A 60,948-nucleotide genomic window follows, 5' to 3' on the forward strand; every position below is an offset into this window, starting at 1 on the left:
GGAGATTACAAAAGAAAATCATAATTTTTATTACCTTATCTCTTCTATAACCCACTGGGAGTTTATTTTATTCTACTGGCTGTGTTTACACAGCTTGGCCTTGAGGCCAAAAAACTTTCAGGATGAATGGGACTACCAAAGTCTAAATCAACTATTTCAAATGCCCAATATTAAGGGTAATGGAAATACTTGTAAACAATTTTAAACACTCCAGCAGGTAAAGTTGTTCATTGGGAAACAAATGAAAGGGGAGAAAATGTTTGAATAAAACTGTCCCTTTAAATACATGTATGTTAATTTATGCAATTAATTTGTGTTTTGAATACCAGAAAATTATATAATATTTAGAAAATATTACACTACCCCCATCTGGCCTACTTCATAATGCCACCTGCTGGCAATTTTTTTGTGTGAAGAAAATAGAGCACCTATACCTGACATGGGGATAATACAGCACTCGTATTCTATCAGCCCCTATACCTGACATGAGGACAGTACAGCACTAGTATTGCAAAGCTTCTATACCTGAATGACAATACAGCAGTAATTCCAACAGCCCCCTATACCTGACGTGAGGATAATACAGCACTAGTATTCCAACAGCCACTATACTTGATATAAGGACAATACAGCACAAAATTCAAACAACCCCATTACCTGACATTGGGACCAATACAACACTAGTATTCCAAAAGCCCCTATACCTGACACAGGGGACAATAGGCCCGAATATTTCAACAGCCCCCTATACCTGATATGGGTACAATACAGCACTAGTATTCCCAACAGGCCTTATACCTGACATGGGGACAATACAGCACTAGTATTTGAACCGCACCTATACCTGACATAGGAACAATACAGCACCCAGTATTCCAACCCACCTGTAAACATACACAGACACGCTACATCAAGCTATACAAATACACCCATAGAATCAAATCCTGATTACTTTATACAAAACATATACAATATAACAGATTGGTCCATTGTCTTTCTTACTAATGTGAACAGCTGATTAGGATATGCAATTTGACTGGGGTACATATTGCAACACTTTATTCAATTTCTATGGCAATCATTGCTGCCACTTCTCATCTGGGTGATTATTACTAATATTGCCTTTTTGCACATGTGTATTTTGCTCTCTTTATCTGCTTAGCTGATGCTGTATGTAATGCTGTGGCAACTTTAGTTTAACTCACAATATACAGACAGGACATAAAGATGAGCAAATTTAAAATAACATAGCGCTGTGGGATTTATTTTATGCTCCTACAAAGTGTGTTCGCAGCTGATCATATGACAATAGTAATGATTATACTCTGGTAGATATAAATGTCAGCAGGCAGGCAAGAGGGGGTATACGGAACACTGTCAAACTACTGGTCAGTGCAACTTAAATTCTGAAAAATACAACCTGCTTCCCAAATTTTGGGTTGAAGGTTAATCAATTTGTACCTTGAGTATAAATGGGCTTCCTCTGCTATACCTAACTATTCTATGATTAAGCGCCACTAGGGGGTGCAAAACATGTAAGACTTGCCCTGTGTGTTTGTACTCTGTCTGGGGATACTCCATTTTATATTTGTTTTAATAAACAGAATAAAAAAAAATAAAAAATCTCTAACGAGTAGTGGCTGCTCCTCCGTGGTGCTCCCCTATAAATGTCAGCAGCTGTATAGGGCCTTCCTGCTTATTATATGATATGGGCTGATATAACTGAAACATTAGAAATGTGACAACAGTCGGTGAGTAGCAGGCTATATTGCACTGTGACACTCAGTGTCTGATTGAGGTGACACCCTGACCAGTGATATAATGTACAGTACTTTCACACTACAAAAGCCAGGCAACACCTCAAACAGAAGACATGTCACACACTTGCCACCTATCTGCACTGCCGCTGTAACACGTTTTCTGCATTGGAGCTTCCAGCTGACAAGTTACACTCAGATCTTCTGTTTTCACAACTATGCCAGTATTAAAGGGACAGTAAACTAGGGGGGCGTGTCTGAACTGTGACCCGAAACCGTCGCATATTCCTAGGCTCCGGCCGAATCTCCACTAATCCGTCAGTTAAAGGAGTTCAATTACAGCACAATAGTCGAATATATCCACTGCAATATCATAGCGTATAGCCGTGCCAAACATATCTTGCAACGGGCTGTATTAGTGAATCTGGAGCTTGGCATCAGACGTTAAGGGCCTGGTGTGGCGGCACACAGCAGGCAACCATACCCCCCTCAGAAGGCAGAGGTATTTTGCCTCAACTGAGCACACTGATCTACCACCGTGAGCAATAACAATAACAACTTGGACGATACACGAAGAGAGACGATTAAAGAAAGAGGACAACGAACACTCTTTGAGCAAAACACAATAGACATAATAATAATAGCAGGACCATGTGGCGTCGCCAGTATGCATTGGCTAAAGCTAGAAGAATTATTACAGCATCTAATGGATCGTGCTCTGATAGATTATTTAATGACCCGCTGCACAATTGAGACTGCAAAGAAAAGAACACTGCATGAAACACCAGAGAGAGTTTCTCCTGTTCCAGATAAATCGGCAAAAGGGGCCTAGGCATACCGAGATCACTTTACCTATGGATGACAGACAGCTATGCAGTTCAAAATCGATTGAGTCATCAAATAACCCGCCAAGAGAGGCCATAGCAGACACAGATTCTCCGACACCAAAGACATCAATACACGACCTTCCTGCTACACAGAGCGTGCTTTAAAGAAGAGAGGATCTCTGGCACATACCGCATCTTTAAAGGGGTTAGTGGGGGACCCAGAGAAGACAGTTTTTGCAAGACAGAGACCCTCCAACTGCATCAGCAACTTTGACAGAGGCAAGACAGGCTATTCAATCTGCGGAACATACCCATAACCTGTATGGTAAAATACAAAATGAGGCCATCTTCAGAGAAACTCTAGAGGTAGATAATACACAATCCCCTTTGCATCTAATATGCGATGGAGCATATTTGCCTCGAGAGTCTAAAGTTAAAATACAAGTCCGTTCATTCTTACAACCAAAGTCCTGGGGATAAAGGACTGATCCCAAAATGACAACAATATAAGCTGTAATCTAGAAAGATTAGTATAGATATTTCATTAACACGAAATTCAGATTGTTAGGTTTGAATAGTATTATCCAATTTGTTTCCTCTTATACAATTGTTAGTTTAATGTTTGCATTTACAATGCTGTATTTGAGCCTTAAACCTTGTATTAAGATGTTTGACAACTCATTGATAAGAATATATTACTCGGTCCAAGAGTGACCTATTAAATTGTTGAAAAGGGAAAAGAAAATGAGGACTATAACCAATTGTAAACACTTTTGATCAAGTATGATGTGAATATTTTATGATTTGCTTATCTTTTCTTGTGTATGATGTATACTCTTTGTCCTCAATAAAAAAAAATAAAAAAAAAAAAATAAATAAAAAGGGGACAGTAAACTTCAAAAATATTGTGATATAATTCTGCACATAGTGCAGAATTATATAACATTATCTTAACGGCAGCTTTCAAAATCAAAAGCTTGCACTTACCTTGTCTTCTCTCCAGGCTCTTCTGATCAGGTCTTGGTTTTCAAAGCACTTCGCGGGCGCGCTGTCTAATCACAGCACTCCCAATCGCGCCATTAAACTGAATGTAGCTTGCTCCCGCTCTGGTCTGGTAGCGGGGGCGAGCTACATTCAGTTCATTTCAGAGCTTCAACGTACATATAATAATCTGTAGATTAGATAATGTTCCACTACAGTCATAGATTCAAAAGAATAATTATATTGCAAAGTACCAGTTGCCAATTTATTCCTATATTAAGTCATATATTTATTAAAGGCAAAAATGAATTAATTCACAACAAATCAGAGTTTTCAGAATACAATTTGATGAACTAGAGGGTGAGCAGAAGGAATAGGGAGGGCACAAGTGTGTGTACCATTTACATGAAGCAAAGGGTGAGAGAGAAGGGAAGGCATGTGTGTGTCCTTTAGATTAAGCTGAGAGTGAGAAAAAAAAGGGAAAAGAGGGCACGCGCATGTGTTATTTCACTAAAAGCAGAGGGTGAGAGAGAAGGCGACCGAGGGTGTGTTTGTGCCATTTATATGAAGCATATGGTGAGAGAGAAAGGAAGAGATGGCATGTGTGTTCTATTTACATAAATCAGAGGGTGAGAGTGAAGAGAAGAGAGGGCATGTGTGTGTACTATTCACATGAAACAGAGGGTTAGAGAGAAGAGAGGGCATGTGTGTGTACTATTCACATGAAACAGAGGGTTAGAGAGAAGAGAGGGCATGTGTGTGTACTATTCACATGAAACAGAGGGTTAGAGAGAAGAGAGGGCATGTGTGTGTACTATTCACATGAAGCAGAGGGTGAGAGAGAAGAGAGGGCCATGTGTGTGTACTATTCACATGAAACAGAGGGTGAGAGAGAAGAGAGGGCAAGTGTGTGTACTATTCACATGAAGCAGAGGGTTGAGAGAGAAGAGAGGGCATGTGTGTGTACTATTCACATGAAGCAGAGGGTGAGAGAGAGAAGAAAGGGCATGTGTGTGTACTATTCACATGAAACAGAGGGTGAGAGAGAAGAGAGGGCATGTGTGTGTACTATTCACATGAAGCAGAGGGTGAGAGAGAAGAGAGGGCATCTGTGTGTACTATTCACATGAAACAGAGGGTGAGAGAGAAGAGAGGGCATGTGTGTGTACTATTCACATGAAGCAGAGGGTGAGAGTGAAGAGAAGAGAGGGCATGTGTGTGTGTACTATTCACATGAAACAGAGGGTGAGAGAGAAGAGAGGACAAGTGTGTGCATGATATTTGCATGAAGCAGAAGATGAGACAGAAAGGAAGACAAGGTATGTTTATGAACCAAACCAATTGTATTATTGCCATCTGTTTGCATTGAAGTTCATTTCAGAATCTGAGTTTTCTAACTGTGAAGCTTATACCATAGATCACTCACCTGCAGAGATATCTGATGGCTGAATATTCTGTACTGCATGTGCTCCTGTGTCTAGATGTTTATCACTGTGACCTGTTAGTTCTAAAAGAGAATAAAATTAGTTTCCTTTGCTAATCATGCCACAATGTACAATGTATTCTAATTATCCCTGTACAAAAAAGTGTTAATATTTATGTTGGGTATAAAACTTGTTTAGAATCAGACAGCTCATTAGATCACACATAACTGATTCACTGTAGATTTACACTCTTTCAGTTACTTCTGTAGTGTATGTGCATTTCCTGAGTGAGATATTTATTACTACACAGCGTTACCTGAGCTCTCATTTCCTGGGATCTCCATAGTCCTTAGTGCTTGGTGAGTCTCTAGCATGACGTCGTAAAGCTCCTTGTGTCCCTCTATATACTCCCACTCCTCCATAGAGAAATACACAGCAACATCCTCACACTTTATAGGCACCTGAAACACACACAACTCATTCAGCACTGACACAGGGACTGGTTCTGTCACACAATTTTACTGACAGAGCAAGGATAATGTTACTGAAAACATGCAGAGACACAGACAGCAGGTAGGAAATACACACAGGGCCAGATGGGTCAATAAGAAGAATTACTGAGCCCTGACACTGGTATAATGTCACATTCCCTAGCAGTGCTCACACCATTCTCCAGAATTGCACATTCTCCAGTAATGGTGCAACTCTATGAAACAAATTTTCTAACCATAAGACCAAAGGCTGGAATGTGACCTTTAAAGTCATATATATGCCCCCACTTACCCAAACTTAATATTACGCTCTAGATTAGTCAAGAGATACCTTAGTCTTTGCTTCATGTAATCAGTATTTCTTGATTGGGTATTAGAAGTAGAAAAAAAGGGGAAAAAAAACAGAACTTGTGCTATATAATAAAATCTCCAAAAACTTTATTTCAGGAACTTATCCATCGTAAAAACGAAAATCAGACCACCAAGCACAAAATCTGCACACAGTAAATCCAGTTAGCGTTTTCAAAACTTTATTTTCTTTCAAAATAGCAAGGTGACTTTAACAGCAGCATACAGTTTGTTCACAGGTAAGGCAAAAGGACAAGCTTCTCTGCACAAGCTTCCAAAACAGCAAATCTCTGTCTGCATTGTCTGCAGCAACACAAATGTCCTTTACAGAATTTAACAGCAAACAGAAATCCAGCAAAACGTTTAGTACATAATATTTTTCACAACACATCAGATCAGGCCTCCTGCCTGGCTGTAATCTACTTAGCTAGAGAAATGCTTCCCTTTTAAACTCTGGGGTCGATCCGATAAAAATCGTCGCCCGCAAAAGTCGGCGACGCCAATATTTGCGCGGGTTTGGTATCACATATACGGCGTAACCTAGAAGATACGCGCGTATATTTCTGCCGTCGCCCGTAGTTTTTTGGGCCATAGGCAGGTATACCAAACCAGCGCAGTTTGGTATCCAATATACAGCGTAAGGACTTACGTGGCGAAAATTGAGAAATCTTACTCCATTTTCACCTCGCCACAAAAAGCAGCCGTAAGAAGCCTTACGCTGACTATTGGAGCCCCGTAACTCCCTAAACTAGCTGCTAAATAAACCTAACACCTAACGCATGCGCAATGTCTATCTAGCTGTCAACCGCGATCTGCTAAATAAAACCTAACACCTTACGCATGCGCAATGTCTATCTACCTGTCAACCGCGATCCCCCGCCGCAATCCCTAATAAAGTATTTAACCCCTAAACCGCCGCCATCTACATAAACTAACCCCCTACTGTGAGCCCCTAAAACCGCCACCATCTAAATGATCTATCCCCTACTGTGAGCCCCTAAAACTGCCACCATCTAACTAATCTATCCCCTAATGTGAGCCCCTAAAACCGCCACCATCTAACTGATCTATCCCCTAATGTGAGCCCCTAAAACCGCCACCATCTACCTGATCTATCCCCTAATCTGACCCCTTACACCGCCGCCAGCTATATTAATATTATTAACCCCTAATCTAAAATCCATAAAGTAATAAGCTCTATTACCAGCCCTTAAAAGGGCCTTTTGCGGGGCTTTGCCCCAAAGTTAACAGCTCTTTTGCCCTATAACCTGCCCTCCCTACACCGCCGCCACCTATATTAATGGTATTAACCCCTAATGTAAGCCCCTTACACCGCCCCCATCTATATTAAAATTATTAACACCTAATTTAATCTACCTACCCCGCCGCCAGCTATATTATCTATATTAACCCTAAGTATATTATAGTTAATATAGTTATTACATTATATATATTAACTATATTAACCCTAATTATATTAGGGTTAATATAGTTAATATAGTTACTATAGTATTTATATTAACTCTATCTAACCCTAACACCCCTAACTAAATTCTTATTAAATAAATCTAATTTATATTATAAACTAAATATTCCTATTTAAATCTAAATACTTACCTATAAAATAAACCCTAAGATAGCTACAATATAATTAATAATTACATTGTAGCTATGTTAGGGTTTATATTTATTTTACAGGTAAATTGTTAATTATTTTAACTAGGTATAATAGCTATTAAATAGTTATGAACTATTTAATAGCTACCTAGTTAAAATAATTACCCAATTACCTGTAAAATAAATCCTAACCTAAGTTACAAATACACCTACACTATCAATAAATTAAATAAACTACAAATATATATCTAAAAATACAATTAAATAAACTAAACTAAATTACAAAAAAAAACAAACACTAAATTACAAAAAATAAAAAAAAGATTACAAGATTTTTAAGCTAATTACACCTATTCTAAGCCCCTTAATAAAATAATAAAGCCCCCCAAAATAAAAAAAAAATCCCTACCCTATTCTAAATTAAAATAAGTTCAAAGCTCTTTTACCTTACCAGCCCTTAAAAGGGCCTTTTGTGGGGGCATGCCCCAAAGAAAACTGCTCTTTTGCCTGAAAAAAAAAAAACACAATACCACCCCCCAACATTACAACCCACCACTAACATACCCCTAATCTAACCCAAACCCCCCTTAAATAAACCTAACACTACCCCCCTGAAGATCTCCATACCTTGTCTTCACCACACCGGGCCGAACATCTCATCCGATCCGGGCGATGTCAGCAAAGTCTTCTTCCATCCGGCAGCATCTTCCATCAAACGGCATCTTCAATCTTCATTCGTCGCTCCTCCGACGCGGAGCATCCATCCCGGCCGACGATCTGAACGACGAATGAGGTACCTTTAAATGACGTCATCCAAGATGGCGTCCGTCGAATTCCGATTGGCTGATAGGATTCTATCAGCCAATCGGAATTAAGGTAGAAAAATCTGATTGGCTGATTGAATCAGCCAAACAGATTCAAGTTCAATTATTTCACATTTTTTTCTTTGTGATATTCGGTATATTTATTGTAAATTTAACGGTACCTTATTCGTCGTTCAGTCGTAGGCCGGGATGGATGCTCCGCGTCGGAGGAGCGACGAATGAAGATTGAAGATGCCGTTCGATGGAAGATGCTGCCGGATGGAAGAAGACTTTGCTGCCGCTTGGATAAAGACATCGCCCGGATCAGATGAGGAGTTCGGCCCGGTGTGGTGAAGACAAGGTATGGAGATCTTCAGGGGGGTAGTGTTAGGTTTATTTAAGGGGGGTTTGGGTTAGATTAGGGGTATGTGGGTGGTGGGTTGTAATGTTGGGGGGTGGCATTGTGTTTTTTTTTTCAGGCAAAAGAGCAGTTTTCTTTGGGGCATGCCCCCACAAAAGGCCCGGTAAGGTAAAAGAGCTTTGAACTTTTTTTAATTTAGAATAGGGTAGGGAATTTTTTTTATTTTGGGGGCTTTATTATTTTATTAGGGGGCTTAGAATAGGTATAATTAGCTTAAAAATCTTGTAATTTTTTTTTATTTTTTGTAATTTAGTTTAGTTTATTTAATTGTATTTTTAGATAGATATTTGTAGTTTATTTAATTTATTGATAATGTAGGTGTATTTGTAACTTAGGTTAGGATTTATTTTACAGGTAATTGGGTAATTATTTTAACTAGGTAGCTATTAAATAGTTCATAACTATTTAATAGTTATTATACCTAGTTAAAATAATTAACAATTTACCTGTAAAATAAATATAAACCCTAACATAGCTACAATGTAATTATTAATTATATTGTAGCTATCTTAGGGTTTATTTTATAGGCAAGTATTTAGATTTAAATAGGAATATTTTAATTAATAATATTAATATTAGATTTATTTTAATAAGAGTTTAGTTAGGATGTTAGAGTTAGATAGGGTTATTATACTTATATATATATATATATAATATATATATATATATATATATATATATATAATATAATAACTTTATTAACTATATTAACCCTAATATAATTAGGTTTAATATAGTTAATATAGCTGGCGGCGGTGTAGGGGGATTAGATTAGGGGTTAATACATTTATTATAGGTGGCCGCGGTGTAGGGGGATGTAGATTAGGGGTTAATGTGGTTAATATAGGTGGCCGCGGTGTAGGGGGATTAGATTAGGGGTTAATACATTTATTATAGGTGGCCGCGGTGTAGGGGGATGTAGATTGTAGGCAAAAGAGCAGTTTACTTTCTGACAAAGCCCCGCAAAAAGCCCTTTTAAGGGCTGGCAAAAGAGCTGAATTCTTTGGGGCATGCCCCGCAAAAAGCCCTTTTAAGGGCTGGCAAAAGAGCTGTTACTTTGGGGCAATGCCACGCAAAAAGCCCTTTTCAGGTGTTAGGGGCTCACTTTAGGGGGTTATAGATTTAATATAGCTGGCGGCGGTTTAGGGGTTAATAACTTTATTAGGTAGCGGCGGGCTCCGGGGAGCGGCGGTTTAGGGGTTAATACATATTTTATTGTTAGGATAGTGAGGGGGGATAGCGGATAGAGGGTTAGACGTGTCGGGCTATGTTAGGGAGGCGTGTTAGACAGTGCGGGTGATTTAGACTTTAGTCAGATTTTGTAGGCGCCGGCAGTTTCTAACGTGGCTCAAGTCACTGGCGACACCAGAAATTTGTACTTGCGCAGATTTCTTGACATCGCTGGTTTATCCGACTTACGGCACGTTAGCATCTGACGGCGCCGTATATTGGATAGCTCGAGATGCGAGCTGAAGCTGCGGGCGACGCGGGTTCCCTCGCTTGCGCCGCAAACTACGCCGTTTATCAGATCGCGCCCCCTAGGAGCAGTAATCATGAGCCACACCTGAGTTTGTCTTTAACAGCTGTAAGGTATTCACAACTAAAAAACACTAATCACTTCTCTGGGGTTTCTTAGCAAAATGGTAAAGTGAAATGTATTAAACTTGGTCTAATATATACTCCCTCTATCACCAAACCAGTCTTTCTGTCACACTTCCCCCCCCCCCACAGCTCACACTTGGTGGAGTGAGCGACCATAGACATTAAAGAGCGTACCCTTGAAAGACCATCCACATTGCCCTGCAAAAGACCTGCTCTGTAATCAACAATGAAATGAAAAGGCTTTACAAAAATCTGGAGTTACCAAAACTGGATAGGAACACAGGACATCTTTCAAATGCTTAAAAGCCTTGTCTGCTTCTGTAGACCATTTAACCATCACTGGTGATTTTGCCTTTGTTAGATCAGTTAAAGGAGCAGCTATTGTAGCAAAAATCTGGAATAAGCCTTCTATAATATCCAGTCAAACCCAAAAAAGCTCTAACTTGTTTCTTAGTTAGGGACTGGGACCAGTTTTGTATGGCTTCTATTTTAGTTGTCTGTGGCTTAACTAATCCTCTCCCAATTGTATATCCCAAGTACAGGTGGCCCTCGGTTTACGCCGGTTCAATTTGCGCCGTTTCAGAATAACAACCTTTTTTTCCAATCATGTGACTGCTATAGAAAAGCTTTTGGAAAGCAATGCATTAATTAAAATAGCCAGTAGGTGGAGCTGTCCGCTTGTTTTGCAGCAAAGTTATGCAACTTAACAGCTTTAAATGGATTTGTGTACACAGATCAGACAAGATCTATCAAGCAAAATTTAGCAGGCACTTCCCTATTATCTTCCTGTCCAGCAGCTTGAGGTGAGGTTAACTGCTTAATCAATGCAGATTGAAATGCATAGAATAGGTGCAGACCCAATATTATCTAACAATGCAGAGAACTGATTGCAGAAAAATGCAAGTAAAAAAACGTTTTTGTTCATTAAACTTAGTTTGATGATGATGCAGTCTGTTGTGTGATTATTTTATTAGGTGATGTTTAGCAAATGTTTTTGTTCATTAAACACACACACCATATATACACAAGACATACACACACTCACACACACCATATACCCACATACCATACACACACACACACACACCATATACACACACACAACATATAAACACACACACTTATTTAATAACAAAAAAAAACATCTGTCTAAGTATTTTGGTTGGCTCCTACACTCCTAGAATACATTTGTTAAGCCCTGACTTACCTTTTCTGCAATGTGCTGTTACCCTGTACTGCACTGGAGATCAGGAAGTGAGAGGAAATTGAAAAGAGAGGAACGTAACAAATATTTCCATTGAGATAGAACAGAACAGTGACACCTGCAGGCATATATTAAAAGTGCAGGCAAATTTTTTTTTTTTAACTGCCACTACCGTTCTGCAGAGACCCTTCAGTTTCTGCGATAAGAACGCAGATCGCACAGTGTTCTGCCTTGGGGGCTCAATAACACTACTATAGGGTGTATTTTCCTGTTCCAATGTCTCTTTAACAATATCAAGTAACCCCCATGGATGTCGACCATACAAAAGTTCAAAAGGTGAAAACCCTGTGGAGGCCTGAGGAACTTCCATGATAGAAAACATTAAATAAGGCAATAAAAGGTCCCAATTTTTTCCATCCACATCAATTGCCTTCTGTAACATACTCTTTAGGGTCTTATTGAACCTCTCTACCAGCCCATCAGTTTGAGGGTGAAATACTGAAGTTTTCAGATGCTAAATATGGAGCAGTTTACACAATTCTTTTGTAACCTTAGACATAAAAGGAGTCCCTTGATCTGTCAAAATTTCCTTGGGTATACCCACTCTACTAAACATAAGCATAAGTTCCTTTGCTATAAATTTTGCAGAACTATTACGTAGGGGTACTGCCTCAGGATAGCGTGTTGCATAATCCAGGACAACCAATATATACTGGTGTCCTCTGGCTGACTTCACCAGTGGACCTATCAAGACCATAGCAATTCTTTCGAATGGCACATAAATGATTGGTAAAGGCACTAATGGACTACGAAAATCCTTAGTGGGAGCAGTTGGCTGGCACTTGGTATATGAAGAGCAATAATTATTAACATCCTTAAACATACCTGGCCAGTAAAACCTTCTAAGGACCCTTTCTTTAGTCTTATCCATTCCCAGGTGCCCCCCTAGTATGTGATTATGTGCAAGATTTAACACTGTATTACAAAAAACTTGAGGTACCAACAACTGTTTAACAATATCTGTGCCCTTTTTGTCTACTCTGTATAGCAGGTTATTATTTACTTCAAAGTGAGGATAAGGTAATGAATTTCCTGGCTGTGAAATAACACAATTTACAACCCGGATATAATTTCTTGCTTCAGCCAAAGTGGGATCCTCCCTTTGGGCACTTTTAAAATTACCACAATTAACCTCCAAATCTATTAAATCATCATTGCTTTCTGTACTAACACCTGGCTCAATATTCTGGATAGGCTGGTCTCCTATCAATACAGGCATAGAACAATAAGTTTTACTATTACTGTTTTCTTCCAAATCAATTTTAGAAAAAGGAAACACAAAATCCTCAATTGTTTCATTCTCTTTGGACTCCTTAGCTAAATTTACTATTAAAGCCCATAATTCTAAAAACTTAGGAAAATCTCTTTCTATCACCACCTCATGAGCAAATTTGGGTACGAAATTTACGCCAGCTGTAGCATATTCATGTTTATCACCATGAACACAAAGAATACCCATTTTATGCATATGATCTACAGTCACATCAGGTACTATAAATTGTGCCACTAATGTAACCATACTACCTGAATCAAGTAAGGCATTACACATTCTACTATTTACAGTCACCAAACACATGTGAGAGACATCACTATTATCAGGATGAATACAGTTAGACAGAAATGAGTGCGGCCCTGTATTATCCCTTGTACTATAGTCCATCAGTTCATCTTTAAGGGCACAGTCTCTGGCAACATGACCAACCTCATTAAACTTAAAACATTTAATACTATAATTAGATTTCCTTCCAGGCTGGTTATATTTAAATGTTCCTCTATCTCCCAGAGGAGTGTCCCTTGTATCTTGTAAATATAACTGATGGTCTCTCACCCCCCTTCCCCATTAAACAGTCTTACCAGTTCTTGTAGGGTTCTGGCAAATAGGAAAGGAGGGTAAATCTGCTGGAGGTAGATGCAAAACTTCTCCTGCCGCAATATACCTCTCCACTAAAGCAATCAGTTGGTCTGCAGTTTGAGGGTCACCCTGACCGAAGCAGGTAATCTTAGTTGAAAGCAATCCATCACCAATAACTCCACAATCTTATTAGTGGAGTTAACCTCTGGTTGCAGCCATTTCCTGGCAAGGTAAATGAGGTCAAACATCTGTGATCTTGCAGCTTTATCAGATGCATATCTCCAAGAGTGGAATCTTTGAGCATGTACTGCAGAAGTCACTCCTAGGCGTGCCAGGTTCTCAGCCTTCAGCTTGTCATAGTCACTGGCTTGCTCCGGCTCTAGATCAAAGTAGGCCTTTTGAGGTTCTCCACTTAAAAAAAAGGTGCAAGTATGCTCACCCACTCATCTGATGGCCATCCTTCTCTTTCCGCTGTTCTCTCAAAGGCAAAACGGTACGCCTCAACATTGTCCGCTACAGACATCTTTTGAATATAGTGACTAGCTCGTATAACTTTAGAGCCTTGACAGCCACCAGCAGGATCAGAGTTCAGTCTCTCAGATATAGCTTGAATCTATTGCCGCAAGGTGCATGTGGCGTTCTGCTGTTCCTCACAAACCTTCCTGAATGTTTCTGCTTGAATTGTAACCATTTGTTGCACCAGCACTTCAGTACTCTCTTTCAGTGTTTTTGCCATAATCATAGCGTTCTCCGTCTGTGCCAACACCAACTGCTGCAGAGCTGAACTGTTTTAAGCAGTTTTTCTATTGGCCTCCTGTTGCACAGCTGTAGACTGAATCAGTGCTTTAATAACTTCCTCCATGTTGCTTGCAAATTATAAAACCCACAGACATAAAGTGTGGCGGCCCTCCTTCTCCACCATATGTAACAAGAACCTTTGGCAACCACTGTCTTCTAGGGTTTAAATGCAAAAGAGGACAATCCAGTTAAAGTTTTCAAAAACAGAATTTATGTTTACCTGATAAATTACTTTCTCCAACGGTGTGTCCGGTCCACGGCGTCATCCTTACTTGTGGGATATTCTCTTCCCCAACAGGAAATGGCAAAGAGCCCAGCAAAGCTGGTCACATGATCCCTCCTAGGCTCCGCCTACCCCAGTCATTCGACCGACGTTAAGGAGGAATATTTGCATAGGAGAAACCATATGGTACCGTGGTGACTGTAGTTAAAGAAAATAAATTATCAGACCTGATTAAAAAAACCAGGGCGGGCCGTGGACCGGACACACCGTTGGAGAAAGTAATTTATCAGGTAAACATAAATTCTGTTTTCTCCAACATAGGTGTGTCCGGTCCACGGCGTCATCCTTACTTGTGGGAACCAATACCAAAGCTTTAGGACACGGATGAAGGGAGGGAGCAAATCAGGTCACCTAAATGGAAGGCACCACGGCTTGCAAAACCTTTCTCCCAAAAATAGCCTCAGAAGAAGCAAAAGTATCAAACTTGTAAAATTTGGTAAAAGTGTGCAGTGAAGACCAAGTCGCTGCCCTACATATCTGATCAACAGAAGCCTCGTTCTTGAAGGCCCATGTGGAAGCCACAGCCCTAGTGGAATGAGCTGTGATTCTTTCGGGAGGCTGCCGTCCGGCAGTCTCGTAAGCCAATCTGATGATGCTTTTAATCCAAAAAGAGAGAGAGGTAGAAGTTGCTTTTTGACCTCTCCTTTTACCGGAATAAACAACAAACAAGGAAGATGTTTGTCTAAAATCCTTTGTAGCATCTAAATAGAATTTTAGAGCGCGAACAACATCCAAATTGTGCAACAAACGTTCCTTCTTTGAAACTGGTTTCGGACACAGAGAAGGTACGAAAATCTCCTGGTTAATGTTTTTGTTAGAAACAACTTTTGGAAGAAAACCAGGTTTAGTACGTAAAACCACCTTATCTGCATGGAACACCAGATAAGGAGGAGAACACTGCAGAGCAGATAATTCTGAAACTCTTCTAGCAGAAGAAATTGCAACTAAAAACAAAACTTTCCAAGATAATAACTTAATATCAACGGAATGCAAGGGTTCAAACGGAACCCCCTGAAGAACTGAAAGAACTAAATTGAGACTCCAAGGAGGAGTCAAAGGTTTGTAAACAGGCTTAATTCTAACCAGAGCCTGAACAAAGGCTTGAACATCTGGCACAGCGGCCAGCTTTTTGTGAAGTAACACAGACAAGGCAGAAATCTGTCCCTTCAGGGAACTTGCAGATAATCCTTTTTCCAATCCTTCTTGAAGGAAGGATAGAATCCTAGGAATCTTAACCTTGTCCCAAGGGAATCCTTTAGATTCACACCAACAGATATATTTTTTCCAAATTTTGTGGTAAATCTTTCTAGTTACAGGCTTTCTGGCCTGAACAAGAGTATCGATAACAGAATCTGAGAACCCTCGCTTCGATAAAATCAAGCGTTCAATCTCCAAGCAGTCAGCTGGAGTGAAACCAGATTCGGATGTTCGAACGGACCCTGAACAAGAAGGTCTCGTCTCAAAGGTAGCTTCCAAGGTGGAGCCGATGACATATTCACCAGATCTGCATACCAAGTCCTGCGTGGCCACGCAGGAGCTATCAAGATCACCGACGCCCTCTCCTGATTGATCCTGGCTACCAGCCTGGGGATGAGAGGAAACGGCGGGAACACATAAGCTAGTTTGAAGGTCCAAGGTGCTACTAGTGCATCCACTAGAGCCGCCTTGGGATCCCTGGATCTGGACCCGTAGCAAGGAACTTTGAAGTTCTGACGAGAGGCCATCAGATCCATGTCTGGAATGCCCCACAGCTGAGTGACTTGGGCAAAGATTTCCGGATGGAGTTCCCACTCCCCCGGATGCAATGTCTGACGACTCAGAAAATCCGCTTCCCAATTTTCCACTCCTGGGATGTGGATAGCAGACAGGTGGCAGGAGTGAGACTCCGCCCATAGAATGATTTTGGTCACTTCTTCCATCGCCAGGGAACTCCTTGTTCCCCCCTGATGGTTGATGTACGCAACAGTTGTCATGTTGTCTGATTGAAACCGTATGAACTTGGCCCTCGCTAGCTGAGGCCAAGCCTTGAGAGCATTGAATATCGCTCTCAGTTCCAGAATATTTATCGGTAGAAGAGATTCTTCCCGAGACCAAAGACCCTGAGCTTTCAGGGATCCCCAGACCGCGCCCCAGCCCATCAGACTGGCGTCGGTCGTGACAATGACCCACTCTGGTCTGCGGAATGTCATCCCTCGTGACAGGTTGTCCAGGGACAGCCACCAACGGAGTGAGTCTCTGGTCCTCTGATTTACTTGTATCTTCGGAGACAAGTCTGTATAGTCCCCATTCCACTGACTGAGCATGCACAGTTGTAATGGTCTTAGATGAATGCGTGCAAAAGGAACTATGTCCATTGCCGCTACCATCAACCCGATCACTTCCATGCACTGAGCTATGGAAGGAAGAGGAACGGAATGAAGTATCCGACAAGAGTCTAGAAGTTTCGTTTTTCTGGCCTCTGTCAGAAAAATCCTCATTTCTAAGGAGTCTATTATTGTTCCCAAGAAGGGAACCCTTGTTGACGGAGATAGAGAACTCTTTTCCACGTTCACTTTCCATCCGTGAGATCTGAGAAAGGCCAGGACAATGTCCGTGTGAGCCTTTGCTTGAGGAAGGGACGACGCTTGAATCAGAATGTCGTCCAAGTAAGGTACTACAGCAATGCCCCTTGGTCTTAGCACAGCTAGAAGGGACCCTAGTACCTTTGTGAAAATCCTTGGAGCAGTGGCTAATCCGAAAGGAAGCGCCACGAACTGGTAATGTTTGTCCAGGAATGCGAACCTCAGGAACCGATGATGTTCCTTGTGGATAGGAATATGTAGATACGCATCCTTTAAATCCACCGTGGTCATGAATTGACCTTCCTGGATGGAAGGAAGAATAGTTCGAATGGTTTCCATCTTGAACGATGGAACCTTGATAAACTTGTTTAAGATCTTGAGATCTAAGATTGGTCTGAACGTTCCCTCTTTTTTGGGAACTATAAACAGATTGGAGTAGAACCCCATCCCTTGTTCTCTTAATGGAACAGGATGAATCACTCCCATTTTTAACAGGTCTTCTACACAATGTAAGAATGCCTGTCTCTTTATGTGGTCTGAAGACAACTGAGACCTGTGGAACCTCCCCCTTGGGGGAAGTCCCTTGAATTCCAGAAGATAACCTTGGGAGACTATTTCTAGCGCCCAAGGATCCAGAACATCTCTTGCCCAAGCCTGAGCGAAGAGAGAGAGTCTGCCCCCCACCAGATCCGGTCCCGGATCGGGGGCCAACATTTCATGCTGTCTTGGTAGCAGTGGCAGGTTTCTTGGCCTGCTTTCCCTTGTGCCAGCCTTGCATTGGTCTCCAAGCTGGCTTGGCTTGAGAAGTATTACCCTCTTGCTTAGAGGACGTAGCACTTTGGGCTGGTCCGTTTCTACGAAAGGGACGAAAATTAGGTTTATTTTTTGCCTTGAAAGGCCGATCCTGAGGAAGGGCGTGGCCCTTACCCCCAGTGATATCAGAGATAATCTCTTTCAAGTCAGGGCCAAACAGCGTTTTCCCCTTGAAAGGAATGTTAAGTAGCTTGTTCTTGGAAGACGCATCAGCCGACCAAGATTTCAACCAAAGCGCTCTGCGCGCCACAATAGCAAACCCAGAATTCTTAGCCGCTAACCTAGCCAATTGCAAAGTGGCGTCTAGGGCGAAAGAATTAGCCAATTTGAGAGCATTGATTCTGTCCATAATCTCCTCATAAGGAGGAGAATCACTATCGACCGCCTTTATCAGCTCATCGAACCAGAAACATGCGGCTGTAGCGACAGGGACAATGCATGAAATTGGTTGTAGAAGGTAACCCTGCTGAACAAACATCTTTTTAAGCAAACCTTCTAATTTTTTATCCATAGGATCTTTGAAAGCACAACTATCCTCTATGGGTATAGTGGTGCGTTTGTTTAAAGTGGAAACCGCTCCCTCGACCTTGGGGACTGTCTGCCATAAGTCCTTTCTGGGGTCGACCATAGGAAACAATTTTTTAAATATGGGGGGAGGGACGAAAGGAATACCGGGCCTTTCCCATTCTTTATTAACAATGTCCGCCACCCGCTTGGGTATAGGAAAAGCTTCTGGGAGCCCCGGCACCTCTAGGAACTTGTCCATTTTACATAGTTTCTCTGGGATGACCAACTTGTCACAATCATCCAGAGTGGATAATACCTCCTTAAGCAGAATGCGGAGATGTTCCAACTTAAATTTAAATGCAATCACATCAGGTTCAGCTAGTTGAGAAATGTTCCCTGAATCAGTAATTTCTCCCTCAGACAAAACCTCCCTGGCCCCATCAGACTGGGTTAGGGGCCCTTCAGAAATATTATTATCAGCGTCGTCATGCTCTTCAGTATCTAAAACAGAGCAGTCGCGCTTACGCTGATAAGTGTTCATTTTGGCTAAAATGTTTTTGACAGAATTATCCATTACAGCCGTTAATTGTTGCATAGTAAGGAGTATTGGCGCGCTAGATGTACTAGGGGCCTCCTGAGTGGGCAAGACTCGTGTAGACGAAGGAGGGAATGATGCAGTACCATGCTTACTCCCCTCACTTGAGGAATCATCTTGGGCATCATTGTCATTGTCACATAAATCACATTTATTTAAATGAATAGGAATTCTGGCTTCCCCACATTCAGAACACAGTCTATCTGGTAGTTCAGTCTAAAACAGTGCCTGCCGATATTATTATATCAAAATACCCAGATAAAATGATTCCTCAAGGCTAAATATGTGTTAATAATCAATCGATTTAGCCCAGAAAAAGTCTACAGTCTTAATAAGCCCTTTTTGAAGCCCTTATTTACGATCGTAATAAACATGGCTTACCGGATCCCATAGGGAAAATGACAGCTTCCAGCATTACATCGTCTTGTTAGAATGTGTCATACCTCAAGCAGCAAGAGACTGCTCACTGTTCCCCCAACTGAAGTTAATTGCTCTCAACAGTCCTGTGTGGAACAGCCATGGATTTTAGTGACGGTTGCTAAAATCATTTTCCTCATACAAACAGAAATCTTCATCTCTTTTCTGTTTCTGAGTAAATAGTACATACCAGCACTATTTCAAAATAACAAACTCTTGATTGAATAATAAAAACTACAGTTAAACACTAAAAAACTCTAAGCCATCTCCGTGGAGATGTTGCCTGTACAACGGCAAAGAGAATGACTGGGGTAGGCGGAGCCTAGGAGGGATCATGTGACCAGCTTTGCTGGGCTCTTTGCCATTTCCTGTTGGGGAAGAGAATATCCCACAAGTAAGGATGACGCCGTGGACCGGACACACCTATGTTGGAGAAACTTTATTTTCTTCCAAAATAGCAAGGTGACTTTAACAGCAGCATACAGTTTGTTCACAGGTAAGGCAAAAGGACAAGCTTCTCTAAACAAGCTTCCAAAACAGAAAATCTCTGTCTGTATTGTCTGCAGCAACACAAATGTCCTTTACAGAATGTAACAGCAAACAGAAATCCAGCAAAACGTTTAGTACATAATATTTTTCACAACACATCAGATCAGGCCTCCTGCCTGGCTGTAATCTACTTAGCTAGATAAATGCTTCCCTTTTAAACCCTAGGAGCGGTAATCCTGGGGTTTCTTAGCAAAATGGTAAAGTGAAAAGTATTAAACCTGGTCTAATATATACTCCCTCTATCACCAAACCAGACTTTCTATCACAGTATGCACAGTATACTGTAAATATGAAATTAAGTGTTGGATTGCAAAATATCTGAACACAAATCCAAGGCTGACACGTTTCAGCTTCAATGCCATAATTATAGCCCTAAAAACACACTGATAAAATCACTCTGATATAATCCTACCTTGTGTCTCATTGGTGATAAGATTTCATGATGTCACTACTTAATTTAAACAGATATCCAAATACATAAATATATCATTATTACTAAGGAGCACATTTACACATGAACCATCAATACAAAATATTATTTAAAATGTAATCATATTCTATATACAAATTAATGGATAATATACAACAGATAAAGCTACTATCTGATACAAAAAGTCAGAGTAAATTTGTTACTCCATATCAATTCAAACTGCTGACGGCTCAGACTCATTGCCAAAAAGGTCATATTCTGAGTTGAGCCCTTCTGGTATTCTAGTTCTAAGTTTTAAAATCCAATACATTTCTTGCTACTCCAACAATTTCAATTTATCACCACCTCTTTTTAGACTTCTAACTTTTTCAGTAACGCACCAACTAAAACTAGATACATATTTACCTTATTTCCTTATAAAATGTTCACAAATTCTCCAACGAACATCCCTGGTGACTAACCCTGTATATTGCAACTTACATTTTGTGCCAGTAATTAAATAAACTACAACTGTGGTAGTGCAGTTAAAGCTTTCCTCAATTTGTTCATTTATCACCATGGAACAAAAATGTGTACCTATGGCAACATGTTCACAGGATTTACAATCTGTATTCTCACACCTGTACACACCTTTACATCTTAACCAGGAATTATTCGGAGAAGCAACTTTAGGGAGACAGGAAGGGACTATTATTTTGGCAAGTGTATGATTTCATCTATAGCAAACCTGCACTCTTTTTGTACCTCATTTTCCAACTTCTTATCTGCTAGCCAACAATTACGTCTGTGGATGATATTACACACTTCATAATATTGTTCTAAATAATATTTAATGAATGTCACTTAATGACATATTTTATTTACCACCCAATAAAGATCGTCTATCCATATTAGCTACCTCATTGTAGGACTTATTAATCACATACATCCTCGCTCTAGCAATCGTACAGAAAGAGCTTCTGCTTGTCGTTCAAAATCTTCTTGATTAATGCAAATCCATTTCAATCTTATAAATTGGCCTTTTGAAACCCCATAAAGAACTTGTTTGGAATGGCAACTCTTACCATGTACTAAGGAGTTGCCTGATATGGGTTTTCTATACAGTTTGAATAAGGCTGTTTTTTGTAACTTTCAAAGTAATATCCAAATATTCAATTTGATGTTTCTGATACTGATAGGTAAAGTATGAATCCCAGTACATTAGTGTTTAATTAATCCACAAAGTCAGGTACCATCCCATAACAAAATCAGATGATCAATAAATTGTTTATAAAAATGAATATATTACCTAAAGGGGTGAATTTGTCCAAAGTAAATCATGTATTGATGATCTGATTTTGATATGGGATGGCCCATCGGATTTGGTACCCCACTTTGTGGATTGAATATTTGGATATTACGTATTTATGTATTTGGATATCGCTTTAAATTAAGTAGTGACATCATGAAATCTTTTTCACCAATGAGACACTGAGTAATTTTATTAGTGTGTTTTTAGGGCTATAAATACGGCATGGTAGCAAAAAAATGCCAGCCTTGGATTTGCATGATGTCTATAGTGATTTGATGTTCGTTTTTACGATGGATAAGTTCGCTAAATAAAGTTAAGAGTTTTCATTATATAGCACAAGTTCTATTCATTGTTTTTTCTACAAATTTTCTGGTTTGAACTTGATTCTGTAGCTACGTTGTCCATGTTGAGCGGCATTGGTTTAAACAGTCATGTGATTTACCCGCTGACTAGTTGGATTTAGAATGGGAAAGCTGCATGTGCTGTTAAATTGATAGCGTGCCCGCATGCATTGGGATTGTTTGTCTACATTGATACTAGAAGCCACACAAGGGTGAGTAAATAGATGTGACATATTCATTTACTAGAACTGACAAACTCTGTTGTGGGGCATAACAGACAGGACGATCCTGGTGGATATTAATACGTATAGCTTTTTGTCTTCTACCTGTGAGCTTTGTATATTAGTTAACATAAAATTACTAGGTGGTTACCAGACTTCCCATAACTGTTGGTATTTGAAGTCACCATTATTATTATCGGTTATTTGTAGAGCGCCAACAGATTCTGCAGCGCTATAAACAAAAGCGGAGTACAACAACACAATTATAGGGATCAAATGGGTAGAGGGCCCTGCCAAGAGTTGCACTGTTGTAAATGGATAGAAAATATTGGCACTGTGATAGAGTGTATATTTAAGGAATAAAAGGATATTATAATCCCTGGTGCTAACCCTTAGTAATATACTATAAAGTACAAGGGGGGAAGATGGGACAAGAAGGGGTTAAATAGCACTCATTCCTATTGAGATAGTAATAATGTTGAGAAACACTCAACTAAGTAATGTGCAAATTGTTTACTTAAAAACTAATTTATTAACAAGTATTAAAAAGAAGGATGTAATAAACATTACATATATTAACATAGAATGAACCAGTAATCTCCATTAAACTCCACGCTAACAAATGAAAAGCACAGAAGGAAACACAGCCCAACCACCCCCCTGTATTCCTGGCCGCTAACTGGATACTTCGGCTTCAGGTGTCAGGGATGGCCAGAACTGCGCTCCTAGCAAGCTAAACACTAAACACTAATGGAGTGAAAAAAATATATAAAATCAACACTGTCACACAAACGCGTTTCGGCTGAGATGTGGCCTTTCTCAATAAATATATAAAAACTGACAAGCCGAGTGCCGCATCTAAATCACTTTAAATACCCAATGTGCCTTAGAAACCACCAATCACATCACAAGTGAGCTTAACGCCCCTTCCAGAGCGAATCCCTTCAGAGTGATGTCACGGAGGATTGTACTGAGTGGGTCCTCTCATTGGCTGTAAGTTTAACTCCCCCAGCCAATCACCGGACCACAATCTCGTGTTTCTCCGTATTGCAGATATAATTTGATGTCTAATTGTATTGGTGTAAATATGATGAAGTATAACATTGTATGTATAATGCAGCTTTCTGTATGATCCTGCTCTGACATGCACATCGAACACACACATCCCTCTCACGTTCTGTGCTCTTACCATAGTGTGAAAAACCGCTTACAATATTGCAGTAGAGACACACTATCCAAATCGCAGACTGTAGATGTGTACAGCTCATGTAATTGTATAGCTATAGTAAGATGCTTTAAACAAGTTGATCTCAATTATACTGTGCCAACGAGATGGATTCATATAACTCCTAACTGTAGTATTAAAGATACGGCTCACACGCACTGATTACTAACGTTGTTTACCACATGTCATAAATGAATGTGACAGCACATATTCTTATAAACCTATATTAAGAGCTTATATATGATATCCTAAAAAGGCATGTCAGTAAAGTATATTATATAACATACAAAGAAAGAGACAACTTATTATTGTGTTTTCTACGGATACTACATTGTGATGATGTGAAGTATCCAAAGTTGAGAGGTACTTCACTAATACCATTTATGTATAGATGTACATTGCTAGATATTATCTATAAAGTACCAAATATAGTGTAGTGATTTACTATTACCAATCAAAGTGATAACCAAATTATTAATGGTATATTGATATTGGCAAGTACTATTAAAGGTGAAATTATTTATGGTATTTAATATTGGCAAGACTATTAAAGGTGAAAGATGCTTGGTTCAAGATCGTATTTATCCTTAAATTCTCAATGGTATAAAGTCTGTAACCCACAAAATATTTATTATCTTCGGTTAGTTCTAAGTGTCACAAATGTGAAATACTATTAAAGATATAAACATTTTAATTAAAGGTTTTACCAGACCGAAATTTCATCACTAGTACGTAGTTATCAATACATAGATTATTCAATGCATCTTACTTAGTTCTGGGTGCATATCTGAGCAGGAAGATATTGAGACTAGTTAAGAAGACAGGTTATACCCATATAACAATTCTGCAATAAGCCTTAAATTTATTTACAGGAACACCCAAATATTATTGTTCTCATTCATGCCATTTGGCATAACAGAGTTCAAATTAAAGATCACTTTGCTTCTTTTTTCAATAAAGCCTGTTCTATGTCTCCTCCACGGATGACAGATCGCAGTGTTTCTAAACCCCAGCATTTAAAAGTGCCAGTTTAACCATTGTGATACTGTAGGAAATGCCTTGCAATGCTAGTGATTTGTTTGCCATTTTCTACATCCTTAGCGGCATTTCTAATGTTGCTTAGGTGTTCTGTCATTCTTTTGCCCATTAATCTCGTCGTCATTCCGAAATAAAATAAATTACAGCTGCAGGATACACAATACACTACATTGGAAGTTTTACATGTAATATGGTTACGTATGATCCACTTTTTCTGGAATCTATCTACCATAGTTTTCTTTTTTACCATATGCGTGCACACCTTGCAGTTGCCACAAGCTATAGATCCTTTGTATAGTGGGGGCTTTTTAGCATTACTATCGAAATGACTGACCGTCAAGCGATCACTAAGATTACTGGCTCTCCTATAAGTAAATAGTGGTTTTGTGGGGATTATAGACTTAAGTTGTTCATCCGATTGTAAAATATGCCAGTGTTTTAATAACACATTGGATATTTGGTTACTCTGGTTACAAAAAGTTGAAATGAACCTGAGGCGATTAGAATCTTCAGCAGTTGTTTTGGGTTTCAAAAGTACCTGTCTATTTCTATTAAGTGCTTTCTGATAGGCTCTTTTTAGGGACTTATTGGAATAACCCCGTAAGAGCAATCTCTCTCTCAGTTCCTTTGCTGCTTTATTAAATGACTCTAGTGATGAACTATTCCTGTGTATCCTTAAATATTCACCTACTGGTAAACTCTTTATTGTATTTGGGTGATGGTAACTGTTCGCACTTAAGATATTATTAGTGGCAGTCGGTTTCCTATAGGTGTCAGTCTCCAAACGGTCATTAACTTTTTTAATAGTTAGATCTAGGAATTCCACCTTTGAGTCATCACATGTCATAGTCAAATAAAGACCAAAAGGATTAGTATTGAGTAGTTAGATGAACTTATTTAACAATTCTTTGGGACCTTCCCACACAAAGAAAATATAATCTATATACCTGGACCAGTGGGTGATGTATTGTGTATATTGTTTAAGGGTTTCATAAAACACTACAGTTTCCTCCCACCAGCCCAGGTATATATTAGTGTACGTTGGGGCGCAAGATGTCCCCATTGCTGTCCCGCATGTTTGTAAATAACATGCGGGACAGCAATAGGTTAATAATAAACTGCTTGGATTCATTGGACATAGTTTCATTCTTCTTAAGAAAATGGGAAACCGCTGCGGAATCTGTTGGCGCTCTACAAATAACCGATAATAATAATAATCCCCATTGTCTTTCTATACTGGTATATAGTGATTCAACATCACAGGTGACAAGGGTTGAATGTGGGATTATGGTAAGTGTATTAATTTTATTCAGGACATGCATCGTATCTTTAGTGTGTGAGGGTAATGAATCCACTATATAACAAAGTCTAGCGTCAACGTATTTGCTCGCCTTTTCAGTAAGAAACCCAATGCCAGATAAAATGGGTCTCCCTGGTGGGAATATTTGGATTTTGTGAATTTTTGGTAACAAATACAGTGTTTCTACCCTAGGTTTTTTTACTTCTAAATATTGGAATTCCTTCTTGTTGATTACGCCTTCAGAAGCTGCAGAATTGATTAACCTATTATACTGTTTAAGAAAACCATGTGAAGGGTTACCAAAGAAATTTTTATAGTTTTTATAGATTACTAAGCTGCTTTTTAGCCTCCTCCACATACATACATGCAGGCCATAATACAATGTTCCCCCCTTTATCGCTCTGTTTTATCTGGACATCAGTCCACTGGTTCACAGAATTTAATGCAAATTTTTCTTCTATAGACAAATTGGCCTGTGTATTATCATTGTCTACAGATAGAGCCAGTATATATTTGCATACCAAATATAAAAAGGTCAGAGTGTTAAAAGAGGTACTTGGTGGAGGCATAAAGTGTGATTTTGTATTTAACACATCACACCATTTAGTATCTACAGTCATAGTCTCATTGGTTTCAATAGTTGACTCCTCTAAAAGAGAGATTAGATCATTGATTGCCGCAGCATCATTTTTATCTAAACCTTCAGTCTCTGTATTTGAGGAAAAATATTTCTTAAGCAGTATTTTACATGTAAAAAGGTGTACATCTTTGATAGTCTCGAACTTGTCAAGTGTAGGTGTTGGAACGAATGACAGACCCTTTTTAAGAACTGAGATCTGTGTATCAGTCAAAACTCTGTCAGAAAGATTAATTATATTTAATTCTTGTTGAATTGTTTCTTTTTGGCAAAAGATTTTTGGTTGAATTTGACTTGTTTTTTGGTTCTGGGTTTGTTTTCCCCTACCCCTTCGGGTTCTACGCCTAAAGGGATATTCCCATTGCCACCATGGGGTGTTATCCTACTGTGCAAGATTGGTTTAGTTCTCAACTCTTCATCTGAATTGTCTCCATCAGTGGTGTCACAATACCTATCCGAAAAGTCTGAATCAGTATTTGTTTTGTTGGTATTCCACATATATACTGACTTGTTAGCATAATCTGTTATATCTCTTTCTATTTTCTTCTCTTTATTATCTGAAATATATTTAGCAAATCTTTCTACTTCTTCCTTAGTTTTCACATAAGACTTTTGGAATTCCTCTTTTAATTCATATTGTTTTAATTCCCCACTGATTTTGGTAATTTCATCAGTTATTTCGTTAAGCTTATCCATCTCATGCTCTATCAAGTAACCTATGAGTTTAAATGAGCACTCAGAGAGGGCCTCTTCCCACTTAATCTTTAATGCAGATTTTAGGTCTTGAAATGAGGGAAATAGTTTGAGTCGTAAGCCTCTAGGTATTACCTTGTTATCTTTGTAGAAATTAAACATACCTATATTCCATTGTCTTTTTATTTGTCGTTTTCAAATTCTTTTTAGGTTTTTAAGAGATTTTAACCATTCCCCCACTTGTGCATTGTCTTTGGTATTTTTATTTTTTAAGTAAACTGTTAATTTTTAATATCTTCTGACCATTGAAGCATTTCAGCTCCTAAGTCAAAGGTCGCCATTATATCATTGTTAATGTAATAAAATCACGTGCTCAAATATAAGAATGTGGTTTACCCACCAAGTAACTATAGTAAATGGATAGAAAATATTGGCACTGTGATAGAGTGTATATTTAAGGAATAAAAGGATATTATAATCCCTGGTGCTAACCCTTAGTAATATACTATAAAGTACAAGGAAGGGAGGAAGATGGGACAAGAAGGGGTTAAATAGCACTCATTCCTATTGAGATAGTTGAGTGTTTCTCAACATTATTACTAAGTAATGTGCAAATTGTTTACTTAAAAACTAATTTATTAACAAGTATTAAAAAGAAGGATGTAATAAACATTACATATATTGACATGGAATGAACCACATAATCTCCATTAAACTCCACGCTAACAAATGAAAAGCACAGAAGGAAACACAGCCCACCCACCCCCCTGTATTCCTGGCCGATAACTGGATACTTCGGCTTCAGGTGTCAGGGATGGCCAGAACTGCGCTCCTAGCAAGCTAAACACTAATGGAGTGAAAAAAATATATAAAATCAACACTGTCACACAAAAGCGTTTCGGCTGAGATGTGGCCTTTCTCAATGTGTATAAGCCGAGTGCCACATCTAAATCACTTTAAATACCCAATGTGCCTTAGAAACCACCAATCACATCACAAGTTAGCTTAACGCCCCTTCCAGAGCGAATCCCTTCAGAGTGATGTCACGGAGGATTGTACTGAGCAGGTTCTCTCATTGGCTGTAAGTTTAACTCCCCCAGCCAATCACCGGACCACAATCTCATGTTTCTCCGTATTGCGGATATAATTTGATGTCTAATTGTATTTGTGTAAATATGATGAGGTATAACATTGTATGTATAATGCAGCTTTCTGTATGATCCTGCTCTGACATGTACATCGAACACACACATCCCTCTCACGTTCTGCGCTCTTACCATAGTGTGAAAAACCGCTTATAATATTGCAGTAGAGACACACAAGCCAAGTCGCAGACTGTAGATGTGTACAGCTCATGTAATTGTATAGCTATAGTAAGATGCTATAAACCAGTTGATCTCAATTATACTGTGCCAACGATATGGATTCATATAACTCCTAACTGTAGTATTAAAAATACGGCTCACACGCATTGATTACTAACGTTGTTTACCACATGTCCTAAATGAATGTGACAGCACATATTCTTATAAACCTATATTAAGAGCTTATATATGATATCCTAAAAAGGCATGTCAGTAAAGTATATTATATAACATACAAAGAAAGAGAAAACTTATTATTGTGTTTTCTACGGATACTACATTGTGATGATGCAAAGTATCCAAAGTTGAGAGGTACTTCACTAATACCATTTATGTATAGATGTACATTGCTAGATATTATCTATAAAGTACCAAATATAGTGTAGTGATTTACTATTACCAATCAAAGTGATAACCAAATTATTAATGGTATATTGATATTGGCAAGTACTATTAAAGGTGAAATTATTTATGGTATTTAATATTGGCAAGTACTATTAAAGGTGAAAGATGCTTGGTTCAAGATCGTATTTAACCTTAAATTCTCAATGGTATAAAGTCTGTAACCCACAAAATATTTATTATCTTCGGTTAGTTCTAAGTGTCACAAATGTGAAATACTATTAAAGATATAAACATTTTAATTAAAGGTTTTACCAGACCGAAATTTCATCACAAGTACGTAGTTATCAATACATAGATTATTCAATGCATCTTACTTAGTTCTGGGTGCATATCTGAGCAGGAAGATATTGAGACTAGTTAAGAAGACGGGTTATACCCATATAACAATTCTGCAATAAGCCTTAAATTTATTTACAGGAACACCCAAAAATTATTGTATGACATGTGGTAAACAAAGTTAGTAATCAGTGCGTGTGAGCCGTATCTTTAATACTACAGTTAGGAGTTATATGAATCCATATCGTTGGCACAGTATAATTGAGATCAACTTGTTTAAAGCATCTTCCTATAGCTATGGAAATAGTGGCAACGGTGTTAGTTTAAGCAAATATCAACCCCTTCATAATATAGTATGCTGAAATAATAGTAGATATATAATCTATTCAGTATTCATTATATACCAGTTAGTATCACTGGTGAAGTGTAGGAGAAGGGGGGTGCTGACTGTCTGATAGATATATAGGTACAAAAAAGAGAGAGAAGTTTGACAGTACCCAGCACTCACAAAACACTATATAGTAACACTATGCATTGAAAACCGGATTGTGTCAAGAACTGGTTATTAAAACGTAACTTTTACTAATGATAGAATAAAAAGGGTGGTAAATAGTACCAAATGTATAACATAAATATGTGAGACATACATTTAAAACTTAGATTAAGAAACAGATCAGGACTGTGTGTGTGAGACTTCAAAAACAGAATTACTTCCCTGGGTAATAGTTCAAATACACCATAACCCTCAGGGCTCAGAGAATACACGGATTGCTCTAAAGCTAATCTAAAAAGGGGATTGACCCCAACAACATTACCTAATCTGAGCAATACTGGTATCTAGAGCAGGAGAGGAAACGGTTTATCATTGTCATTGTCTGTGTGCATGAGACTTGCTAATTTGTGTTTACCTGTGACCTTTCTAAGCTCATATTGATGTGGCAATTGCCTTCCTTAATAAGTCATTTATAAACCGTTTCCTCTCCTGCTCTAGATACCAGTATTGCTCAGATTAGGTAATGTTGTTGGGGTCAATCCCCTTTTTAGATTAGCTTTAGAGCAATCCGTGTATTCTCTGAGCCCTGAGGGTTACGGTGTATTTGAACTATTACCCAGGGAAGTAATTCTGTTTTTGAAGTCTCACACACACAGTCCTGATCTGTTTCTTAATCTAAGTTTTAAATGTATGTCTCACATATTTATGTTATACATTTGGTACTATTTACCACCCTTTTTATTCTATCATTAGTAAAAGTTACGTTTTAATAACCAGTTCTTGACACAATCCGGTTTTCAATGCATAGTGTTACTATATAGTGTTTTGTGAGTGCTGGGTACTGTCAAACTTCTCTCTCTTTTTTGTACCTATATCTTCCTATAGCTATACAATTACATGAGCTGTACACATCTACAGTCTGCGACTTGGCTAGTGTGTCTCTACTGCAATATTGTAAGCGGTTTTTCACACTATGGTAAGAGCACAGAACATGAGAGGAATGTGTGTGTTCGATGTGCCTGTCAGAGCAGGATCATACAGAAAGCTGCATTATACATACAATGTTATACTTCATCATATTTACACCAATACAATTAGACATCAAATTATATCTGCAATACGGAGAAACACGAGATTGTGGTCCGGTGATTGGCTGGGGGAGTTAAACTTACAGCCAATGAGAGGACCCGCTCAGTACAATCCTCCGTGACATCACTCTGAAGGGATTCGCTCTGGAAGGGGCGTTAAGCTCACTTGTGATGCGATTTGTGGTTTCTAAGGCACATTGGGTATTTAAAGTGATTTAGATGCGGCACTTGTCAGTTTTTATACACATTGAGAAAGGCCACATCTCGGCCGAAACGAGTTTGTGTGACAGTGTTGATTTTATATATTTTTTTCACTCCATTAGTGTTTAGCTTGCTAGGAGCGCAGTTCTGGCCATCCCTGACACCTGAATCCGAAGTATCCAGTTAGCGGCCAGGAATACAGGGGGTGGTTGGGCTTTGTTTCCTTCTGTGCTTTTCATTTGTTAGCGTGGAGTTTAATGGAGATTACGTGGTTCATTCCATGTTAATATATGTAATGTTTATTACATCCTTCTTTTTAATACTTGTTAATAAATTAGTTTTTAAGTAAACAATTTGCACATTACCTAGTTGAGTGTTTCTTAACATTATTACTATCTCAATAGGAATAAGTGCGATTTAACCCCTTCTTGTCCCATCTTCCCCTTTCCTTGTACTTTATATTATATTACTAAGGGTTAGCACCAGGGATTATAATATCCTTTTATTCCTTAAATATACACTCTATCCCAGTGCCAATATTTTCTATCCATTTACTATAGTTACTTGGTGGGTAAACCACATTCTTATATTTGAGCATGTGATTTTATTACGTTAGCAATTATATAATGGCGACCTTTGACTTAGGAGCTGAAATGCTTCAATGGTCAGAAGATATTAAAAATTTAACAGTTGACTTGAAAAATAAAAATACCAAAGACAATGCACAAGTGGGGGAATGGTTAAAATCTCTTAAAAACCGAAAAGAATTTGAAAACGACAAATAAAAAGACAATGGAATATAGGTATGTTTAATTTCTACAAAGATAACAAGGTAATACCTAGAGGCTTGCGACTCAAACTATTTCCCTCATTTCAAGACCTAAAATCTGCATTAAAGATTAAGTGGGAAGAGGCCCTCTCTGAGTGCTCATTTAAACTCATAGGTTACTTGATAGAGCACGAGATGGATAAGCTTAACGAAATAACTGATGAAATTACCAAAATCAGTGGGGAATTAAAACAATATGAATTAAAAGAGGAATTCCAAAAGTCTTATGTGAAAACTAAGGAAGAAGTAGAAAGATTTGCTAAATATATTTCAGATAAAAAAAAGAGAAGAAAATAGAAAGAGATATAACAGATTATGCTAACAAGTCAGTATATATGTGGAATACCAACAAATCAATAAATACTGATTCAGACTTTTCAGATAGGGATTGTGACACCACTGATGGAGACAATTCAGATGAAGAGTTGAGACCTAAACCAATCTTGCGCAGTAGGATAACACCCCATGGTGGTAATGGGAATATCCCTTTAGGCGTAGAACCCGAAGGGGTAGGGGAAAACAAACCCAGAACCAGAAAACAAGTCAAATTCAACCAAAAATATTTTGCCAAAAAGAAACAAAGAAACATAGAATTTGACGGTAGATAAGAACCAAAAAGGCCCATCAAGTCTACCCATATTACATGTTACTTTTTCCTTAGGATAGCCTTATGCATGTCCCAGGCATTTTTAAATTCCTTTACAGTCTTTGTGTTTACCACCTCAAATGGAAGTTTTTTCCATGAATCCACCACCCTTTCTGTAAAAAAATGCTTCCTCAAATTTCTCCTGAATCTACTACCCTCTAACTTTAGATTGTGACCCCTTACAAGTCAACAAGAATTAAATATAATTAATCTTTCTGACAGAGTTTTGACTGATACACAGATCTCAGTTCTTAAAAAGGGTCTGTCATTCGTTCCAACACCTACACTTGACAAGTTCGAGACTATCAAAGATGTACACCTTTTTACACGTAAAATACTGCTTAAGAAATATTTTTTCTCAAATACAGAGACTGAAGGGTTAGATAAAAATGATGCTGCGGCAATCAATGATCTAATCTCTCTTTTAGAGGAGTCAACTATTGAAACCAATGAGACTATGACTGTAGATACTAAATGGCGTGATGTGTTAAAAACAAAATCACACTTTATACCTCCACCAAGTACCTCTTAACACTCTGACCTTTTTAGATTTGGTATGCAAAGATATACTTGCTCTATCTGTAGACAATGATAATACACAGGCCAATTTGTCTACAGAAGAAAAATTTGCATTAAATTCTATGAACAAGTGGACTGATGTCCAGATAAAACAGAGCGGTAAAGGGGGAAACATTGTATTGTGGCCTACATGTATGTACGTGGAGTAGGCTAAAAAACAGCTTAGTAATCTAAAAACTATAAAAATCTCTTTGGTAACCCTACAGATGGTTTTCTTAAACAGTATAATAGGTTAATCAATTCTGTTGCTTCTGAAGGCGTAATCGACAAGAAGGAATTCCAATATTTAGAAGTCAAACAACCTAGGGTAGCAACACTGTATTTGTTACCAAAAATTCACAAAAAAACAAATATGCCCACCAGGGAGACCCATTGTATCTGGCATTGGGTCTCTTACTGAAAAGGCGAGCAAATATACGTTGACACTAGACTTCGTTATATTGTGGATTCATTACCCTCACACACTAAAGATACGATGCATGTCCTGAATAAAATTAATACACTTACCGTAACCCCACATTTAACCCTTGTCACCTGTGATGTTGAATCACTATATACCAGTATAGAAAGACAATGGGGATGTACAGCGGTTTCCCATTTTCTTAAGAAGAATGAAACTATGTCCAATGAATCCAAGCAGTTTATTATTAACCTATTGGAATTCGTACTTGGACATAATTATTTTGCATTTGACGGGAAATTTGATTTACAAACATGCGGGACAGCAATGGGGACATCTTGCGCCCCAACGTACGCTAATATATACCTGGGCTGGTGGGAGGAAACTGTAGTGTTTCATGAAACCCTTAAACAGTATACACAATACATCACCCACTGGTCCAGGTATATAGATGATATTTTCTTTGTGTGGGAAGGTCCCAAAGAATTGTTGAATAAGTTCATATCACTACTCAATACTAATCCTTTTGGTCTTTGACTATGACATGTGATGACTCAAAGGTGGAATTCCTAGATCTAACTATTAAAAAAGTTAATGACCGTTTGGAGACTGACACCTATAGGAAACCGACTGCCACAAATAATATCTTAAGTGCGAACAGTTACCATCACCCAAACACAATAAAGAGTTTACCAGTAGGTGAATATTTAAAGGACCAGTCAACACAGTAGATTTGCATAATCAACAAATGCAATAGCACTTAGTCTGAACTTCCAATGAGTAGTAGATTTTTTTTCTGACAATTATAAAAGTTATGTCTATTCCCACTCCCCCTGTACCACGTGACAGCCATCAGCCATTCACAAATGCATACACGCTTATTCTTGCACATGCTCAGTAGGAGCTGGTGACTCAAAAAGTTTAAATATAAAAAGACTGTTCACATTTTGTTAATGGAAGTAAATTGGAGTAGTTGTTTAAAATGGCATGCTCTATCTGAATAATGAAAGTTTAATTTTGATTGAGTGTCCCTCTAAGGATACACAGGATTAGTTCATCACTAGAGTCATTTAATAAAGCAGCAAAGGAACTGAGAGAGAGATTGCTCTTACGGGGTTATTCCAATAAGTCCCTAAACAGAGCCTATCAAAAAGCACTTAATAAAAATACAGATAGTTTTGAAACCCAAAAGAACTGCTGAAGATTCTAATCCCCTCAGGTTCATTTCAACTTTTTGTAACCAGAGTAACCAAATATCCAATGTGTTATTAAAACACTGGCATATTTTACAATCGGATGAACAACTTAAGTCTATAATCCCCACAAAACCACTATTTACTTATAGGAGAGCAAGTAATCTTAGTGATCGCTTGACGGTCAGTCATTTCGATAGCAATGCTCAAAAGCCCCCACTATACAAAGGATCTATAGCTTGTGGCAACTGCAAGGTGTGCACGCATATGGAAAAAAAGAAAACTATGGTAGATAGATTCCAGAAGAAGTGGATCATACGTAACCATATTACATGTAAAACTTCCAATGTAGTGTATTGTGTATCCTGCAGCTGTAATTTGTTTTATGTCGGAATGGCGACGACATTAATGGGCAAAAGAATGACAGAACACCTAAGCAACATTAGAAATGCCGCTAAGGATGTAGAAAATGGCAAACAAATCACTAGTGTTGCCAGGCACATCCTACAGTATCACCATGGCGAAACTGGCACTTTTAACCCCTTAATGACCACAGCACTTTTCCATTTTCTGTCCGTTTGGGACCAAGGCTATTTTTACATTTTTGTGGTGTTTGTGTTTAGCTGTAATTTTCCTCTTACTCATTTACTGTACCCACACATATTATATACCGTTTTTCTCGCCATTAAATGGACTTTCAAAATATACCATTATTTTCATCATATCTTATAATTTACTATAAAAAATATTATAAAATATGAGGAAAAAATGGAAAAAAACACACTTTTTCTAACTTTGACCCCCAAAATCTGTTACACATCTACAACCACCAAAAAACACCCATGCTAAATAGTTTCTAAATTTTGTCCTGAGTTTAGAAATACCCAATGTTTACATGTTCTTTACTTTTTTTGCAAGTTATAGGGCTATAAGTACAAGTAGCACTTTGCCATTTCCAAACCACTTTTTTTCAAAATTAGCGCTAGTTACATTGGGACACTAATATCTTTCAGGAATCTCTGAATATCCATTGACATGTATATATTTTTTTTTAGAAGACATCCCAAAGTATTGATCTAGGCCCATTTTGGTATATTTCATGGCACCATTTCACCGCCGAATGCGATCAAATAAAAAAATTATTTTACTTTTTCACAAATTTTTTCACAAACTTTAGGTTTCTCACTGAAATTATTTACAAACAACTCATGAAATTATGGAATAAATGGTTGTAAATGCTTCTCTGGGATCCCCTTTGTTCATAAATAGCAGACATATATGGCTTTGGCTTTGCTTTTTGGTAATTAGAAGGCTGCTAAATGCCACTGCGCACCAACCGTGTATTATGCCCAGCAGTGAATGGGTTAATTAGGGAGCATGTAGGGAGCTTCTAGGGTTAATTTTAGCTCTAGTGTAGTGTAGTAGACAACCCCAAGTATTGATCTAGGCCCATTTTGGTATATTTCATGCCACCATTTCACCGCCAAAAGCAATCAAATAAAAAAAAATTGTTCACTTTTTCAAACTTTAGGTTTTTCACTAAAATTATTTACAAACAGCTTGTGCAATTATGGCACAAATGGTTTTAAATGCTTCTCTGGGATCCCCTTTGTTCATAAATAGCAGACATATATGGCTTTGGCGTTGCTTTTTGGTAATTATAAGGCCGCTAAATGCTGCTGCGCATCACATGTGTATTATGGCCAGCAGTGAAGGGGTTAATTAGGTAGTTTGTAGGGAGCTTGCAGGGTTAATTTTAGCTTTAGTGTAGAGATCAGACTCCCACCTGACACATCCCACCCCCTGATCCCTCCCAAACAGCACTCTTCCCTCCCCCACCCCACAATTGTCCCCGCCATCTTAAGTACTGGCAGAAAGTCTGCCAGTACTAAAATAAAAGGTATAAAAAAATAATAATTTTTTTTAAGCATATTTACATATGCTGCTATGTAGGGTCCCCCCTTAGCCCCCAACCTCCCTGATCCCCCCAAAATAGCTCCCTAACCCTCCCCCTCTGCCTTATTGGGGCCATCTTGGGTACTGGCAGCTGTCTGCCAGTACCCAGTTTGCAAATAAAAATGTTTTTTTTTAATGTTTTACTATTTGTTTCTGTAGTGTAGCTTCCCCCCCCACAGTCCAATACCCCACCAGCCAAACCGATCACCAAAATAACCATATTAACCCCTTTGATCCCCACTTCTAACAAAAACATTTTCTGTAGCGTAGTGGTTCCCACCCGCTCCCTCCCCGTGCACGCGCCCGCCCGGCCTCCCCGTGCACGCGCGCGCGTCCGTGCGCGTCCCCCCGGTCGTCCCCGCCCCCGATCCCGCCCCCCTCCGCATCACAAAGGCCATCGATGGCCGCCACCCACCTCCCACACCGGCTCCCACCCACCAACGAACGTAGCCGTTAATGTCCGGTGCAGAGAGGGCCACAGAGTGGCTCTCTCTGCACCGGATGGCTACAAATGGTTATTGCAGGATGCCTCGATATCGAGGCATCACTGCAATAACCGGAAAGCAGCTGGAAGCGAGCAGGATCGCTTCCAACTGCTTTCCAAACCGAGGACGTGCAGGGTACGTTCTCAGGCATTAACTGCCTTTTTTTTGAGGACGTACCCTGCACGTCCTCGGTCATTAAGGGGTTAAAGGGACACTGTACCCAAAAATTTTCTTTTGTAATTCATAAAGAGCATGCAATTTTAAGCAACTGTCTAATTTACTCCTATTATCAATTTTTCTTCGTTCTCTTGCTATCATTATTTTAAAAAGAAGGCATCTAAGCTTTTTTTTGGTTTCAGTACTCTGGACAGCACTTTTTTATTGGTGGATGAATTTATCCACCAATCAGCAAGGACAACCCAGGTTGTTCACAAAAATGGGCCGGCATCTAAACTTACATTCTTGCATTTCAAATAAAGATACCAAGAGAATGAAGAAAATTTGATAATAGGAGTAAATTAGAAAGTTGCTTAAAATTTCATGCTCAATCTGAATCACGAAAGAAAATTTTTGGGTACAGTGTCCCTTTAAATGCTGGGGTTTAGAAACACTGCGATCTTTCATCCGTGGAGGAGACATAGAACAGGCTTTATTGAAAAAAGAAGTGAAGTGGATCTTTAATTTGAACTCTGTTATGCCAAATGGCATGGATGAGAACAATAATTTTTGGGTGTTCCTGTAAATAAATTTAAGGCTTATTGCAGAATTGTTATATGGGTATAACCTGTCTTCTTAACTAGTCTCAATATCTTCCTGCTCAGATATGCACCCAGAACTAAGTAAGATGCATTGAATAATCTATGTATTGATAACTACGTACTAGTGATGAAATTTCGGTCTGGTAAAACCTTTAATTAAAATGTTTATATCTTTAATAGTATTTCACATTTGTGACACTTAGAACTAACCGAAGATAATAAATATTTTGTGGGTTACAGACTTTATACCATTGAAAATTTAAGGATAAATACGATCTTGAACCAAGCATCTTTCACCTTTAATAGTACTTGCCAATATTAAATACCATAAATAATTTCACCTTTAATAGTACTTGCCAGTATCAATATACCATTCATAATTTGGTTATCACTTTGATTGGTAATAGTAAATCACTACACTATATTTGGTACTTTATAGATAATATCTAGCAATGTACATCTATACATAAATGGTATTAGTGAAGTACCTCTCAAGTTTGGATACTTCGCATCATCACAATGTAGTATCCGTAGAAAACACAATAATAAGTTGTCTCTTTCTTTGTATGTTATATAATATACTTTACTGACATGCCTTTTTAGGATATCATATATAAGCTCTTAATATAGGTTTATAAGAATATGTGCTGTCACATTCATTTATGACATGTGGTAAACAACGTTAGTAATCAGTGCGTGAGCCGTATCTTTAATACTACAGTTAGGAGTTATATGAATTCATATCATTGGCACAGTATAATTGAGATCAACTAGTTTAAAGCATCTTACTATAGCTATACAATTACATGAGCTGTACACATCTACAGTCTGCGACTTGGCTAGTGTGTCTCTACTGCACTATTGTAAGCGGTTTTTCACACTATGGTAAGAACGCAGAACGTGAGAGGGATGTGTGTGTTCGATGTGCATGTCAGAGCAGGATAATACAGAAAGCTGCATTATACATACAATGTTATACCTCATCATATTTACACCAATACAATTAGACATCAAATTATATCTGCAATATGGAGAAACACGAGATTGTGGTCCGGTGATTGTCAGGGGGACTTAAAATTACAGCTAATAAGAGGACCCGCTCAGTACAATCCTCCGTGACATCACTCTGAAGGGATTCGCTCTGGAAGGGGCATTAAGCTCACTTGTGATGCGATTGGTGGTTTCTAAGGCACATTGGGTATTTAAAGTGATTTAGATGCGGCACTCGGCTTGTCAGTTTTTATACACATTGAGAAAGGCCACATCTCGGCCGAAACGCATTTGTGTGACAGTGTTGATTTTATATATTTTTTTCACTCCATTAGTGTTTAGCTTGCTAGGAGCGCAGTTCTGGCCATCCTTGACACCTGAAGCCGAAGTATCCAGTTAGCGGCCAGGAATACAGGGGGGGTGGTTGGGCTGTGTTTCCTTCTGTGCTTTTCATTTGTTAGCATGGAGTTTAATGGGGAGATTACGTGGTTCATTCCATGTTAATATATGTAATGTTTATTACATCCTTCTTTTTAATACTTGTTAATAAATTAGTTTTTAAGTAAATAATTTGCACATTACTTAGTTGAGTGTTTCTCAACATTATTACTATCTCAATAGGAATGAGTGCTATTTAACCCCTTCTTGTCCCATCTTCCCCCTTCCTTGTACTTTATAAGAGTTGCACTGTTGTAGTCAGCTCTTAAGAAGGTGATCTACAAACAGCTGGACTCTTAGGCTTACATGCTAAGGGGGTTCAGGGGATAGCAATGGAGGAGAGGAACTGGTATAAAGAAAGGTTAGCGTAGGTTGTATGCATCCCTAAACAGTAGAGTCTTTAGGGAGCACTTGAAGCTTTTAAAACTAGAAGAGAGTCTTGTGGAGCGAGGCAGAGAGTTCCATAAGATGGGAGCCAGTCTGCAGAAGTCCTGTAAACGGGAGTGTGATGAGGTGACAAGAGAGGAGGAGAGTAGGAGGTCGTGAGCAGAGCGAAGGGGACGGGAGGGAGAGTATCTGGAGACAAGGTCTGAGATATAGGGGGGAGCATTGCAGTTGAGAACTTTGTATGTCAGAATAAGAATTTTGTGTTTGATCCTAGAGGCAAGAGGAGGCCAGTGAAGGGATTGGCAGAGAGGTGCAGCAGATGAAGAGCGACGTTTAAGGAAGATGAGTCTGGCAGAGGCATTCGTTATGGATTGTAAAGGAGCTAGGCGGCAGGTGGGGAGACAAGAGAGGACAGAGTTACAGTAATCGAGGCGGGAAAGAATGAGAGAGTGGATATTTAAAATATTTAACAAAACTTAATAAGTGAATCACATGCTTATATTGAGATGAGCTAATTAGCGTGCTAGCCAAAGTTATGATATTACCAGATGATTATCACATGCACAATGCATACCATTATAAACTTTTAATACCTCTTTTTAAAAGCTGTAAAATGTTACAGTGGGCAGTACCCACAGACATTATAGGCTCCTTGATCGCTCCACAATAAACACATAAACTACCCTAAAAGTATTTAACCTATAAATTTCCAGGCCCCACTAAAATAGTTCCCCAAAATCACTAAACCCCTAACAGCCATTAACCCCTAAACTATTTAACCCTGTTTTTCAGGTTCTGGTAACTTTTCTTTGCATAAACAAATTTCTTTGAAATGTGCCAGCTTTGTGGCCATCCTCAGTAATAAGAAATGCTAAAAATGTTACGTAAATGTTTGAATATTTGTGGTCTATTATAATATAATAATATATTTTTAGAGGTTTTGTTTTTCAGATTAAACCTGCTTTTTAAAGTATATACAAAAAAATACATATATTTGGTCCTTATTGTGAAAAGGTTATATACCCCATGTACAGAATGAACGAGGGCATGTCATGCTGCAATTAGCATATCCTAATCATTACAAACCATCGGCTAGATTACGAGTCTTGCGTTAGCCTTAAAAAGCAGTGTTGAGAGGTCCCAACGCTGCTTTTTAACGCCCGCTGGTATTACGAGTCAGGCAGGTACATGTGTACCGCTCACTTTTCTTCCGCGACTCGAGCTCACCGCAAATCCCCTTACGTAAATTGCGTATCCTATCTTTTTAATGGGATTTGCCTAACGCCGGTATTACGAGTCTTGGAAGAAGTAAGCGGTAGACCCTCTCCTGTCACGACTCCTACCGCATTTAAAAGTCAGTAGTTAAGAGTTTTATGGACTAACGCCGTAACATAAAACTCTTAACTAAAGTGCTACAAAGTACACTAACATAAACTACCTATTAACCCCTAAACCGAGGCCCCCCCGCACAACGGAAACACTAGAATAAAGTTTATAACCCCTAATCTGCCGACCGGACATCGCCGACACTGTAATAAATATATTAACCCCTAAACCGCCGCACTCCCGCCTCGCAAACATTAGTTAAATTTTATTAACCCTAATCTGCCGTCCCTAACATCGCCGACACCTATCTACATTTATTAACCCCTAATCTGCCGCCCCCAACGTCGCCGCTACTATATTAAATTTATTAACCCCTAAACCTAAGTCTAACCCTAAGTCTAACACCCCCCAAACTTAAATATAATGAAATAAAATTACTACAATTAACGAACCAGTAAACACAGTAGATTTACATAATCAACAAATGCAAGATAACAAGACAATGCAATAGCACTTAGTCTGAACTTCAAATGAGTAGTAGATTTTTTTCTAACAATTTTAAAAGTTATGTCTATTTCCACTCCCCCTGTACCATGTGACAGCCATCAGCCAATCACAAATGCATACACGTACCATGTGACAGCCATCAGCCAATCACAAATGCATACACATTTATTCTTGCACATGCTCAGTAGGAGCTGGTGACTCAAAAAGTTTAAATATAAAAAGACTGTGCACTTTTTTTTAATGGAAGTATATTGGAAAGTTGTTTAAAATTGCATGCTCTATCTGAATAATTAAAGTTTATTTTGAATTGAGTGTCCCTTTAAATAAATGAATCCTATTTAAAACTAAATACTTACCTGTAAAATAAACCATAAGATAGCTACAATATAGCTAATAGTTACATTGTATCTATCTTAGGGTTTATATTTATTTTACAGGCAACTTTGTAATTATTTTAACTAGGTAGAATAGTTATTAAATAGTTATTAACTATTTAATAACTACCTAGTTAAAATAAGAACAAATTTACCTGTAAAATAAATCCTAACCTAAGTTACAATTACACCTAACACTACACTATAATTAAATTAATTACATAAACTAACTACAGTTAACTACAATTAAATTAAATAAACTAAAGTACGAAAAAACAACAAACACTAAATTACAGAAAATAAAAAAATAATTACAATTTTTTTTTAACTAATTACACCTAATCTAATCCCCCTAATAAAATAAAAAAGCCCCCCAAAATAATAAAATTCCCTACCCTATACTAAATTACAAATAGCCCTTAAAAGGGCCTTTTGCGGGGCATTGCCCCAAAGTAATCAGCTCTTTTACCTGTAAAAAAAAAAAAAATACAATACCCCCCAACATTAATACCCACCACCCACACACCCAACCCTACTCTAAAACCCACCCAATCCCCCTTAAAAAAACCTAACACTAACCCCTTGAAGATCACCCTACCTTGAGATGTCTTCACCCAGCCGGGCACAAGTGGACCTTAATTTTAGGGGTTAATAACTTTATTATAGTGGCGGTGACGTTGGCGGCAGCAGATTAGGGGTTAATACATTTAATATAGTTGCGGCGACGTTGGGGAGGCAGATTAGGGGTTAATAAATATAATGTAGGGTTCGGCGATGTTGGGGGCAGCAGATTAGGGGTTCATTAGTATAATGTAGGTGGCGGCGGTGTCCGGAGCGGCAGATTAGGGGTTAATATTATGCAGGTGGCGACGATGTCGGGGGTGGCAGATTAGGGGTTAATAAGTGTAAGATTAGGGGTGTTTAGACTCGGGGGTTAATGTTAGGGTGTTAGGTGTAGACATAAAAGTATTTCCCCATAGGAATCAATGGGGCTGCGTTAGGAGCTGAACGCTGCTTTTTTGCAGGTGTTAGGTGTAGGGTTTTTTTTAGCCGGCTCAGCCCCATTGTTTCCTATGGGGAAATCGTGCATGAGCACGTTTAGCTAGCTTACCGCTACCGTAAGCAATGCTGGTATTGAGGTGAGATATGGAGCTAAATTTTGCTCTACGCTCAACTTTTTGTGGCTAACGCCAGGTTTAAAAAAACCTGTAATACCAGCGTTGTCTTAAGGGAGAGTTAAAAAAAAGGCTCGTTAGCAACGCACCCCTGTTACCGCAAAACTCGTAATCTCGGTGCATGTTAATATGTGTAAATAAACAAATACAGCCAGTAACAGGGACATGCGACAGTTATTATGACATATTCCATCACCTCCCCTGTCAGCAGGTACAGGATCTGCAGGATGTGGGTCAGTATCCTCTCTGTTGTCATCTTGTCCCCGGTCATGTCGCTTGCTGTCAGTGAGTTAGTCACACGCTGCAAGAGTGAAACATATAAACATCACTGACCCCTCTCACATCACCTGTGTGTATCCTGTTATCATATTCCCCATCTCATCACGGTCACAGGGCAAGGCATTGCAAAATATCTGCACCTACAGTAAATATTGTATATATGCACAGTAAATATCAGGAATTAAGTGTTGCATTGCAAAATATCTGCACACACAGTAAATATATATATATACTGTACAGAGGAAGTAGCACTGACCATCCAATCGACTGCCTGGTGCACTGCTGCTGTTGAAAATACACAAAGTCCTAGTACCCCAAACCTGGCCAAGGATAAATGGTAATATCGATAAAGCAGGGAACAGTGTCAAATGCAAATAGAAGCCTTTAATCCATAATAAGAAAAAACAGGTAGGGCCTTAACCCATAACGTCCATAACCCATGTCTGTCACGGCCTCCATTTGACAAAGGTTCTGGCTAGAACCGAAACGTTATATTTTTTCCTTATTGTGGAGTAAAGGCTTCTATTTGCATTTGACATTGATGTATGTATGTATGTATGTATATATATATATATATATATATATATATATATATATATATATATATATATATATATATATATATATATATATATATATATATATATATATATATATATATATATATATATTAGGGCTGCAACTAACAATTATTTTCATAATCAATTAATCGGCCGATTATTTTTTCGATTAATCGACTAATCGGATAAAAAATAATCAATAATTTTTTAGTATATTTTAAATAGAATCCACATACTGAGTGTTACAAATATAAACTTCAGACTAAAACTTTACATTAACACAACTGTTTGTCCAATTTTAAAACAGCAGAGCACAGTTTTATAATTAAACAAAACTAAAAACTGTTTGAAAAGAGGTAGAACTTCCACCTTGGCAAGGGGCCTCTCAATAAAGTAACCCTTGACTTAATTCCAACATAAAAAATATCTTGAATATCTATATGCAATGGTAAATAACCAGCTATAAGGTTAGGGGAAAATATCTAGCCCACTCTAAAAAGAACAAATTTATACTTATAAAGTTTGAATCTGGAACATATCACAATTGATTAAAAATATAAAAAAACAAAAAACAATTCAAAAGCTCTAATGACTATATATCAATAAGAGGACAAATCCTTACACATTTATTTATACAGTACATATAATCAGCAATAGCAAACAATCCGCTAATAATTGTGCAAACAGATAAAAGTGCACATCAGTTCAAATAGCAACTCCCATCAATCTAGGGCTAGGTGTAAATAACAAGCTCAGCACTATATCATGCAAAGCATAGTTCCAAATCACCTGATTTAATATAAACAATCCAAATGATGACTATGATATCTGGGTTGCACATAAGCCAGGGGTAGTTGTAAACTTATACTGTCCTGAAAAAGTGAAAAGTATACGTCTGTAGACATCCTTTAGGCTAAGGACATAACCATAAAACACAATACCATGTGCAGGAGCTCATTGGAGTAAATCAGCTGGTGCTGTGCACAGACCAACTAATTGCAAACCAACTAATCGATTATGAGATTCGTTGACAACTATTTTCATAATCGATTATGACGATTAGTTGTTGCAGCTCTAATATAGTATAATATTGGAAAAAGCGAGCTGGGAATCTTGCCTAGATGTGCTAATTTCCTATGCAAATATTTACATTGATTTAATTTTGAGACATGGAGGATTTTAATTTCAGTTTTTTATCTCCCCCCTTAATTTGATTGAATTTTGGTTTAACCTTGAAAATAGCTTTACCAATGCAGCAACCAGAAATCTATCTCCTACTGATGAGTTCCAAAAAGAACGAAACAGGCTGTCTAGTGAGTGATTTCTGGTTTGCTGTAATAATCCTGTTAAAAGGATACCTGTGTTAAAACAGTATTTTGAAGCAAAAAAACTGAGAATTTGCATATCTTACCCAGAATTATCTTGTGCAATGGTAACATTGTATATGAGGTATTTCTGAGGAAAAAGCGAGCAGGGAATCTTGCCTAGATGTGCTAATTTCCTATGCAAATATTTACATATTTACATTGAGATATATATATATATATATATATATATATATATATATATATATATATATATATATATATATATATATATATAGATATATATAACCCACTGAAATAAGTGCACTCCCACGAACAGTAAATTTCAATTCTGCCAGGGTGCTATAGAAAGTTCAAATAGCCAAGTTATAACACAAGCACTCACTGGACTTGATACAGGTGAAATAAAAAGTGTTTTATTCCATATAAACAAGTGACGTTTCGGGGTTCACCCCTTCATCAGACCAACAATTGTGCAGAGTGAATCAAACATTCTATACCTATTGAAACTCCCCCCACTGTTCAAAAAAGCGGCAAACTGTTGCCATAGCAACAATAAAAACAAATACATTGTGAATGCTCATAGTTACTAATCCTGTGTTAATATTATACAGTGTAATAATAAACATATAGTCTAATCATAGTGGGCCAATTTACAGAACATCACTTTGTACAATGGATCCTTGCTAGTAATAAAAATAAAATGTTCTATTTAATATTATCACAAACCTCAGTTGTTATACCTGCACTGAGAAAATGACATCATAAGCCCCGCCCTTAAACTTTGTGCAACAACACATGGATGGATGAATGTGTATCATAAATGTATCAAAAACTATTTGACATAACGGTATCCAAATCAGTGTATGAATGTGTATAAAGATACAAATGCCTAGTGTAATCACTTTCGACTCCTATAGGCGGATCTATAGTCCTATATTGGACCTAGCAATAGAGATAACAAATCTATACACTAGCTATTGTCTAAGATATCGCTCCAAATGTATCCTCAGAATTACCTACATGTAGACAAACTGATCGAAGTATTTCAAAAAATAAAAACATAAAAATGCAATCCAAAAGTCAAGTTAAACATATTGAATTAAACACATAGATAAAGCTAGCATCAGGGAGCATACATACATTTTCACTATGTGTATGGTACATCCATATATATATCTTTAAATGTCAAAGTCTCATTTCAGTTACATCATGGGGAAAATAAACTAAGCAGTTATATACGGATGTTTTATTTTTTTGAAAATATTTTGATCAGTTTGTCTACATGTAGGTAATTCTGAGGATACATTTGGAGCGATATCTTAGACAATAGCTAGTATTTAGATTTGTTATCTCTATTGCTAGGTCCAATATAGGACTATAGATACGCCAATAGGAGTTGAAAGTGATTACACTAGGCATTTGTATCTTTATACACATTCATACACTGATTTGGATACCGTTATGTCAAATAGTTTTTGATACATTCATGATATACATTGATACATCCCCGTGTTGTTGTTACACAAAGTTTGAGGGCGGGCTTATGATGTCATTTTCTCAGTGAAGAAATAACAACTGAGGTTTGTGATAATATTAAATAGAGAATATATTTTTATCACTAACAAGGATCGACTATACTCAGTGATGTTCTGCAAATGGTCCCACTATTACTACACTATATATGTATTATTGCACTGTATAATATTAACACAGGATTAGTAACCATGAGCATTCACAATGTATTTGTTTTTTCTATGGTTGCCATGGCAACAGTTTGGCTTTTTTGCACAGTGGGTGGAGTTTCAATAGGTATAAAATGCTTGATTCACTCTGTACAATTGTTGGTCTGATGAGGGGTGAACACCCCAAAAAGTCACTTGTTTATATGGAATAAAACACTTTTTATTTCACCTGTATCAAGTCCAGTAAGCGCTTGTGTTATAACTTGGATATATAATATATATATATATATATATATATATGCGCTTGTGTTATAACTTGGATATATAATATATATATATATATATATATATATGCGCTTGTGTTATAACTTGGATATATAATATATATATATATATATATATATATATATATATATATATAGATAGATAGATAGATAGATAGATATGCACATACATATAGTATATATCAGGAATTAAAAGGATATTAAACAGTGTGAAATTGTAATATAAGATGTTTAAATATATGTAGATAAAAAGACTACAGTATAATTTCATTATTTATTTTGTTTCCTTTTCCTGTAATTTAACGCTGAAATTTTTTATTTTCTAAATCCCACTAAGTTTCTATAACTATGGATGCTGCCATGTTTGGGCTTAAGTTGCCCCTTATCTGTTTCCCCTGCTGAAGACAATTAGATACAGATATAAAACAGGTTATAAAATAAGGAATTTCACAGCCGGGTGTCATTATGAAGTAATCTGTATCTCATCTAACTTGGATATTGTCTGTTTTGATTGATCTACACATGTGGCGCCTCTGTTTCTGTTTTCCTTGCAGTGAAACCTCTTTTTGAAGATACACCATCGTTTGGGTGAAGACCGAGAGCTGCCTTCTATTTATACTTCCATTTATTTGGACTTATTTGGACTTCAGTTGGGATCTTTCCCATTTCACCTATTGATACGTCTGTATTCTCATATATATATTTTTTATTCTATCATTATATTTTATGTTTTATATTTTACATTTTACAGATTTTACCATTTATTTTTTATATATTGTTTTATACGTTTTTTTACATTTTTGGTATCACCAAAGGGGTTTTTTGATTGTATTTCAGTACTATTTTCTGCCCTGAGTCATTAGCGCCTCCTATAGGGGATTTGTGGTATTACTCTAATATCACAATATCCCTCTTAATAATAATTCATTATGAAGTAATGTGGGGGCAGTGTAATATTTTCTAATATTATATCATTTTCTGCATAATTTAACATAAATGTATTTCATGAAATTTATGCAATAAAAATTTAATCAGGGTGGTCAGTAAACTAAGAGCTTGCTTCCATTGAGTAGTAATTAGGTTTGCGCGCACTCGCAAACCGATAAATATGCCGTCGGAAGCAATATCGTTTATCGACTGTTTCCAATATCGCGTTATACCTCAATATCGGCCGTCGGGCATTGGCTACCGAAAAGATCTTCGCGTCCCATAGAAAGTAATAGAACCCGTTAATCGATAAATTATACCAGGTTTCCAATGAAAACGCAAACCGTTAATACACTGTCGGAGGCTGTCGATACATTGAGAAATATTACACCCAGCTCAACTAGGTGTAAAAGAGGAAAATTGTGCTTTTTGAGACCTATTTTCTATTGAAATTATAAAACTTGCAAATAATGCAAGTGTTTTAATGTAGAAATAAATTGTTATAAGTAATATTTATTGTTGTCTCATGTATAGGAATAGTTGAACTTATATTCTAATAGAAATATCAGTATATATTTAAATATAATAATATATGCAGGAACATATCTACAGAATGCAAACTAGACCTATGCCTAGGGCAGCAATACATATTACTTATATTTATGAAGTGGTACATATAATTATATTTAAAAAAAAGTATTTGATTATTAAAAATATGGATAAGTGTATCTTTATTTTTCTTGAGAGGTGATCACAGGTAAGGAGCAAGGACGTTAAACGTAAATTCTATAGCGTAAGGTCAGGTTACCTTAGTAACTAATTGATTTTCAAGAAATCCAACATCAAATGGAAGCGTTAACACAACGTTAACTTACAGCTACACGAAAAGAGCGACTGCACGCAATGATCAAAATATTTCAATGGAAACCTGGTACTAAAATGGAGCAGTAAATTATTTCAGCTGTCGGCCGCTTCGGTAGCTTACGGCTCCATTTTTAACGATTTAATGGAAACGAGCTCTCAGTCGGGTGGTGCACCCGCTAAAAAGGTCCTGGGGAGAACACTGGGTTTAATTACATAAACAGAAAACTAGTTCAACATCACTTTACAGAAACTAAAGTAATTTATAGGAATGAAACCTTTAGACATATATTTTCAATAATTAAACAAATAATATAATTGGAAAAATACAATCTACATATTATTTCTAAGACTAATCTTTGCTTTGAATACATCATGATGTTTAGCATGTATTTACTGTTTGTTCCTTAAGAGGTTAACATCCCTTGCAAAATATCTGCCTACACAATAAAGGTTTTACATATGCACAGTATTTCTCAGCAATTAAGAGCTGCATTGGAAAAAGATCTGCATACAAAATACATTTTATAAGCATTTAAATGGTCATTTTGTTTGCAACATTCATATTTATTTGCAGTCCAGGGGCAAAAGCCTTAGAATCTTTTTAAATATCTCCTTTGCAGAGGGCAATTAAGGAAAAATATAACTAAGCTCATTCACTGATCAAGCAATCACTGTGTAATATGCTGCAAGGTCAATTTCTGGCTCCTGTAAGATACATTCCAGTATCTTTGCATGCAGTTTAAAAAAAACATTTTATATATATATATATATATATATATATATATATATATATATATATATATTACAGGAAATCCAGGTAACATGCACAATGAAATTACCAGGATGTGAGCAGACTAACCAGCTAGCGGGTGTACATGCAGGTATAATTTATATATGTGAAGGGGGGGTTAGCGTGGCTCCAGTAATAACTCTGTAGATCAGCAACAGCCTCTGGTCACAGACGGCAGAGAACAGCAGCTCCGTAATGTTCACAATTGAAGACTCGAGGTGCAGGTCAAAGTGAAGGACTGAGTGTGTCCCGAATATATGCAACAAGACGAGAAAGGCAGCACAAACAAAAAAAAAGAACTTTATTCCGGCATTGCAAAAAATACAAACACACAAACACAAGGAAAAGGGGGCGTGTTGTTACGCATTTCGTGCCATGCGGCACTTAGTCATAGCCTTTTCCTCATGTTTGTGTATTTGTATTTTTTGCAATTCCGGAATAAAGTTCCGGTTTTTATTTGGATACCGTGTGTGCTGTCTTTTTCGTCTTATTATCTATATATGGCATATGTACGCATGCGTATGCCCACTCTATACAATAGCACTTCCTCTTCTGCACAAATTACTACTTGTCTATACCTGTGTTTCTCAACCGCAGTACTCAAGTACCCTCAACAGGCCAGGTTTTAATTAGCTGAAGCAGTGCACAGGTGAAGTAATCAGCTGATCAGTAGCACTATTGTTACTAACCTTCTCTTACCAATCAGCTGATTATTTCACCTGTGCACCGGTTCGGCTATAATGAAAACTTTGTCTGTTGGGGGTACTTGAGGACTGTGTTTGAGAAACAATGGTCTATACCATATAAAGACCAGTTAATTCTTTTTAGCCTAAACCTGTCATTGCTTCATAAGCTGCATATTGCTGACCTGTGTATGGGTATGATAGAACAAATAACAAAAAGCTGCTCCTCAGGTGAATTTACACTTTTGTATTTGCATAAACACCTTAAACACTGGCTCTTTCTTTATCTCTGAGCATGTCACATCTTGTTGCTAAGCAACTAATACACACATGCACTGCAGGTTACCGTGGTATCGTTATGATGTTTTCTCACCTCTCCTGTCAGCAGGTAGAGAATCTCCAGGATGTGATTCAGGATCCGCTCAGGCAACTTCTTCTTCATCTTGTTCGTGGTCAGTGATGTTGTGTAGCACTAAGACCTGCAACAGTAAAATATACATGACAGAAATTACAGATAAGGGATTACTGGCCATACACACATACTATAGACACACATACACCTGAAATATATCTGTTTATATGTATATCCCAAACATATATACACCAACAAATACCCAGGTTACTTATACCTACATATATATGCATCACATTAATGTATACATGTATATACACATATATTCCACACAGACTCACAACTGATGACAATGGCTGTTTTGTCTTTGAGTAAAAGAGAAGGGAGCTTAGAGGGTGTACTATACAATACATAAGTAATAGTAAACCACAAGTGCCTTATCCCAAGCTAGTTCATATTATAAAGAGTCTACCTCTGTATTTCACACACACAATTAATCCCCTCCCCAGTATTTTATATACAGATATATAATATTATTGAAAGGACCCCTCTGACTCACACACACATATCCCACCACTATACCTTATTTACAAAGCTATAATACTATAGTGAGGCTCCCTCTGATTCTCTTTCACACACATACACCTCAATAGAACCTTATACACAGATAAATAATATTATATAAAGGTTTCCTCTGCTTCAAACAAAGCCACCTCATCAGTATCTTATATACAGATATAAAATATTTTTAGAGAGGTTCCCTCTGTCTTACACACAACAGCCCCCCCCCCCCCCAGTATGTCATATAAAAATATATAATATTATTGAAAGGTTCCATCTACCTCACACACAGAGCCCCCATAAAGATGTATAATGTTATAGAGAGGTTCCCTCTGCATCACATACACAAAGCCCCCATCCACTGTAATCATAAATAATATTATAAAGAGGTTTCCTCTGTCCCACACAGATCCCCTACCAGCATTATATACAAACATATAATATCACAGAAGTTCCCTCTGTCTCTCACAAGCCACATCCCCTGTACCTTGTATACTATAGAGGTTCTCTTTTCTTCACACACACAGCCTCATCCCCAGCAACTTATATAGTTATAAAATATTATAGAGAGCCCCCCACACACACAGCCCCCTCCTCTGTATATTATATACAGTTATACAATATTATACATATGTTCCCTCTTCCACACACACGCACAGATATATAATTGTATATGGAAGTTATCTCTGCTTCACATACAAAATCGCCTGCAGTACATTTTAAAGAGATATTTATTATTAAAAAAAGGTCTTCATTCTGACATACACAGTTACCTACATGAAACCACTGTACTGAGCGCTGAGACGGTAACAGCTTTTTCCATACAACAATAAATAACTACATGTGATGTTGTGTGCAGCGATCTAAATGCACTAAGAGCTACCGGAAGCTGCATTTAAACTTCCTGCAGTCCTCTTTCCTGTGTGGTCACAGCAGCAGTCTTGTGACGTCACAGGTCCTTCAGCTCGAAGGGACCGAGTTGCTATAATGAAAAGTATCAATATGGCGGTTTCACAAAGGTAAATATGAGAAAATACATATTTTTATAGTGGTATATACTTCTATATACTGTACTTAAGACGGTATGTGTGTGTTTATTAGGCAGCAGGCTCTCGTAGTGAGCTGATTCAGCCTGATTGCGCATGTGAGAGGCAGAGGGAATCTCTATACAGGATGGGAATGGGAACCTCTCGAAAATATGTGTAACGGAGGCTTAGGGAACCCGTGTATACAATATTATAAATCGTTATGTAAGGTACTGGGGACGGGGCTGTGTGTGTGAGAAAGGAAGAGGGAACCTCTCTTTAATATATAATGTACTGGGGATGGAAAAGTGAGAGAGGCAGAGGAACCTATCTATAGTATTATATTTCACTATATAAGGTACTGGGGATGGAGTTGTATGTGAGGCAGAGGGGACCTCTTTATAGTATTATATTTGGGTTAATTCTGAGTAACTTTCTAACTGGTGATGTGTCTGTGTATAAAGCACTGGGGAAATGTGTGCATGTGCATCACAGAACGAACGTCTCTTAAGTAGTAAATGCCTCTATATAAGCTACTGCACAGGATTGTGTGTTTGAGGCAGAGGAATCCATAATAGTATATATCTGTATATAATGCACTGGTGATGGGGTTGTGTGTGAGAGGCAGAGGAATCATCTCTATAATATTATATACCTGTATATAAGGTACTGGGAATGAGGTTGGTGTGTGAGAGATAGAGGGATCATCTCTATAATATATCTGTATATAAGGTGCTGGTGATGGGGTTTGTATGTGAGAGGCAGAGGAAGCGTCTCTATAATATTATATACCTGTATATAAGGTACTGGGAATGGGGTTGGCATGTGAGCGATAGAGGATCATCTCTATAATATGTCTGTATATAAGGTGCTGGGTAGGGGGCTGTGTGTGTAAGGCAGAGATAACCTTTTTATAATATTATATATCTGTATAAACATTACTGAGCACACAGCTGTTTGTAAGACAGAGAGAACCTCTTTATAATATTATATATCTGTATATAAGGTACTGGAAGGGGGGGTGAGAGAGATATGCAGAGTGAGCCTCTCTATACTATGTATCTGTATATAATGTATTGGGGAGGGCGCTGTGTGTGGCAGATGGAACTGTCTTTATTATAAGGTGTGTGTATATGAATGCATACATGTATGTGAAGTGTATATGTGAGTTTGTATAGATATATGTGGGCTACACATGTATGCATAGGTCAGTGTGTGTATAAGTGTATGTATGGCTATTATTCTTATATGTGTAATTTCTGTCATGTATGTGCTACTGCTGCAGGTCTCAGTGTTATACAAAATCACTGACTATGAACAAGATGAAGAAGAAGCTGCCTGAGCGGATCCTGAATCACATCCTGGAGATTCTCTACCTGCTGACGGGAGAGGTGAGAAAACACCATAACAACACCACGGTAACCTCTTGCAGGGAATATGTGTATTAGTTGCTTAGCAACAAGAAGTGACAGATGCTCAGAGGAAAAGAAGAAGCCTGTGTTTAAAGGGACATTCCAGCCAAAATTGGAATTTACATGGATACATTTCAGTTTTGAATAGAAGCATTTTTGTAATATATATACATTAGTAAAAGTTATAGCTGTTTTAAAAGTGTATTTAAGTAGCACCGTGCACCAGCATTTTTAACACAACACTTGCTCAGAGAGCCTAAGGTGCTTGTACCATCTGGTAATGACTCAATTTGTTAATTGCTGGCATGATACAAGCCCCACTGATGATCTGAGCAGCTGCAGTATTTAGTGCTGGTGCACTGAGAATATCTAGCTGTGCTTCACATGCACGTGCAAAGAAAAATGTTAACACTAAAACAGCAATAACTTTTACTAGAAGCATTTTTGCCACTACATGTATATTACAAATATGTTTCTATTCAGAGATGTAATTCATCTATGTTCATTTCAATTTTGACCGGAATGTCCCGGTGTTTGTGCAAATATAAAGTAGAATTGTTCTGTGAATATTGTAGAAATTCAAACAGCCTGTTGTAGTTTGTTCCATCATTCCCATACACAGACCAGCAATAGGCATCTTAGGTTCCTTATGAAGTGATGTCAGGCTTAGGCTAATAAAGAATACACTGGTATTTATATGGTATAAACAAGTAGTAATTTGCGCAGAATTGGAACTGCTATTGTATAGAATGGCCATAAGCAAGTGTACATATGTCATATATAGATAATACCTGCATGTACACCCGCTAGCTGGTTAGTCTACTCACATCCTGGTAATTTCATTGTGCATGTTACCTGGATATCCTGTAATTTATCTCTATATAATGTATGTGGGGTTTTTTTTGGGGGGGGGGGGGGTTTCAACTGCACGTAAAGATACTGGAACCTAAATCTTGCAGGATCCAGAAACTGACCTTGCAACATATTAGACATTGATTGCATAATCAGTGCAGGAGCTTAGTTATATTTTTCCTTAATTCTCCACAGCAAAGGATATATTTAAAAAGCTTATTAAGGGTTTTGCCCCTGGACTGCAAATCAGTGTGAATGTTAGAAACAAAATGGCCATTTAAATGCTTATAAAATGTATTTTGCATGCTGATCTTTTCCAATGCGGCTCTTTGTCACGGATACTGAGCTGCAGGGGCTGAACCCTTGCCCCCCCCCCCCCCCCTATGGACTCACCCCAGCTGTTCCTCGGCGGTTTTAGGCTCCTCAGAGCAACCACCATCTCTGGAGACTGTTTGCTTTGTGTTGGCTTGTTTTTGTGTTCAGAGAAGAGTTGGTTTATGACCAGGAAAACCCTCCTAGGCTGGCCGGGCTCCTGGAACTCCCGGGCGGCCGCCTCACAACGGACACCCGTCTAACCTCTCTCAGGCTGGCCAGGCTTATGGAACTCCCGGTCGGCCACAGGACAGCAGAACATCCGCTAAATTTACCCCTGGTACCCCCTCCAGCAGCCCTTTGCCCCAGAGCTCCGCTCTTTTGGGGATTGGTAGCCCCTAGGGAGGACAAGAGCTGGGGTAATTATCGGAAGGGAGCTCCTTTGGGAACTGGGGGTTTTGGACACCCCTAAACCCATAACTTCAACGGACTGTAACTCCGGTTCCCGGTAACGATTCATGCTGATTTTTGGACTGTGGCATCTGGGGACCGAGAGCTTTAAAATTACACCGCTCCACCGGGATCACCCTAAAACCGCATCTTTAAATCTATCCGTTATTATTTCCCTTTTTGCAGCCAAATCAATAATACTTTTAATAAACCTTTATTCAAGGCAATCTCCTCCTCATTTGTTAAAGTGTAAGAAGACAAATTGTGATCTGAATTCTTATTCAATATCGTAGGAATGTGACTAACATCATTATTTGTGTACTGTGCATTATCATTGAAAACCAAACCGCACTCTCCCACATCCATTCTCATTGTATTGTGATTAAGTGCAGTGCCTACACATTCATACAATCATTTTGTGCTCTCATTCACACCTGTAGATTTTACTATTTCATCAGGGACAGAGAGAGTGGTAAACTCAGTAGAGACCATATTAATGGGATTCAAATTAGCAGCTGAACTTGTAACTGTCGATAAACATTGTAAATTATGAATATCATTCAATCCAACAGGTAGTTGTAAAGGAATATCCACTTCCACATCAGTGGAAAAAGATCCTATGACAAAACCTGCACTCCAACTGATGACATTTATATTACTGCTGACTGTAATAGATATATACAAACCACTGATGTGGAAGTGGATATTCCTTTACAACTATCTGTTGGATTGAATGATATTCATAATTTACAATGTTTATCGACAGTTACAAGTTCAGCTGCTAATTTGAATCCCATTAATATGGTCTCTACTGAGTTTACCACTCTCTCTGTCCCTGATGAAATAGTAAAATCTGCAGTTGTGAATGAGAGCACAAAACGATTGTATGAATGTGTAGGCACTGCACTTAATCACAATACAATGAGACTGGATGTGGGAGAGTGTGGTTTGGTTTTAAATGATAATGCAAAGTACACAAATAATGATGTTCGTCACATTCCTACGATATTGAATAAGAATTTAGTTCACAATTTGTCTTCTTACACTTTAACAAATGAGGAAGCGATTGCCTTGAATAAAGGTTTATCTTATTGCTTAGACAACTTTTGTAATGAGTTCACGGTCCAACAAGACCTTCAAAAGTTTTTTAGAAAACTCAAATTAAAAATATATTTTGCTATACAAAAGGGTCACATACAAGCACCTGACACTGATATTGTTAATAAAATAAAATTTAATGATGCTAAGGAATATGGCATATCTAAAAAGATCACTTTCACACCTGCAGTTAAACATAGTACAGCTACCTATATGAATTTAGTGCAAAGGGAAGTAGATAATCTCTTTAAGAAAAAAAGAAAATTGGTACAAAGAAACAAAAGAGACAAAGTTGCTATTGAAACACTTATGCAAAATAAAGAGATTATCATAAAGGAGGCTGAGGAGGGCAGGGCTTTTGTGGTTTTAGATAAACTTGATTATATGGGAGAAATTAACAGACAGCTGATAATCAGGTCTATCAGGAACTAAGTAGAGATCCAACTGCTCAGATAAATAAGGAGATTTAAAAGTATTATTGATTTGGCTGCAAAAAGGGAAATAATAACGAATACATTTAAAGATGCCTTGTATGTTGCCAATCCCATAAAACCTGTAATATATGTACTACCAAAGATCCATAAAGCGAAAGAAAACCCCATTGTGGCAGGGATGGGTTCTATTTTTTCATCTATATCCATTTTTTTTGGATAAGGTACTACAGCCATTTGTCAAAAAAACCACTTCATATGTCAGAGATACAAATTATTTTTTATCTAAACTAAAAGATCTAGGATACGTTGGGGAGAAGTGTATTTTATTTACTTTAGACGTTTCCAGCTTGTACACTTCTATAAAACACACGAGTGGCATTACAGCTGTAGAAAATGTATTGAGATCTGCAAGTGATTATACTGAAATGGAGATTGGTTTTATGATTGAGTTGCTTTCCATTATATTGTATCATAATTATTTCTTATTTGGAGATACTTATTATTTGCAAAGACAGGGGATGGCAATGGGCTCCAACGTCGCCCCCACATACGCCAATATTTTCATGAGTAGCGTTGAGGAATACTTTGTATATCCTCATATTTTGTTCCAACGTTATGGCGTCTCCTGGTGGAGATATATTGATGATGTATTTGGCGTGTGGGGGGGGGGGGGGCGACATTGGTATCCTCTTGTCTTTTGTACAAGATTTGAACAATTCAGTTACAGGACTTAAATTCACTCTAAATATGAATGAAATAGGTATAGAATATCTAGATACTTATGTATACAATAAAGGAGGATTTTTAAGTACAGACCTCTATACCAAGAGTACCGATAGGAATAATTTTGCTACAATACGGTAGCTATCATCCTGAGAATATATTTAGAGCTATTCCAAGAAGCCAATTTACTAGAGTGAAACGTATTGTATCTGACAAAGATAAGTGTAAATATAGGTTAGAACAAATGGCCAATACATTTATTAATAGAAACTATCCTCCTACATTAATTACAGAATAACTTGATGCAATCATTATTAAAGATACAAATATAGACAAGAAAAATAAGAAACAAAAAATGAATCGTATGATTTTTGTTACACAATTTAACAGGTTAAGTAACAAAACCTCAGGCATTCTAAAAAAACATTGGCACATCTTGAGGGATTGCAATCCTGAGGTGGTTGAATTTAGAGAGAATCCAATGGTGGCTTATAAGAGAAATCGAAGTATCAGGGACATGTTGGTGCATTCAGACATTGGTAGCTGTAAACAAGATAGAGAACTATAGGTCCAAAAAGACATGGTTGCTACCCATGCCTGAATTGCAGCAATTGTAGTTCCATGTTAAAAGGAGAAAACTTTTATCATCCGTCCAATGGGAAGAAATTTAAAATCAATAAATATTTAACCTGCAGGGCAATTTACTGTGTTTATCTTATCAAATGCCTATGTGGTCAAATATATATAGGCAAGACTTGTAGAGAGGTAAGGGAGAGGATAACTGAGCACAAATCTAACATAAGATGCAAAAATAAAGAAGCTCCTGTTTCCTCTCACTTCCTCTCTATGGGTCATAACATCAGCCAACTTAGGTTTCAAATTATAGAGCAGGTAGATAGGCCCAGGAGAGGTGGAGATAGGGAGCGATTATTGAAAACTAGAGAGATGTTTTGGATATATAAGTTAGAGACAATGAGGCCCAAAGGGATGAATAAAGATTTTGACTGGAGTCTTTTTTTTCTAAGTCTATTTTTCTAAGTAATTTTCTAAGTCTTGTTCCCAAAAATCTTTTCAAAATGCACTTAGCTGCAGAGATAATTTATAAGCAATAATATAGTTGACTTACTTTTCTTTGTTTATATTGTGCAAAATTCCTCTTTTTAATATATGTATATGGGTTTTATGTATTTTAATTAAATGTTCTGTATACACATTTATTCTCTTCCTGTGAAACATTATGATGTATTAACTTTCTACATCCATAAGATGGCACTGTTGTGCAATTAGAGTAACACAGGAAAATGAATAACAGGTGAGGATATATAAAGGCATTTACCTGTGTATGTTCAATTATACATGATTAAGAGCCATAATAGGCTTGAAACGTTGTATGTTTGTTTCTGAGGACCCCATGTGGAAATAAAGGTTCTTTTAAAGAATTTTTGAGGCTGGAATATTTCTTGTTTTTGGCTGCTATGGAGGTGCTGGTCAGTCTGGAGGGGCGGGAATGGCGGGAGGATTGTGGGATTGTCCTTTGTGTTATCAAGATGAGCTGTGTGTATAAAAGGAGTATATGTTTTACAATAAAATCAGTTCTTATTTCACCTGAATGCTAGTCTGTCTAGTCATTTAGGTGGGCTCCTGCTAGAATCACTTTCCTGGGCTACATAGAAATCATTTTCCTGGGCTACATAGCCACTTGTTCCAGGAAGAGGAAGGACCCGGTTGGCGGCACTACCCAGGCGGGGTAGCGGGAAGTCCGTCACACTCTTAATTGCTGAGAAATACTGTGCATATGTAAAAACGTTATTGTGTTCACAGATATTTTGCAAGGGATGTTAAACCGTAAAAAGTAAAAATATAAGTGTTGCGCTATACTCCTGACTTACTGCCTCTTCAAAAATATCTTCTTTCTAAAGATATGAAATATGACAATCGTAACAGTGTAGGAAGGGCGCTACAAAGCAGATTCAAATGTGTCACAATGATAATAATAATAATATGCGCACGGTACATAAATAATTAATACAAATATTTTAATTTGGGGTTTCAATGTTGATATAAAATTCACTATTAATACAAAACTCTGAGGAAAAAATAATAAAACATCACTATTCATAAAATGATTCACAGTTTATAACATTAAAAGTTTTTAAAAATGACAGTCCATAAGCTTAAATGTGGATTACGGTTCAAAAGTCCTGAGACGTCTCCCAATAACCACTTTTACTTATCCACCAATATATGAGGTACTGGTTGACTTGACCTTTAAAGCATAACTTGTTCCGCAGCTCCTGATCATATACAGACTTCCAACCACAGACTGTGGTGTCAAATAATATCAGATACTCACCGCCAACTCAATCGATAGCCAGTTGCTATTAGAGGTGCACCTTGGTCCAGGAGACAGCGTGTCATGACGCCTATGCGCTCCGGCTTTCCCTTCTCATTACATTTTTGAGGAGTTATAAACTGTGACTCATTTTATGAATAGTGATGTTTTATTATTTTTTGAGTTTTGTGTTAATAGTGAATTTTATATCAACTTTGAACCCCAAATTAAAATAATAATTTTATTAATTATTTATGTACCGTGCGCACATTATTATTATCATTTTGACACATTTGACTCTGCTTTGTAGCGCCCTTCCTACACTGTGTTACGAATGTTAAACAGTAAATAAATACTAGACATTATGATGTGTTCAATGCAAAGATTAGTCTTAGAATACTATGTAGATTTATCTTTACAATTATATCAGTTTAAATATTGAAAATATATATCTAAAGGTTTAATTTCTATAAATGACTTTAGTTTCTATAAAGTAATGGACGCCGCTATGTTTAAACTATTTTTCAATGTATCTCTGCTTGTGTAAATAAAGCTAGCGACCGTTTTAGCGGGTGCACTATACGGCTGGTTTTACTGACCACCTAAAATTTTAGCCAATATTAAGTTAAAATTAGCTAATATTTAAAAAAAAAAAAAATTCACAAATTATTATTAAAAACATTTATGCTAAATTATGCAGAAAATTATATAATAGAAAATAGAGTGAAAGATAAACAAGGGGCGCCAACATAGTGTGAATCGTTTAATCAACAAATCTAAAAGTGATGTGCAAAAAACTACTCACAAGGAAAGTGGCACCTTAAGTGAATAAGGTGCGAGAAGGCAGGCTGTCATTCAAAGACCAGCAGTCAGTACGCTGGAGGTCTCACCCAGAGGACCTGTGGATTCCGGATAAGCGTCTGGAAAGTGGCACCCACGTTCTTCGGGGCAATGGCCGAACCAGGTGAGCTGCAAGCCGATAGATGTTCTCCTGCTGCACTCAAACAGCCAAGACTCTTCTCCCAACCTGACAATGTCAGTGTA

The 60,948-nt window shown here is 37.7% G+C and overlaps 1 protein-coding gene across 1 annotated transcript; it reads right to left on the reverse strand.

Moving 5' to 3' along the window:
• Positions 1-4,792: 4,792 nt before the first annotated feature.
• LOC128657010 (gastrula zinc finger protein XlCGF66.1-like) lies at positions 4,793-52,176 on the reverse strand. The gene is made up of 5 exons (XM_053711233.1): positions 52,044-52,176; positions 50,727-50,832; positions 43,153-43,257; positions 5,306-5,450; positions 4,793-5,072 (listed from the first exon to the last, which is right to left on the reverse strand). The coding sequence occupies exons 2-5, from the start codon at positions 50,793-50,795 to the stop codon at positions 4,984-4,986; spliced, it is 408 nt and encodes a 135-aa protein (XP_053567208.1). The 5' UTR covers positions 50,796-50,832; positions 52,044-52,176; the 3' UTR covers positions 4,793-4,983.
• Positions 52,177-60,948: the final 8,772 nt, after the last annotated feature.

The sequence above is a fragment of the Bombina bombina genome, chromosome 4 (assembly GCF_027579735.1).
Source record: "Bombina bombina isolate aBomBom1 chromosome 4, aBomBom1.pri, whole genome shotgun sequence".
Lineage (NCBI taxonomy): Eukaryota > Metazoa > Chordata > Amphibia > Anura > Bombinatoridae > Bombina > Bombina bombina.

Coding starts and splice junctions, on each gene's coding strand:
- LOC128657010 (XM_053711233.1), bottom strand. CDS start 50,795: ATGAAGAAGAAGTTGCCTGAGCGGATCCTGAATCACATCCTGGAGATT. Junction 43,258..50,726: donor TCTACCTGCTGACAGGAGAG/GTGAGAAAACAT, acceptor TCACTCTTGCAG/CGTGTGACTAACTCACTGAC. Junction 5,073..5,305: donor CCCAGGAAATGAGAGCTCAG/GTAACGCTGTGT, acceptor ATTCTCTTTTAG/AACTAACAGGTCACAGTGAT.